This window comes from Primulina tabacum, chromosome 6 (genome assembly GCF_025594145.1).
Source record: "Primulina tabacum isolate GXHZ01 chromosome 6, ASM2559414v2, whole genome shotgun sequence".
In the NCBI taxonomy this organism is placed as follows: domain Eukaryota; kingdom Viridiplantae; phylum Streptophyta; class Magnoliopsida; order Lamiales; family Gesneriaceae; genus Primulina; species Primulina tabacum.
The window spans coordinates 24,698,260-24,770,348 of record NC_134555.1 but is presented as its reverse complement, the minus strand read 5'-3'; the positions used below and the strand labels follow the sequence as shown (position 1 = coordinate 24,770,348).

The 72,089-nt window shown below is 36.5% G+C and overlaps 4 protein-coding genes across 4 annotated transcripts; 2 read left to right on the top strand and 2 right to left on the bottom strand.

Annotated features, from left to right (window-relative positions):
* Positions 1–31,084: 31,084 nt before the first annotated feature.
* LOC142549202 (U-box domain-containing protein 1-like) lies at positions 31,085–34,046 on the top strand. The gene is made up of 2 exons (XM_075658029.1): positions 31,085–31,429; positions 31,557–34,046. Exons 1-2 carry the CDS (start codon positions 31,345–31,347, stop codon positions 33,632–33,634), a joined length of 2,163 nt encoding a protein of 720 aa, XP_075514144.1. The 5' UTR covers positions 31,085–31,344; the 3' UTR covers positions 33,635–34,046.
* Positions 34,047–34,184: 138 nt separating this feature from the next.
* On the bottom strand, positions 34,185–48,623 carry LOC142549201 (UTP--glucose-1-phosphate uridylyltransferase 3, chloroplastic). The gene is made up of 17 exons (XM_075658028.1): positions 47,894–48,623; positions 46,942–47,125; positions 46,713–46,862; positions 46,462–46,623; positions 46,206–46,378; positions 46,068–46,134; positions 45,311–45,477; positions 44,097–44,255; positions 39,100–39,191; positions 38,918–39,012; positions 38,342–38,419; positions 38,074–38,169; positions 37,725–37,799; positions 37,552–37,643; positions 37,319–37,481; positions 36,000–36,060; positions 34,185–34,540 (listed from the first exon to the last, which is right to left on the bottom strand). Exons 1-17 carry the CDS (start codon positions 48,553–48,555, stop codon positions 34,428–34,430), a joined length of 2,589 nt encoding a protein of 862 aa, XP_075514143.1. The 5' UTR covers positions 48,556–48,623; the 3' UTR covers positions 34,185–34,427.
* A 2,499-nt stretch (positions 48,624–51,122) lies between these two features.
* Positions 51,123–53,260, top strand: LOC142550129 (uncharacterized). Its single transcript, XM_075659365.1, has 5 exons — positions 51,123–51,566; positions 51,659–51,789; positions 51,862–51,949; positions 52,035–52,466; positions 52,553–53,260. The coding sequence occupies exons 2-5, from the start codon at positions 51,677–51,679 to the stop codon at positions 53,258–53,260; spliced, it is 1,341 nt and encodes a 446-aa protein (XP_075515480.1). The 5' UTR covers positions 51,123–51,566; positions 51,659–51,676.
* Positions 53,261–53,900: 640 nt separating this feature from the next.
* On the bottom strand, positions 53,901–55,118 carry LOC142550128 (uncharacterized). Its single transcript, XM_075659364.1, has one exon. It carries the CDS (start codon positions 55,116–55,118, stop codon positions 53,901–53,903), a length of 1,218 nt encoding a protein of 405 aa, XP_075515479.1.
* Positions 55,119–72,089: the final 16,971 nt, after the last annotated feature.

Genomic DNA, 72,089 nt, shown 5'->3' with positions numbered 1-72,089 from the left:
ATATGAGACAACGTCGGTGGATGGAATTCCTAGAAGATTATGATTGCTCTATACTATACTATCCAGGGAAGGCCAACATGGTGGCAGATGCTTTGAGTAGAGCCAGTATAGCCCATCTTAGAGGAAGAGGAACTAACCAAGTCAAGTCAAAAAACTTGTTACACATACTTTCACGTGGTCATCTAGCAGGACTAAGAGTCGAACCAGAATTCAACTCCAGAATCAAGCAAAGTCAAGATATTGATCCCGATGTAATTAAGCTAAAAGAGACCAAAGGAGAGCAAGATTCTGATTTCACCACCAACCCTCAGGGTATATTTTGCTATCGTAAACGGATTTATGTACCCTGTCTCATTAAAAGAGGAAGTTTTGGAAGAAGCTCATAGATCTCGATTCACCAACCATCCTGGAGGAGCCAAAATGTACCAAGACTTAAAACAAAACTTTTGGTGGAAAGGCATGAAACGAGAGATTGCAGATTTCGTAAGGAAACGCCTTACATGTCAAATGGTGAAGGCCGAACATCAAAGACCATCAGGGCTTTTACAACCGCTCCCCATTCCTGAGTGGAAATGGGATCATGTAACCATGGATTTTGTGTTAGGGTTACCTCTTATGAAAGGAGGCTTTGATAGTATCTGGGTTGTGGTGGACCGTTTAACAAAATCCGCTCACTTCATTCCAGTGAGTAGTAAGTATGGAGTGGAAAAACTAGCTGGTCTATACCAAAAAGAAATCATTTGTTTGCATGGGATACCCTCAACAATTGTTTCAGACCGAGATCCAAAATTTACATCCAGATTATGGAAGAAGCTTCAGGAATGCCTTGGGACAAAGTTGAATTTCAACACATCATCGCACCCTGAGACAGACGGACAATCTGAAAGAACTATCCAGACCTTGGAAGATATGCTCCTCACCTGTGTTTTAGATTTTGGAGACAACTGGGGAAATCATCTACCCCTTATAGAATTTGCATATAATAATAGCTACCAAGCTACAATTCAAATGGCTCCTTATGAAGCTTTATATGGAAGAAAATGTCGTTCCCCACTGAACTGGGATCTTGAAGAATGGCGGTGCACCAAAGATGGGAAAACTCGTTCCATAAAACCAGATATTATACAAGAGGCAATTGATAAAGTACAAGTCATCAAGCAAAGGATACAATCAGCCCAAAGTCGACAAAAGAGCTATGCTGACAAAAGAAGAAAGGACTTAGTATTTGCTGTGGGAGATCAAGTGCTCCTCAAAATATCTCCCAGGAAGGGAATCCGAAGGGCAGGAAAAAAAGGAAAGTTACAACCTCGATTCGTAGGTCCCTTTGAAATTCTGAAAAGAATAGGACCTGCAGCTTACCAACTCCAGCTACCTAAGACACTATCTGGAATACATAACGTGTTTCATGTATCCCAATTAAGAAAATGCTTCACTGACTCAACACCCATAGAGGACCTTGCACATTTAACCCTAGAAGGAGATTTGACATACGAGGAACAACCTGTTCGGATACTTGACCAGAGAATCAAAGAACTTCGCAATAGACAAGTTCAACTCGTCAAAGTACTCTGGAGGAACCAAAACATTGAGGAAGCCACATGGGAGAAAGAAGAGGATATTAGACAACAATACCCAGAGCTATGTGAAAAAGAAAGATGGCACCTTAAGACTATGCATCGATTATCGAGATCTAAATAATGTCACTATAAAGACAAGTATCCACTACCGCGTATTGACGAACTGTTCGATGCTCTTCAAGGATCCAAAGTTTATTCGAAGTTGGACCTAAGGCAAGGATACTATCAGCTGCGGATCCGACAAGAGGATATACCCAAGACTGCTTTTAACACTCGGTATGGTCACTGCGAATTTTTAGTGATGCCGTTCGGATTGACAAATGCGCCAACTACTTTCATGGATCTGATGCATCGAGTCTTCCAACCCTATTTAGATAAATTCGTAGTCATTTTCATTGACGACATCCTTGTTTACTCCAAAAGCAAGGAAGAGCATGTACATCATCTTAGGACAGTTCTCCAAACACTAAAGGAAAATCAATTGTATGCTAAACTCAGCAAATGTGAGTTCTGGTTGGATAAGGTGACATTCTTAGGCCACATAATTTCTGGGAATGGTCTTGAAGTAGATCCTACAAAGATAGATGCAATAATGCAGTGGAAGCAACCATGCAATATAACTGAAGTTCGAAGCTTTCTTGGCCTAGCAGGATACTATCGAAGATTCATCCAAGACTTTGCAAAAATTTCAGCCCCACTAACCCAACTTACTCGCAAAGATAATATGTTCCAATGGAACCAAAGGTGTGAAGAAAGCTTTCAGGTGGTAAAAAAGATTCTTACTAGCGCCCCAGTCTTAACCCTACCAGAAGGAACAGAAGGGTTCACGGTATACACTGATGCTTCCAAAGAAGGATTGGATTGTGTATTGATGCAAAATGGGAAGGTCGTTGCCTATGCTTCAAGGAAGTTAAAGATTCATGAGAATAACTATCTGACTCATGATTTGGAGTTGGGTGCAATAGTTTTTGCCCTAGCAAAATGGCGGCACTATTTATACGGTGTGACCTTTGACATCTATACTGACCACAAGAGTTTGAAGTATTATTTACTCAAAAGGAGTTAAATATGAGACAACGTCGGTGGATGGAATTCCTAGAAGATTATGATTGCTCTATACTATACTATCCAGGGAAGGCCAACATGGTGGCAGATGCTTTGAGTAGAGCCAGTATAGCCCATCTTAGAGGAAGAGGAACTAACCAAGTCAAGTCAAAAAACTTGTTACACATACTTTCACGTGGTCATCTAGCAGGACTAAGAGTCGAACCAGAATTCAACTCCAGAATCAAGCAAAGTCAAGATATTGATCCCGATGTAATTAAGCTAAAAGAGACCAAAGGAGAGCAAGATTCTGATTTCACCACCAACCCTCAGGGTATATTTTGCTATCGTAAACGGATTTATGTACCTGTCTCATTAAAAGAGGAAGTTTTGGAAGAAGCTCATAGATCTCGATTCACCAACCATCCTGGAGGAGCCAAAATGTACCAAGACTTAAAACAAAACTTTTGGTGGAAAGGCATGAAACGAGAGATTGCAGATTTCGTAAGGAAACGCCTTACATGTCAAATGGTGAAGGCCGAACATCAAAGACCATCAGGGCTTTTACAACCGCTCCCCATTCCTGAGTGGAAATGGGATCATGTAACCATGGATTTTGTGTTAGGGTTACCTCTTATGAAAGGAGGCTTTGATAGTATCTGGGTTGTGGTGGACCGTTTAACAAAATCCGCTCACTTCATTCCAGTGAGTAGTAAGTATGGAGTGGAAAAACTAGCTGGTCTATACCAAAAAGAAATCATTTGTTTGCATGGGATACCCTCAACAATTGTTTCAGACCGAGATCCAAAATTTACATCCAGATTATGGAAGAAGCTTCAGGAATGCCTTGGGACAAAGTTGAATTTCAACACATCATCGCACCCTGAGACAGACGGACAATCTGAAAGAACTATCCAGACCTTGGAAGATATGCTCCTCACCTGTGTTTTAGATTTTGGAGACAACTGGGGAAATCATCTACCCCTTATAGAATTTGCATATAATAATAGCTACCAAGCTACAATTCAAATGGCTCCTTATGAAGCTTTATATGGAAGAAAATGTCGTTCCCCACTGAACTGGGATCTTGAAGAATGGCGGTGCACCAAAGATGGGAAAACTCGTTCCATAAAACCAGATATTATACAAGAGGCAATTGATAAAGTACAAGTCATCAAGCAAAGGATACAATCAGCCCAAAGTCGACAAAAGAGCTATGCTGACAAAAGAAGAAAGGACTTAGTATTTGCTGTGGGAGATCAAGTGCTCCTCAAAATATCTCCCAGGAAGGGAATCCGAAGGGCAGGAAAAAAAGGAAAGTTACAACCTCGATTCGTAGGTCCCTTTGAAATTCTGAAAAGAATAGGACCTGCAGCTTACCAACTCCAGCTACCTAAGACACTATCTGGAATACATAACGTGTTTCATGTATCCCAATTAAGAAAATGCTTCACTGACTCAACACCCATAGAGGACCTTGCACATTTAACCCTAGAAGGAGATTTGACATACGAGGAACAACCTGTTCGGATACTTGACCAGAGAATCAAAGAACTTCGCAATAGACAAGTTCAACTCGTCAAAGTACTCTGGAGGAACCAAAACATTGAGGAAGCCACATGGGAGAAAGAAGAGGATATTAGACAACAATACCCAGAGCTATGTGAAAAAGAAAGATGGCACCTTAAGACTATGCATCGATTATCGAGATCTAAATAATGTCACTATAAAGACAAGTATCCACTACCGCGTATTGACGAACTGTTCGATGCTCTTCAAGGATCCAAAGTTTATTCGAAGTTGGACCTAAGGCAAGGATACTATCAGCTGCGGATCCGACAAGAGGATATACCCAAGACTGCTTTTAACACTCGGTATGGTCACTGCGAATTTTTAGTGATGCCGTTCGGATTGACAAATGCGCCAACTACTTTCATGGATCTGATGCATCGAGTCTTCCAACCCTATTTAGATAAATTCGTAGTCATTTTCATTGACGACATCCTTGTTTACTCCAAAAGCAAGGAAGAGCATGTACATCATCTTAGGACAGTTCTCCAAACACTAAAGGAAAATCAATTGTATGCTAAACTCAGCAAATGTGAGTTCTGGTTGGATAAGGTGACATTCTTAGGCCACATAATTTCTGGGAATGGTCTTGAAGTAGATCCTACAAAGATAGATGCAATAATGCAGTGGAAGCAACCATGCAATATAACTGAAGTTCGAAGCTTTCTTGGCCTAGCAGGATACTATCGAAGATTCATCCAAGACTTTGCAAAAATTTCAGCCCCACTAACCCAACTTACTCGCAAAGATAATATGTTCCAATGGAACCAAAGGTGTGAAGAAAGCTTTCAGGTGGTAAAAAAGATTCTTACTAGCGCCCCAGTCTTAACCCTACCAGAAGGAACAGAAGGGTTCACGGTATACACTGATGCTTCCAAAGAAGGATTGGATTGTGTATTGATGCAAAATGGGAAGGTCGTTGCCTATGCTTCAAGGAAGTTAAAGATTCATGAGAATAACTATCTGACTCATGATTTGGAGTTGGGTGCAATAGTTTTTGCCCTAGCAAAATGGCGGCACTATTTATACGGTGTGACCTTTGACATCTATACTGACCACAAGAGTTTGAAGTATTTATTTACTCAAAAGGAGTTAAATATGAGACAACGTCGGTGGATGGAATTCCTAGAAGATTATGATTGCTCTATACTATACTATCCAGGGAAGGCCAACATGGTGGCAGATGCTTTGAGTAGAGCCAGTATAGCCCATCTTAGAGGAAGAGGAACTAACCAAGTCAAGTCAAAAAACTTGTTACACATACTTTCACGTGGTCATCTAGCAGGACTAAGAGTCGAACCAGAATTCAACTCCAGAATCAAGCAAAGTCAAGATATTGATCCCGATGTAATTAAGCTAAAAGAGACCAAAGGAGAGCAAGATTCTGATTTCACCACCAACCCTCAGGGTATATTTTGCTATCGTAAACGGATTTATGTACCTGTCTCATTAAAAGAGGAAGTTTTGGAAGAAGCTCATAGATCTCGATTCACCAACCATCCTGGAGGAGCCAAAATGTACCAAGACTTAAAACAAAACTTTTGGTGGAAAGGCATGAAACGAGAGATTGCAGATTTCGTAAGGAAACGCCTTACATGTCAAATGGTGAAGGCCGAACATCAAAGACCATCAGGGCTTTTACAACCGCTCCCCATTCCTGAGTGGAAATGGGATCATGTAACCATGGATTTTGTGTTAGGGTTACCTCTTATGAAAGGAGGCTTTGATAGTATCTGGGTTGTGGTGGACCGTTTAACAAAATCCGCTCACTTCATTCCAGTGAGTAGTAAGTATGGAGTGGAAAAACTAGCTGGTCTATACCAAAAAGAAATCATTTGTTTGCATGGGATACCCTCAACAATTGTTTCAGACCGAGATCCAAAATTTACATCCAGATTATGGAAGAAGCTTCAGGAATGCCTTGGGACAAAGTTGAATTTCAACACATCATCGCACCCTGAGACAGACGGACAATCTGAAAGAACTATCCAGACCTTGGAAGATATGCTCCTCACCTGTGTTTTAGATTTTGGAGACAACTGGGGAAATCATCTACCCCTTATAGAATTTGCATATAATAATAGCTACCAAGCTACAATTCAAATGGCTCCTTATGAAGCTTTATATGGAAGAAAATGTCGTTCCCCACTGAACTGGGATCTTGAAGAATGGCGGTGCACCAAAGATGGGAAAACTCGTTCCATAAAACCAGATATTATACAAGAGGCAATTGATAAAGTACAAGTCATCAAGCAAAGGATACAATCAGCCCAAAGTCGACAAAAGAGCTATGCTGACAAAAGAAGAAAGGACTTAGTATTTGCTGTGGGAGATCAAGTGCTCCTCAAAATATCTCCCAGGAAGGGAATCCGAAGGGCAGGAAAAAAAGGAAAGTTACAACCTCGATTCGTAGGTCCCTTTGAAATTCTGAAAAGAATAGGACCTGCAGCTTACCAACTCCAGCTACCTAAGACACTATCTGGAATACATAACGTGTTTCATGTATCCCAATTAAGAAAATGCTTCACTGACTCAACACCCATAGAGGACCTTGCACATTTAACCCTAGAAGGAGATTTGACATACGAGGAACAACCTGTTCGGATACTTGACCAGAGAATCAAAGAACTTCGCAATAGACAAGTTCAACTCGTCAAAGTACTCTGGAGGAACCAAAACATTGAGGAAGCCACATGGGAGAAAGAAGAGGATATTAGACAACAATACCCAGAGCTATGTGAAAAAGAAAGATGGCACCTTAAGACTATGCATCGATTATCGAGATCTAAATAATGTCACTATAAAGACAAGTATCCACTACCGCGTATTGACGAACTGTTCGATGCTCTTCAAGGATCCAAAGTTTATTCGAAGTTGGACCTAAGGCAAGGATACTATCAGCTGCGGATCCGACAAGAGGATATACCCAAGACTGCTTTTAACACTCGGTATGGTCACTGCGAATTTTTAGTGATGCCGTTCGGATTGACAAATGCGCCAACTACTTTCATGGATCTGATGCATCGAGTCTTCCAACCCTATTTAGATAAATTCGTAGTCATTTTCATTGACGACATCCTTGTTTACTCCAAAAGCAAGGAAGAGCATGTACATCATCTTAGGACAGTTCTCCAAACACTAAAGGAAAATCAATTGTATGCTAAACTCAGCAAATGTGAGTTCTGGTTGGATAAGGTGACATTCTTAGGCCACATAATTTCTGGGAATGGTCTTGAAGTAGATCCTACAAAGATAGATGCAATAATGCAGTGGAAGCAACCATGCAATATAACTGAAGTTCGAAGCTTTCTTGGCCTAGCAGGATACTATCGAAGATTCATCCAAGACTTTGCAAAAATTTCAGCCCCACTAACCCAACTTACTCGCAAAGATAATATGTTCCAATGGAACCAAAGGTGTGAAGAAAGCTTTCAGGTGGTAAAAAAGATTCTTACTAGCGCCCCAGTCTTAACCCTACCAGAAGGAACAGAAGGGTTCACGGTATACACTGATGCTTCCAAAGAAGGATTGGATTGTGTATTGATGCAAAATGGGAAGGTCGTTGCCTATGCTTCAAGGAAGTTAAAGATTCATGAGAATAACTATCTGACTCATGATTTGGAGTTGGGTGCAATAGTTTTTGCCCTAGCAAAATGGCGGCACTATTTATACGGTGTGACCTTTGACATCTATACTGACCACAAGAGTTTGAAGTATTTATTTACTCAAAAGGAGTTAAATATGAGACAACGTCGGTGGATGGAATTCCTAGAAGATTATGATTGCTCTATACTATACTATCCAGGGAAGGCCAACATGGTGGCAGATGCTTTGAGTAGAGCCAGTATAGCCCATCTTAGAGGAAGAGGAACTAACCAAGTCAAGTCAAAAAACTTGTTACACATACTTTCACGTGGTCATCTAGCAGGACTAAGAGTCGAACCAGAATTCAACTCCAGAATCAAGCAAAGTCAAGATATTGATCCCGATGTAATTAAGCTAAAAGAGACCAAAGGAGAGCAAGATTCTGATTTCACCACCAACCCTCAGGGTATATTTTGCTATCGTAAACGGATTTATGTACCTGTCTCATTAAAAGAGGAAGTTTTGGAAGAAGCTCATAGATCTCGATTCACCAACCATCCTGGAGGAGCCAAAATGTACCAAGACTTAAAACAAAACTTTTGGTGGAAAGGCATGAAACGAGAGATTGCAGATTTCGTAAGGAAACGCCTTACATGTCAAATGGTGAAGGCCGAACATCAAAGACCATCAGGGCTTTTACAACCGCTCCCCATTCCTGAGTGGAAATGGGATCATGTAACCATGGATTTTGTGTTAGGGTTACCTCTTATGAAAGGAGGCTTTGATAGTATCTGGGTTGTGGTGGACCGTTTAACAAAATCCGCTCACTTCATTCCAGTGAGTAGTAAGTATGGAGTGGAAAAACTAGCTGGTCTATACCAAAAAGAAATCATTTGTTTGCATGGGATACCCTCAACAATTGTTTCAGACCGAGATCCAAAATTTACATCCAGATTATGGAAGAAGCTTCAGGAATGCCTTGGGACAAAGTTGAATTTCAACACATCATCGCACCCTGAGACAGACGGACAATCTGAAAGAACTATCCAGACCTTGGAAGATATGCTCCTCACCTGTGTTTTAGATTTTGGAGACAACTGGGGAAATCATCTACCCCTTATAGAATTTGCATATAATAATAGCTACCAAGCTACAATTCAAATGGCTCCTTATGAAGCTTTATATGGAAGAAAATGTCGTTCCCCACTGAACTGGGATCTTGAAGAATGGCGGTGCACCAAAGATGGGAAAACTCGTTCCATAAAACCAGATATTATACAAGAGGCAATTGATAAAGTACAAGTCATCAAGCAAAGGATACAATCAGCCCAAAGTCGACAAAAGAGCTATGCTGACAAAAGAAGAAAGGACTTAGTATTTGCTGTGGGAGATCAAGTGCTCCTCAAAATATCTCCCAGGAAGGGAATCCGAAGGGCAGGAAAAAAAGGAAAGTTACAACCTCGATTCGTAGGTCCCTTTGAAATTCTGAAAAGAATAGGACCTGCAGCTTACCAACTCCAGCTACCTAAGACACTATCTGGAATACATAACGTGTTTCATGTATCCCAATTAAGAAAATGCTTCACTGACTCAACACCCATAGAGGACCTTGCACATTTAACCCTAGAAGGAGATTTGACATACGAGGAACAACCTGTTCGGATACTTGACCAGAGAATCAAAGAACTTCGCAATAGACAAGTTCAACTCGTCAAAGTACTCTGGAGGAACCAAAACATTGAGGAAGCCACATGGGAGAAAGAAGAGGATATTAGACAACAATACCCAGAGCTATGTGAAAAAGAAAGATGGCACCTTAAGACTATGCATCGATTATCGAGATCTAAATAATGTCACTATAAAGACAAGTATCCACTACCGCGTATTGACGAACTGTTCGATGCTCTTCAAGGATCCAAAGTTTATTCGAAGTTGGACCTAAGGCAAGGATACTATCAGCTGCGGATCCGACAAGAGGATATACCCAAGACTGCTTTTAACACTCGGTATGGTCACTGCGAATTTTTAGTGATGCCGTTCGGATTGACAAATGCGCCAACTACTTTCATGGATCTGATGCATCGAGTCTTCCAACCCTATTTAGATAAATTCGTAGTCATTTTCATTGACGACATCCTTGTTTACTCCAAAAGCAAGGAAGAGCATGTACATCATCTTAGGACAGTTCTCCAAACACTAAAGGAAAATCAATTGTATGCTAAACTCAGCAAATGTGAGTTCTGGTTGGATAAGGTGACATTCTTAGGCCACATAATTTCTGGGAATGGTCTTGAAGTAGATCCTACAAAGATAGATGCAATAATGCAGTGGAAGCAACCATGCAATATAACTGAAGTTCGAAGCTTTCTTGGCCTAGCAGGATACTATCGAAGATTCATCCAAGACTTTGCAAAAATTTCAGCCCCACTAACCCAACTTACTCGCAAAGATAATATGTTCCAATGGAACCAAAGGTGTGAAGAAAGCTTTCAGGTGGTAAAAAAGATTCTTACTAGCGCCCCAGTCTTAACCCTACCAGAAGGAACAGAAGGGTTCACGGTATACACTGATGCTTCCAAAGAAGGATTGGATTGTGTATTGATGCAAAATGGGAAGGTCGTTGCCTATGCTTCAAGGAAGTTAAAGATTCATGAGAATAACTATCTGACTCATGATTTGGAGTTGGGTGCAATAGTTTTTGCCCTAGCAAAATGGCGGCACTATTTATACGGTGTGACCTTTGACATCTATACTGACCACAAGAGTTTGAAGTATTTATTTACTCAAAAGGAGTTAAATATGAGACAACGTCGGTGGATGGAATTCCTAGAAGATTATGATTGCTCTATACTATACTATCCAGGGAAGGCCAACATGGTGGCAGATGCTTTGAGTAGAGCCAGTATAGCCCATCTTAGAGGAAGAGGAACTAACCAAGTCAAGTCAAAAAACTTGTTACACATACTTTCACGTGGTCATCTAGCAGGACTAAGAGTCGAACCAGAATTCAACTCCAGAATCAAGCAAAGTCAAGATATTGATCCCGATGTAATTAAGCTAAAAGAGACCAAAGGAGAGCAAGATTCTGATTTCACCACCAACCCTCAGGGTATATTTTGCTATCGTAAACGGATTTATGTACCTGTCTCATTAAAAGAGGAAGTTTTGGAAGAAGCTCATAGATCTCGATTCACCAACCATCCTGGAGGAGCCAAAATGTACCAAGACTTAAAACAAAACTTTTGGTGGAAAGGCATGAAACGAGAGATTGCAGATTTCGTAAGGAAACGCCTTACATGTCAAATGGTGAAGGCCGAACATCAAAGACCATCAGGGCTTTTACAACCGCTCCCCATTCCTGAGTGGAAATGGGATCATGTAACCATGGATTTTGTGTTAGGGTTACCTCTTATGAAAGGAGGCTTTGATAGTATCTGGGTTGTGGTGGACCGTTTAACAAAATCCGCTCACTTCATTCCAGTGAGTAGTAAGTATGGAGTGGAAAAACTAGCTGGTCTATACCAAAAAGAAATCATTTGTTTGCATGGGATACCCTCAACAATTGTTTCAGACCGAGATCCAAAATTTACATCCAGATTATGGAAGAAGCTTCAGGAATGCCTTGGGACAAAGTTGAATTTCAACACATCATCGCACCCTGAGACAGACGGACAATCTGAAAGAACTATCCAGACCTTGGAAGATATGCTCCTCACCTGTGTTTTAGATTTTGGAGACAACTGGGGAAATCATCTACCCCTTATAGAATTTGCATATAATAATAGCTACCAAGCTACAATTCAAATGGCTCCTTATGAAGCTTTATATGGAAGAAAATGTCGTTCCCCACTGAACTGGGATCTTGAAGAATGGCGGTGCACCAAAGATGGGAAAACTCGTTCCATAAAACCAGATATTATACAAGAGGCAATTGATAAAGTACAAGTCATCAAGCAAAGGATACAATCAGCCCAAAGTCGACAAAAGAGCTATGCTGACAAAAGAAGAAAGGACTTAGTATTTGCTGTGGGAGATCAAGTGCTCCTCAAAATATCTCCCAGGAAGGGAATCCGAAGGGCAGGAAAAAAAGGAAAGTTACAACCTCGATTCGTAGGTCCCTTTGAAATTCTGAAAAGAATAGGACCTGCAGCTTACCAACTCCAGCTACCTAAGACACTATCTGGAATACATAACGTGTTTCATGTATCCCAATTAAGAAAATGCTTCACTGACTCAACACCCATAGAGGACCTTGCACATTTAACCCTAGAAGGAGATTTGACATACGAGGAACAACCTGTTCGGATACTTGACCAGAGAATCAAAGAACTTCGCAATAGACAAGTTCAACTCGTCAAAGTACTCTGGAGGAACCAAAACATTGAGGAAGCCACATGGGAGAAAGAAGAGGATATTAGACAACAATACCCAGAGCTATTCGAATCTGGAGACCAGATTTCTTGAAGGTGGGGAGATTGTAGCACCCCATAACTTAAATGGTATTTGCATATATTATAATTACTAAATTTTATTAATTATTATATTTTAAATATATATAAAAATGATTGAAATAACTAATATATTATATTTATATACACACATTCATACATGCATACATACCTACATATCATCATCATAGTTGCTTAACCAACACACCACTTCCATTCTTGCCCAACCGGTGATCAAGATTTGTTCATCATAGATTGGAGATAAGGCTTGATCATTGCCTATAAAATGCACCCTTCACTTCAGGAATTTCTAGAGTTCTCAGCCTGAATTTTCGATTTTAAGGAGTGGGTCTAGTTTAGGGTGGGGTGGTGAGAGTTTATAGCTCAAAAAGTAGAGAAAAAGGGCCAAAAATATCTTTATATACCCAAGACCCTTCCAAATATTCTATAAAAATTCCACAAGACTCTCAAATTACCCAGAAATATATCACAAAAGGAGGTGTCGAAAAATCATCAACTGATTTTTCGTTAAAATTCAGAAATCGCTACTGTCCAGGAAGGGAATTGTGCCGGAAAACTAATTTTTCAGGTACTGTTTTCGCTCCCATATTTCGTACTTTTCTTGACCGTATTTCACCTTAGTTTAAACACAAAAGTTGTTCATTGTATGTCATACTTCTCATTCATGTCTTTGGTTTCCCGGAATCGGCCTCGGAAATAGTGTTTTCCGGCAGCCGAAGTCAGGGTGTGAGTTTTACTAGTTTTTCCTTTTCTGGCACGTTTCGGCTGGGAATTTCAGAAAACTTTAACATAAGAGTTGTAGGAAATCGTATTTTACGTCTTCTGGAAAAAGGGTGGCCGCACGTGGTGGCCTGAAGACGGCCACGCGCCGCCGGAACACGCGCCGGCGAAAAATGAAAATTTTATTTTCCGAAGCATGCTCTGTATGATTCTAGGCTACTGTACAAGTTTCGTAAATTTTGGATGAGTATTGCATTTACTGTGAATTTTTAAAAGGAAATACTATGATATTCGGATATGATTTACTATCTATATGATCTTATAGACCTTTGTATAAATGTTCATAGCCTTCAATACTTGAAAATTATATCATTGGAAATAGCTATGAAGTTTTATAATTTTTCGACTCACAAATTATTTATTATGATTTTTGTGAGTTATATATTAAATGTTATATATATCGATTAATGATAAAATAATTTCAAATATTATCTATTTTGAATTCTTTTCAGCTAATATTATAATAAGAGTTGTTATAAGAAATATTGTAATTTTTGAAGTCAAATATTAATTATTATAAATTTTAAAAAATAGTTTTGACTATTAGAAAATAATTTTTGACAAAGAAATATTAAATAAATAAAATAATTTTTGTTATGAACTTTTTGAAACGTCCTGCCCTTTTTATTGCTTTAAAAGTACTAGAAATTTTTTGTTTTATAAACACTCAATTTTTCGGCCATGTACCTTTCTCACATGAAAAAATTTTTATAAAATATTTTACCCTTTTAAAATAAAATACCAATCATCTAGCATTTTAAAATCAAGTGCAATAGCCATAAAATGAAATCGTCAACTGTTGTACCAAACCTAAAAAGCAATAAGTTTGAAAAGCATAGCTCATACTAAATCTCTCAAAAATCTCTCAAAAAGCATAAATAATTAGTCTTAAAAGTTTTAACATAAATCATAAGTCATAATCGTAAATGCGGAAAAGTAGAAGCGCTGGTCCTCGGGTTGTGTGCGCTATCAGTCCAGTCAAATCATCCGTCAAGTCCTCCCTCAACCTCACCTGCATCTATCACACCTAGTGAGTCTAAAGACTCAACACACCATAATCTTTATAACAAGTAATACGTATATACCACATGCAACAGTGAAAAATACTTGTACTTAAAATAACATTTCATGACATGCATAAATAACCTTGATCTTTTCCTTATCATGACATAAAACATTTTAACATGATCGTAAACATTTTTCTTTTTCTTTTTCTTTTTCTTTTCCTTTGTTGAATTCAGATCGATAATTGTGACTTTCCTGATCATGATCATGAGGGTTGATGGATCCATCGACATGTAACCACAGTACTGGGCGGCGGGGGACACCAGCAACAGTCTCACCGGTCAACTGGGCCCTGGCCTATCATTATTCGAATAAAAATACGATTGTCGGGGCTCCCTCTGGGGCCTTTTCCCATAAATGGGCTTCCTCTGGGGCCTTTTCCCCTCACGATATTCACATTCTTCTGTTACCACATAACCGTTACCACATATTCGTAATGATGGAAACACGATCGTCGGGCTCTTACTGGGACCATAACCCTCACGACGTCGCCAACATTAACGAATTAGTCACAATCACTTCACTTCCTTCAACATTTACATTCTCATCACTTTATAAAAATCATGCATAACATGACATTTTGTTTTTGAAACCAAGCATGCAACATGTCTTTTAAATGTCTTCCTTAAATCATAAAAATCCCTTATACATTTAAAAATCATAATTTAATTATGAACATTTCATAAACATTTAAAATGACATTTTAGCCTCAAAACATTTAAAATAACATTTGACATATTAATCATAAACATATAAAATTCCCTAAACATTTAAAATATCATTTTAACATATAAAATCCCATAAACATTTAAAATATCATTTTAACATAAAAAAAATTCCTATAAACATCCATAACTATAGAAAATAATCATATTGGCACATAAAACAGCATTCAGGGCACTGCCCTGACGTTGACTAATTTTTTAGGTGTAAAAAGATCGTTTTACCCCTGGACGTAAAATTTCCTGTTTTTGACATTTTCTTAATTCCATTGACTCTAACATGTCCCAAATAATTATTTAAGCCTACATGAATTTTCTCATATTTTTATTTAGCTTAAATCGAGGACTTTTAAATTAATTTTTAAATAAGACGTATTAATGCGTTTTAATCTCGAATTAAACCAAAACTTAATATAAAATTTCCAAATTAAAAACTTAGACTTATAATAATTATTTAAACTTAAACCTAATTTTTCATAATTTTATAAAGCTTAAAACTATGCGTTTCAATTAACTCGTTAATTAGCGTTTCGTGCGGCGATTAAATCCCGAAAAATTCCAAAACTCGTTATTTTGATCCCAAATTTTAGACATAACATTTTTAGTATTTATTCTACCCTTCCAAGTCATGAGCCACCCCCGTGGACCCATGGATTCATTTTTAGCCTTTTAATTTTTGTTTTTGACACCCTACCGAACGCACCGAGCCATCTCCTAATTTACGTGAGCCACGCCCGAGCCAGCTTGAACCAAAACCTAACCAACTCACCTAGGGACCCTACTGACAAAGCCCAGCCCGTAAAACCACCCATGGCCTGCTCAAAAACCTCCTAGAACTTGACCCAAAAACCTGCATGTTTTGTGTGTGAGTCTCCTAGGATATCTAGGACTCCTAGCCCAACTAGGACACTCCCAGCCCCTAACCACTTGACCTCCCTTGACCCTTACTGTCCCTAGACTAGTCCCAGACCCGAGCCACCCCAGCCCGAGCCTCTAAGCCACGCAGAAACCCACCTGTTTGTGAAACCAGTAGCCACGCATGGAATTGTCCCTCACGCCCAAGACTCCTAGTTAGCTTAGGTCATCTCCAGCCGAGCCACCCCCGAGCCCAGCCGACCCTGACCACCCCTGGACCACGCCCAGCCCTGCCCAGACCAGCCCAAGCCCTGGACCCAAGCAGCGAACCTCCTCGATCAGAAACAGCCTGCGCGTCCTCTCCCCTGCGCTCCCACGCTTTTTGTTCTGCCCTCGCTGGACCAAGCCACTCCCTTGAACCCAGCCCTTCCTAACCCTCACTGGACCATCCTAAGCCATCGTCCAGACCACCTATCTCATCCCCCAACCGAGCCCCTCCCTTGAAAATCTCGGCTGATCACCCTCACCTTACGGGAAGAGTCCTATGCAGCGTGGACTCTTCCCTAGCCTGGTACACGAGTCCTAGCCGTGCTAGGACTCTTCCTATGACCTAGCTACGTCCCAAGCGAGCCCTCCTTAAGACCTGGTCGAGCCACCTGCCCCCATGCATAACAAACGAGCCACTTGAATTGGATAAACCAACCAACCCACGTTCCTTCTTTCTCTGTTTCATCCTACGGTTTCATCTTCTGTTATTGTGTGTGTGCAGCATATTGTGCATGATTCTATGCCCTTAAACTTGGATAAAACCAACCCATATTACTTCCTAATCATGGCAGCCCCTTGGGTACATGAATTTCATGGTTTATAGATCAAATTACATGTTTTAAAAACCTCCTAAGATGCTTGTGCGAAAATAATAAGGTGTGTTCCTTGTTTTTCATGCAAAATAATTTTAAATAATTACTATGGTGTGAAAGATAGAAAAAGAAGAAATATGGCGTGTCTTTGCGTTATATACGCACGAAAAACCGTTGACCGAAGAACTTTGAGGAGGAGGGCTTAGGCTTGTGATCCCTCGAAAGCTTCGAATTTCCTCCCAAGCTTTGTTGGTGTGAGTTGTCGTGCATAAGGGAGAGGTTTTCAGAAAAAGTGGTGTGAAGTATGATGGTTTAGGGTGGGGTTTAACACTTTAAATAGCTAATTAATCACTAATTAGGCTTAGGCCCATTAACTATGATAATTAAGCCCATTAGTGCTTAAATTAAAATATTAAAAATAATTTTGTTTAATAAAATTTGTGAATTTATTAGCCGGGTCGCCAAAACGTTCGAGTTTTTGTTAAAAATCCAACACCGATAAAAATTACGCCCCAGCATATAAAATCACCTCGAAACCAATTATTTTAAAAAATATGAAAAACCATCAGCCTTATTTTAAATAATTAAAATAATTATTTAATAAAAACATTTTACATTTACAGCCCTCGGTTCCCGTTCCTCGATCGTCACTTGAACATTCCTTAAAAATACCATTTTAATATAACATGTAGAAAAATATATTTTAAACATGTAAATATGCACAGCATAACTAATTAATGCAATTGAAATATTTAATTAAAATACAGGAGAATTTAATAATTCAAATGCATGTGGTTCGCGTGGACCTTTAAATTTTCGGAGAGTTACATTTTTAGTCAATAAATAAAGTTTATGAAGTTATATTCTTTATTTTGGTAAAAATTTAGGGATAATCTATATCAAAAATGTTTACTATACTAATGATAATCACATTGATCAATAGGATTGACTTGAACTTGGAACTCTCACTCTCATCTATAGAAGGTCTCAAGGTGAGGAATTTACTTTTACCGTTCTTCTTATATAGCCTTTGGCATTTGGCCTGAAAATTATGATATGATATGTTATATTCTTTAACGATATTCACTACGGATTATTGATTTCTTACGCCTGTGCATAAATTCTATATCTTTGAATCGCGTTGATGCATATGAAATATGCCCCATCCTGAATGTCCTTTTCTTTCGAACTAACTCCTTATTCATGCTGGTACTACCTTTTCGAAATGAGTGAATGCTTCAATGTAACATTCTCATTGTAATATCATCATACTAGATGTGATTCTTATCAAGCTTCCACTGAATGAAGTTTTGGTTAATCATCAAATAAATGAATGAATGACTGAATGATAAGGTGATTGACCAAAACAGAGCCATGGACAACGGACTTTGGTCTGGAGATTGAGTCCATTGAACAACGTGACTTTGGTCCGGGTATATTAGTTCACCTGGCTCATTATTCTTTACTAACCATTATTTTGGTGTACTCATATAACCGGATGTTGATTCTTTTGTCTATTGTATCATTCTTTCAAATTTGAGTATCATATTTACCCTTATTTAATTCTCACTAAGTCCTTAAAGACTTAACCTCTCTATTTTTCTTTATCTATTGTAATTTCCAGAGCCAGGTAACCAGGATTTGGATAAAGAAAGAAATGTCGATGTATGATCCGCCAGTTGTTGTCTGGAATAAATTGCTGGAAGGCATAATAAGTCATTTAGTCTATGAGTCAGTTTGTCTGAAATGTTTATGTCATTGTCACTCTTACCGTCTATGTTAGTTTGGACATGTAAAACTTTATCGTAATTTACTAGTACTTGTACGTTTCGCTTCCGCTAATAAAGTTCTTTGATAGTTCTTATTACGACCTGTGATACTTCTAAAGAGACAGAATTCTCTTATGAGGTATTATTAGGGAATGTGGCATTCCTTGAGGTCTAGTTTCAAGACAGGGTGTCACATACGTATTTTCCTAAGTGTAAAATTATCGTTTTGCCCCTAGACGTAAAAAATCTCGAATTTATCTTTTTCTCACTTTTGATGACATGAGCTAATTTTAATAATTATTTAAGCTTAAATAAAATTTTCCATAATTTTATAAAGCTTAAACTATGCATTTTTATTAAGTCTTTAATAAACGTTTCGTGCGGCGATTAAATCCCGGATAAATCCAAAACTCATTATATCGATCCCAAATTTTAAACATAACATTTTTATTATTTATTCTACCATTGTGAAATATGAACCACCCTCGTGGACACATGGTTCTAATTTTTGTGTAATTAAATTTGAAATTGACACTTTATCGAACCACCCGAGCCATCTCCCAATTTACTCGAGCCACGCCCGAGCCACCTCAAGCCAACCCACCTAGGCACCCTACTGACCAACCCTTACCCTTGTACGTAGCTCCTGACTCGCTCAAGCTCGCCTGGTAACTAACCCAACACCTACGCACATGCTGCCTACTTCGCCCAAGACTCCTAGCTAGCAAGGGCTCCTCCAGCCGAGCCACCACCGAGCTCACCTGATCCTGACCTTCCTTAGACCATGCCCAGACCCATCCCAGACCAGCCCAAGCCCCTGTCCGCTCACCCTAAGCCATGCACCATGACACCAGCTGCGCGCACTTGCTTTCACGATCCCATGCTTCGCTCGAGCCGCCACCAGACCAGCCGCTCCAGCCCCTGGTCCGACCCCTGCCCATCTCCCTTGGACCTTGATGGACCTAACCAGCTCACCCTTAGCCCCGCTGTATCCCTCTCCCGAAGCCTAGCAGTGCACAGCGCATGGGGGAGAGTCCCACTTCACGTGGACTCTTCCCCAGCCCATGACTCGAGCCCTAACCCTCCTAGGACTCTCCCTAGGACCTAACCATGACCCCTATGACCCAATCACCAGACCTGGTCGAGCCCTCTTGCCCCATGCACAACCAACCGAACCTTGCACCTTGAAAAATCAAACAAAACCTACGGCCCTTTTTTTGGTTCCTTGCCCACGGTTCCAGCTTGTTTTCTCTTCAAAAATTATCATGTTTTGTTCATATTCAATCATATTTTATCATGTTTTGGCATCGTGTCTGTTGGGTTCACAACGATTCTTTTGAAACAAGCGTAAAATTGTAAAAACGTTGAAAATACGTATCATACCGTAAAATAATCGAACCCCTATTTTTTTCATACATAATCAATAAACACACACATATTATGATTTGTGTGATAAAAGAGTTTAAGAAACGTGCCTTTTGCGTTTATAACGCTTGAATATACGATCTTCTACGAGGGTGCGACGTTGTTTGACCGAACGACAAAGAACACGAGCCTTTTTCTTCCTCCTATTTTTCAAAAATTCTGAAGTGTGTGGGTGGTGTGTTACGGCTGATATGGTGTGGAATTGTGGTGTTAAATGACCTAGGTTTAGTTATTTATAATTTAATTAACATATTAATGAGCTTTGGTTTTGGATTTGCAAGCTTAAGGGTAATTGGGCATACTAAAATTAATTAAATTGAGCCCAATAACACTTATTTAATTAAATAATAAAAGTTTATAAAATAAGTATCCATAAAATAATATTTTTGTTTTTTTAAAACTCTTTGTTTGCCCAAAACCGGCTTCCCGGAAAAAATCAAGCTCAACTTGTAAAATAATTCAAACTCCAACGTTTTTAGAAAAATTTAATCATTTTTAATCATATTAGGAAGCCTTGTCATTATTTAATGAAAAATAAATATTATTGTCTTGGTCGTCCCCGGTCTCCTTTCCCCTGTCTATTATCGAATATTCGGGTAAAATCCTTAATTTCATGTAATCATGCATATAATCATTTAATCATGCAATTATACATTTAATCATATAATAAATATCATGCAACCATTTAAAAATAATTAAATAAAACAATTAAGGAATTAAAATAATTTTGCATGCATGAGGTTTACGTAGGTTGGTTTTTTCTGACGTTACAATCATCCCCCCTTAAATAGAATTTCGTCATCAAAGTTTTCCTTGACTTGATGATTGCAAAGCTTAGATTCTCTCTTCCATCTCAAACTTAACTTCTAACTTAAATCTTACACTTCAATTCGGTCATCAAAATCTTGAAAATTGTCATTCTAACCCAAAAATTTCCAAAGTCGACTCCTAAATTTAGCTCAAATAGTACATGCACCCTATTCTCCTCTAAGTTTTTCGAATATCCCAATCAATTTCCATAACCCAAGTTTTAACATTTCATGCAAGAAAAGCATCGAAAAGAATGTTAAACAGCTAGGTTACCTCGAAATCAGTGCAGTGTCGGCTCTGTCTCGTCCTCTGGATCTTGCATCACATAGACTCTTCCAGTCATGGGTTTCCTAGGCTTTGTGCACTCCACCGCCTTGTGTCCCAACTCTCCGCACTTGAAGCACTTGTAGGTGCCCCACCTGCACTCGCCAAGATGTGGCCGATTGCATTCTTCGCACAGTGGTCTCTCATCAGCCTTTGGAATATCCTCTCTAGGTTGTTGTCCTTGAGGTTTTGGTGGTTCTTGTTGCTTTGGTGGTCCCGTATGAGGCTTCTTATTGCTCTGATTTGCTTGCTGAGCACGGTTCCTCTTTCGCTGCATCTCCCAATCAATATCTTTGAGTGACTGCTTGCAAAGCCCTGGGCCTACCACTTATGAACCCTGCCATCACAGTTCCTGGACACGGCCCAGCTTGCATTTACTCACAGGACTCACCATCCCTGGCAGTGGTGTCTGTACCTCCCCAGGTTTCGATCCAATGACCTCCAGGCTAAGTACATTGATCATTGAAACCTGGTACCAATTGAGCTACCCTCAAAATATTTTTCCTCTTCTTTAAAAAATCCAAAAATATCAGAACTTTCCAAAAATAGCATTTTAGACGGTAAAAATCTTAATCTTAATCTTAATCTTAATATTAATCTTAAATCATAAAATAACATATTAACATCAAAATCATCATTTTAAATCATAAAATATCATTTAACATGCATTATGATCCTTCGGGACGCTGTCAAGCGTTTACGTATTTTCCTAAGCGTAAAATTATCGTTTTGCCCCTAGACGTAAAAATTCTCGAATTTATCTTTTTCTCACTTTTAATGACATGATCTTATTCTAAATAATTATTTAAGCCTAAATATACTTTTCCTTAATTATATAAAGCTTAAAACTAGGTATTTTTATTAATTTTTAATTAATGTTTCGTGCGGCGATTAAGTCTCGGATTAATCCAAAACTCATTATTTCGATCCCAAATTTTAAACATTACATTTTTATTATTTATTCTACCATTGTGAGCCATGAACCACCCCCGTGGACCCATGGTTCTAATTTTTGTCTAATTAAATTCGAAATAGACACCTTAACGAACCACCCGAGTCATCTCCCAATTTACTCGAGCCACGCCCGAGCCACCTCAAGCCAAACCCTAGCCAACCCACCTAGCCACCCTACTGACCAACCCTGACCCTTGTACCTTGCCCCTGACTCTATCAAGCTCCCCCCTGGAAACTAACCCAACACCTACGCACATGATGCCTACTTCGCCCAAGACTCCTAGCTAGCAAGGGCTCTTCCAGCCAAGCCACCACCGAGCCCAGCTGACCCTGACCATCCCTAGACTATGCCCAGACCCATATCAGACCAGCCCAAGCCCCTGACCGTGCACCCGAAGCCCTACACCATGACAGCAGCTGCGCGCACTTGCTTTCACGATCCCATGCTTCGCTCGAGCCAGCCACCAGCTCAGCCTCTCCAGCCCCTGGTTCGACCCCCGTCCATCTCCCTTGGACCCTGATGGACCTACCCAACTCGCCCTTAGCCCCGCTGCAGCCCTCTCCCGAAGCCCAGCAGTGCACAGCGCATGGGGGAGAGTACCACTTCACGTGGACTCTTCCCCAGCCCATGACTCGAGCCCTACCCCTCCTAGGACTCTCCCTAGGACCTAACCATGACCCCTAGGACCCAACCCACTTGGTTGAGCCCTCTTGTCCCATGCACAACCAACCGAACCTTGCACCTTGAAAAATCAAACAAAACCTACGGCCTTTTTTTTGGTTCCTTGCCCACGGTTCCAGCTTGTTTTCTCCTAAAAAATTGATCATGTTTTGTTCATATTCAATCCTATTTTATCATGTTTTGGCAGCGTGTCTGTTGGGTTCATAACGATTCTTTTAAAACAAGCGTAAAATTGTAAAAACGTTGAAAATACGTATCATACCGTAAAATAATCGAACCCCAATTTTTTTCATGAATAATCAATAAACACACACATATTATGATTTGTATGATTAAATAAAAGAGTTTAAGAAACGTGTTTTTGCGTTTATAATGCTCGAATATAATATACGATATTCGGCGAGGGTGCGACGTTGGATGACCGATCGACGAAGACCACAAGCCTTTTTCTTCCTTCTATTTTTCAAAATTTCCGAAGTGTGTGTGGGTGGTGTGTTACGGCTGATATGGTGTGGAATCGTGGTGTTAAATGACACAGGTTTAGTTAATTGTAATTTAATTAACATATTGATAGGCTTTGGTTTTGGGCTTGCAAGCTTAAAGATAATTGGGCCTACTAAAATTAATTAAATTGAGCCCAATAACACTTATTTAATTATATAATAAAAGTTTATAGAATAATTTCCCTAAAATAATATTTTTGATCTTTTAAAACTCCTTGTTTGCCTAAAACCGGCTTCCCTGGAAAAATCGAGCTCGACTCTAAAATAATTCGAACTCCAACGTTTTTAGAAAAATTTAATCATTTTTAATCATATTAGGAAGCCTTGTCATTATTTAATGGAAAATAAATATTATTGTCTTGGTCGTCCCCGGTCTCATTTCCCATGTCTATTATCGAATATTCGGGTAAAATCCTTAATTTCATGTAATCATGTCATATAATCATTTAATCATGCAATTATACATTTAATCATATAATAAATATAATGCAACCATTTAAAAACAATTAAATATAATAATTAAAATATTTTTGCATGCATGTGGTTTACGTAGGTTAGTTTTTCGGACGTTATACAAGTAACCCAATTCATCAACATACGGATGAGTAGTTTGACTCCATGGGGCAGCCAGTTGCAAGAGATATTGGTGTATATCAAGAAAGGTAAAGATAAAAAGGGGGAAGTTGATCAAAATAAGCTGCAAGAGCAGAAAAGACAAGCTAAGAGAGCCAAATATGAAGAAATAAGAAGGAAAGAAGAATAAGACAGAAGAATGAGAGGTGGTGGAAGTAGCAGCTCAAGTTAGAAAATATAGGATTTTATTTTCTTTGGTAGGTGTATTAGGCTGCTAAATTTTGTACGCGGTAAAAATGAAATTTTAATTCTTAATGAATTTCATTCTTTCAAGCTCTATCCTCTCTTAAATCGCTTTGATGTAATACTGTGTATAGATTTGCATATTGCTTTTGTTATTACCAAAAATAGAAAAATTGTCAGCATATTTTTTACCCAAAAGTCTTGGTAATTGAAAAAAATAACAGCATCGAATTGTTTCAGGAACCAACCGCTACTTTGATGTATTTCAGGTTTCCAACCACTTAGAAAAAGTCTAACCTCTCCAAGGGCACTTATCTTTCAAGTTGTTGGACATCTAAGTTCTGACCACCATGCACGCACTTATTTCAGTCTCTTCTGGTACAATATTTGATCAAGATATCTAACATTTTTATCGTATTACAGGTACAGATATTTGTATATGACACTTGCAACATATAATTTTTAAACATTGGTGCCAATATTATAATCCATCCATGAATCACTTAATTCATATCTCACTTCTTGTGAGACAACATATTCTTCCGCTTTGAATAATTAATCTGACACAATGTATCAATTATATTCATTAACAATATCACATTCATTTTTCAGGGAATGAAACATATTGATCAGACGACTTTCGATATTTAGTCATGTTTTTAAAATAACTAAAATCGAAAGATAAGACTTACCTTTGAAATCTTCTACTTTGAATAATTAATCTAACACAGTGTACCAAAGATCAAATACAAATCATGCAAATGTATGTGGACCTCTTACAACCACATGTTGCATTAGGTTTTAGAATAAAAACAAGCCTAATACATTATATATATATATATAAACAAGGCTAGTATAACTGAAGATAAAAGAATTGATGAATAATTAATAAACTTATATTCTTTCACATCTTACAAACAGAGCTTGAAAGAAAATTACACAATATCTTTACAAGATTTAATGATTTAATTATGGCTCATATTATGCATATATCACAATACAAAAATAACAAATACTTAAATATATGTATTATTAACATAGCTTGAAAATTATAATTTTGGTAGAAATCTATAAATTCTATAAAAATCTGTTATTTAAAAAAAAGTCAACAAATCTCTGCGACGAATAAACACCCTTATGTAGTTATTTTATAAAAATAATGAGAATCTTCTTATGCCTTTATTTTCCCTTTCTCACTTTTATACCTTCTGCAAATCTAATTATATAAAACCACTTTCCACAAGCTGAAGAAAATACCGAGATTTGTTAGAATTCAAAACAATCTGATGAGAGTTATGGATAATAACGTAGTCCATGATATAATTAATTAATTATAATATGATTAATATTTCATCAATACCTTAACCAAATAAAATTTGATGTCTTCAGCATAACAACATAATACATGTAAATTATCAATGTACGTTTATATTTCACATTAAATCAATATTTTTGACAAATTTTATATCTAAATCGATATTCTCGAAAAATATGGACAAATCATTCGTATTATATCATAATATATTTAATGAATATTGACCCATTTAGATCTTATATAATTTTTTTTCAGAGATATTAATTTATCAATATACTTCGGGAATATTGACTACCTTAAATTTAGAGTAATATTATTTATGAATGTCATCAGATTCTAGATCTTCAATAAATATAGATAAATCTTCATCTTAGTTCAATAGATTTAAGAAACACTGACAATCTTATTTCAATACTCTTCAAGAATACAAGAGACGGTTTCACGAATCTTTATCTGTGAGACGGGTCAATCCTACCGATATTCACAATAAAAAGTAATACTCTTAGCATAAAAAGTAATATTTTTTCATGGATGACCTAAATAAGATATCTGTCTCACAAAATACGACTCGTGAGATCGTCTCACATAAGTTTTTGCCTCAAGAATATTGATAAATATTATATTTTGGATCAATATCAAATCTCAATATCATCCTATTTCATGAGCATTAACATAAAAATATAATTATTTAACATAAATTAAAATGTATTATATTACGAAAGTATCAATATAAATCTAAATATTTGGCTTATTCAAGAGCATAAAAACAAAGACTAATAATAAAATTATTTAAGAGTTTTTACTTTGAAAAATACTTGTGATGATAACGTGTTCTAAATTTAATAGAGAAAATAGATATGAGAAAACATAAATGATAGAATCAATTCTCTTCCTATTTACGGGATAGAGAGAGTGATACACAAATGCAAAATTGCATTGATTGATACTTAAAAGATAACTTACCTTTGGTAAAGATAATCATCTACAAGAAATCTATTTCTAATCATTTTTTATCTATACTAGTGTACCGATGAAAGCGTTGTATGCTCGTATAGTGTTTTTTATAATTCATTTGGTTTATATTTAAATTAGGATCAAATATAATTATAAAAAACGGTGAGAGACTTCATTGCAATTTCGATATATGAATTAAAAAATTAAATAGAAAAAAGAAAGGAATTTAAAAAAACCCAAGTAAGAATTGAACCTACAACTTGATATCTAAAGAGAAAGACTATATCCGCTGAACTATATTTGACTTACATTAAAGTTTTAACACTTTGTTAGATACCAAAAGTTAATTACTTTAAGTATTTCAAACTTAATAATATAGGAGTAGGTCTCTTGTGAGACGGTCTCATGAATCTTTGTCTGTGAGATGGGTCAACCCTACCGATATTCACAATAAAAAATAATACTCTTAACATAAAAAGTAATACTTTTTCATAAATAATCCAAATAAGATATATGTCTCACAAAATACGACTCGTGAGACCGTTTGTAACGTACCGAACTTTTAAACTACTTGAAATTTGCGGAAAAATAAAAATTTTCTTAATAAAAGGCGAATCTTCAAAATTCGATAAAATAAACTGTTCATCCCCAAATATTGTTGCAACAATGATCCCAAAGTAAAATTTGTCAAAGATATTTGCTTAAAATCTCATAACCAATAACATAAATCAGAGTATTTTTGAACATTTCATAAAGCTTAAAACTTGGCGGTCCTCGAGTTTAGCCTCCCGCTCAGTCCAAGCCAGCTCCTTGGTCCCCACCTCTAGTCTCCTCAAATGCATCCCCACCTGCATCGATCAAGTCTAGTGAGTCTAAAGACTCAACACGTATAAACTGGGAGTAACGAGTACTACGTAATAAAATCACATGCAACTTCAAAATAGACGTACATACTTGAACTTGAACGTACATATAAAAGCTTGAACTTACATACATACATAGACGTGTCATAACATAAAACTTTTCTTAAACGTGCTTGCATACTTGTACACACATGAGCATACATAAACTTCATCATTTTGCGTAGAGGCATGTTTCAAAGCAAGTGACCCATACTTAATACGCCTGATCAGACTAAACCACAGTATTGAGCTGATAGGGAAAAATAAACTGCCACATACATGAGATCCCCGTTCATGCTTTAACGGGTGGATTGGTCCCCGTTCATGCTTTAACGCTTTTCAATCCTGATCTAAACCCGTTCATGCTTTAACGGGGTGGATTGGTCCCTGGTCATGCTTTACCGCTTTCCAATCCCATACATAATTGGTCACAAGACATTTAGCATATCACAAAAACTTGAAATATTTTCTTTGCACGTCAAACATACTTACTTGGCGTTGAGGGATTCGTTGGATCTCGCTTGGGGCCGCTGCTGCACAAACTAACATGAATTCCACCACTTAACTTGCATAACTTAGACGTAAGTACTCATGCTCACCACCGAAGTACAAAATAACTTATGACATTCTAGATCACTCGGAACTTGACCTCGTTAAATAATGGTACTAACCCATGCCATCGAACCCCGAACAATCTCTAAAATGATGTGCGAACATTTCCCAAAAATAAAAGACATGAACTCATCATTGAACTTGAAAAGAAGAAAGAACAAAACATTTTTACAGATGGGGCCACGCTCGGGCGGTAATACTTCACCGCTCGAGCGCCAGGGTCCGCGCTCGGGCGGTAACAAATTACCGCTCGAGCGCCGAGGTTACTGGAAAGAACACTCGGACAGAAAGAGTGGCGCTCGGGCGGTAAAAAATTACCGCTTGGGCGCCGAGCAAACTGGACTCCGCGACTCAGAAACTTATACTCTCCAATTTCGATTACACAGACAGTGAACAATGCCTCGAGACTATCCTAGGACGCTATGGCACTGACTCGAATCCACAAAACGTCCCAAACGACGGCGCACACCAAACAAGCAACAAATCCGTAAACTCAATTTTTGACACCAATTGATTCCTACGATTTGTAATGCAACCAACGACTATCGACACGAAACGAAGCATCAAAACTCATCCCAAACTCATACTCCATATACCTAAACACAGCAGCGATCACCCGACGGTTCCCAACAAAGCCTGCAACAAATAAACTTCAAGAACACATCAATAACATATTTTCAGAAAAACGCAGTTTGAGCAGTCCCACGAAAATGACCATAACTCACTCAATTTTTATCCAAATACTTCGAATTTTATATCAAATCGAAGGTATCGAAAAGTTTTACGATTTTTATGTTGAAAGTTTCTCAAAATCGCGAATGAAAAATCGCAGTTTTTAAAAGAACAGCAAAAACAAGATTTTCAGATCCAGAAATGTACAAAATGCGATCTAAACAATTTCCGCTCAAACTTTACGCATCACACATGTATTTTTACGCATAAAAACAATGCAACACATGCTATGACATGATCGATGCAGGAAAAATAGATTATACGTGCCTTATGATGTTAAAGTTTACCGAACCGACGATACCGAAGCGGAGATGGCGCGAGGATTGATCCGAGACAATGGTGGCTCGATTTTCTTTGAAGAAAATACACGAAAATTTGCTGGAAATTGGAGAGGGAGGGGGCGGCTGCTATGAACTCAAGGAACCCTATGTTTTCTTTTAAAATGATCAAATGGTAACAAGAGAAATGTGTGTGTGTGTTATACGTGTAATGGTGTGTGTAAAAGTGTGTGTGTGCGTGTGTTTAGGTGATAATTAGGGAGGGTAATAATTTGCTTAATTATTAATTAGCAACTAATTTAAAATACCAACTCTGCCTTAACTATAACAAAATCTCTAATTAGCAAAATAAAATACACAAAATTCTAAAATCACTAAATAAATAAATTAGACTTTTAAAAATGCTAAAAACTTAATAATTCTTTCAAAATGCCCCATTCTCAATTAAAAATAAAATACCACATTTAAAAATTGCCGAAATCGTCACCGGTCTCTTTTCCTCGATCCCGCATCGAATAATCGCCTGAAACATGAAACTCGAAAAATATTTAACGTGCATCACATAAACATAATTAATTTAAAACAAATTAAGCATCACTAAACTCATTTTAAATTAAATTGATGAATTAACAATTAAATAAATGCATGGGTTATACGTGTACTGAATTTGGGCTCTACACCGTTTCATACAAGTTTTTGCATAATATAGTATAGATACATGTGTGTATTTCTATTCTATATGATATACTTAACTATACTAATGCTATTTCAATGCACCAAGGAAAAATTGCTAAATTTCTCTAATATTGTTGGAGTTTCCATTTAAAATTAAGAAATTTTAACAGCCAAAATAAGAGAAAATTCCTGCTTATAAATAACTTTTATTGAATTTAAGTTGTAAAAATTAAATATGTCAAAATAGGCCAGCGAGGTGGGATGGAGAGTCTTCTTGGCTGGTTTGGAAATTAACAATTCAACACACCTATTTTAGATAACGGAATGGAGCGAAGCGCCCGACATACCTAACCAATATTATGTATAGTTTGGCGGGTTGAGAACGATCAACCTGCAATCCACCACAAGTTTTTTGCACAATTTTTTACGTGTTTCAAAGTTGTCAAAACCATCCGCATATTTTATACGGTGGGGGTGATTTGACGGGCTTGGCGATCATTTTGGCATCTCTAATAAAAATTATATAAATCCAAACCGATGATTTTGATGTGTACGAAATCAAATTCGTTAATATCCAAATGTATTCTTCCATCTCAAATCTACTTTTCAAACTCCGATACTTCCGAGAAATTGTTTAACGACTTCTACCAAATAAACCAAAGATCTGCCTACGAATTTTTTTTCCTTTTTTTTTATGAAAATGAATAATTTATCTTAAAACAGGTTTGATCATTTCAAAGCTAGATTATTAAAAATCATATTTAATGCCAGGTACATGATATCTCTCTCTCACCTGTCAGATTTCAGATCAAATTTCCTAGATTAAGTAATTCTATATTTATTACAATTGGGGACTTAATTATTATATATGTTTCGTTGATAGTTTTGCTTTTCAATAATTTAATCCATGCTATTAGTTTATGGCACAGAACATGCGATCATTTTCAAATAGTTTTTTAAAAAAACTACGGCTTAGTTCAATTTTGGAAAAAAAAATTGAGTCAAATCAAATGTTATCAATTTCACATAATTTTGAACCGAACCGAACAAAACCAAGTCATAATCATAAAATATAAATAAGCAAATCAACCAAAACCAAGAATTTTGGTGTGGCTTGGTCAAATTTTAATGATCAATTTTAAGTTTTGAGTTACTTCTAATTAGTGCATGAGGTCTTTATTTGAAAAAAAAAAATACCAATCAACACTAAATAGAAATGAACATTTTATTCTATTATAAAATATAATTATCACAAGTAAAATGTCATATACTAAATTACTTATACATGCCATGATTTGGAGAATTTATGGGAAAAAAACCTTAACTTTTAGGTTGGTTAAATTTATTTGTACTTAAATTTGCAATAAATAATTTCTCTATATAATTGGATTCTTCACAAAGTTCACTATTAATAAAAATAAAATTAAAAATTAAATAATACATTTTCACATTCAGAAATACCGAATTAACAAAATTTATCACATGTTTATTTTATATAATTAATGTAATAAGTGTGGTTCGATTTAGTTTTATTTATATATTAAATCAAGTCAATTTTCGTTTTGGTTAATTTTAAACCAATCCAAACTGTGATCAATTTTGATTTAATTTCGCAAATTGGTTTGATTTAATGGCATATACATAAAATTTCTCTTTATCGTCCTCACTTGCTCCAACAAAATCGGCCCGATTTCCTAAAATCAAGTTAAAGACTATAAAAGTAAGTCCAATGTAGTAAATGATCTATAGTTCATATGTCACCACGGTCCCAAATTTAAGGACGAGATATCGATTTCGAAATTCAATTATAACAAATACTAAAAAACAAGGCAAGTCCGATTTATAACACTGGGATTTCCAAATAATGGAGTTGGGAGTAGACTTACACGCTATGAGAATACAAAGGGACAGCAATAAAAATAATTCTTACATAGCACTAAGTCAACAAAATATTATAGACTACAAAAATTTGATATTTCACGTATGACCAAAGACTGAAAGCAAATACAACCTCACATGGTGCCTAGATATTATTGTAAGGGAATATGACCAACCCCGCAGGCCGGTATGCTTTCCAACTGGCAGCAGCTCAAGATTTCAAACATCGCTTTCCAGAAGCCGCCTTCTTGTCATTTACACAACTGTACAAAAAGTAAGGGTCAACAATCCATTCGATTACTTTAATTTTGAGTAGCCAACTGATCAAGATTTGTACAAGTAAATAAATGATGATGAAAGATGGATCCGTGTGACTAATATAGAATGAAATAATTAACAAGAATGTGAAGCCATGGGTGAAATCAATCCTCGTCTGATGGTTTCCACAGGATTTCTTCCAGTAGGAGAATTGCTGGAGTCGTTGATTCTCGTTTCGAATGAAGTTACATTGATTGAGACTATCCCTTTCGTGCAGATGAAAAACGTCACGACAATGGTCAGAAGGATCAGGTTGCTTTCTTCACTTTTTGAAGAGATTCAAGAAATCGATAAACCACTTCCACCTTCTTCAATCTTGTGCCTTGCGGAGCTTAATTCTGTCATTCAAAGAGTCCAAGTTTTGATGGAAAATTGCAGAGAAGGTAGTCTTACGTGGAATCTCATGCAAACGGAACACATCTCGCATCAATTTTATGCTGTAGTAAGAGACATGGGAAGTGCACTTAATATTTTACCTCTGAGCTTGCTTAACTTGACAACAGATACCAGAGAGCAGGTTGAACTTCTTCACAAGCAAGCAAAACGAGTTCAATTGTTTGTCGACCCTGTGGAGATTCAAAGAAGGGATGAGCTTCTTCAACTAACCATCACTTGCAAAGAAACAAATAGAAAGGACAAAGGATTTGTTGACTTCGGAAGAACTGGTGAAATTCTGAGCAGCATTGGTCTGAGAAGTCCTTCGGAATATAAAGATGAGATTTCAAAACTAACTGCAGAAGCTGAGAAGCAAGCAGGCACAGGTGGGTTGATTGTAGTTTCTAATATCAACAACATTATTGCTTTGCTTTCAATCACAAAAAGTGCGATTTTCAAAGAGGATGAACATCCACAGAATCAAGAGGATGTAAAGAAGCGAAAAATGCCATTGAATAATCGAAATGATATATCATATTCTCATTCCATGTTGTTCAGCATACCTGATGAATACCGTTGCCCAATTTCACTCGAGTTGATGAACGACCCTGTCATTGTGGCATCAGGACATACTTATGACCGGAATTCAATAGCCCAGTGGATAAATTCAGGGCATCACACATGCCCAAAAAGTGGGCAAAGGTTGATCCACATGGCTCTTATACCAAATTATGCGATGAAAAGTTTGATACACCAATGGTGCCAGGAGAACAACATTCCTATGGAATCTGCTTCTTCCTCTTCGTATACAGATCAAACAAGTAATAAGAGGAGATCAAGTGAGACAATCACTGACCACATTTCAGCAAATAAAGCTGCGGTAGACGCAGTAAAAATGACAGCTGAATTTTTAGTAGGGAAGCTAGCGACAGGATCAGCAGACATCCAAAGGCAGGCCGCATATGAGATTCGTTTACTAGCAAAAACTGGAACGAATAATCGACAAATAATTGCCGAGGCTGGATCCATTCCGTTTCTAGTCACTTTGCTAGGATCTCAGGACTCCAGAATCCAGGAAAATGCCATTACAGCCTTACTCAACCTTTCCATATATGAGAACAACAAGATTCTGATTATGGCAGCTGGTTCAATCGATAACATAGTAGACATCCTATACTCAGGGAAAACAATGGAGGCAAAAGAAAACGCGGCAGCAACAATCTTCAGCCTGACTATTATAGATGAACACAAGATAACTATTGGTTCTCATCCAAGAGCAATTCCAGGTCTGGTGGGGCTCCTGGGAGAAGGAACTACATCTGGTAAAAGGGATGCAGCAACAGCACTCTTCAATCTTGCACTTTTTAATGTCAACAGGGAAAAGGTTGCAGTGGCAGGGGCAGTTCCATTGCTTATAAACCTCTTGACAGATGATAAAGCAGGAATCACGGATGACGTCTTAGCTGTCCTCACCCTTCTTATGGGTTGCACTGAAGGACTTCAAGAGATGAGGAAGAGCAGGGTGTTGGTACCTCTACTTATCGATCTTATGAGATTCGGATCTTCAAATGGAAAGGAGAACTCAATAACATTACTCCTGGGACTCTGTAAGGATGGAGGAGACGATGTTGCTCGGAGACTTTTAATAAATCCACGCAGCATTCCCTCTCTTCAAAACTTGGCTGCCGAAGGGTCACTGAAAGCTAGACGAAAGGCCGATGCTCTGCTTAGAATCTTGAACAGACACTGCACTCAGAGCACTCAGATTACAAATCCTGTTCGATGACACCCAATTACATCTTCAGGGCAATTTGTACATTATACGTGTATAGAACTCAACCCTGTTGAACATAGATCATGTGATTATCAAATAATATCCTCTTCAATTCTTTGTACATCACTTGCCAAAATGTACACAGCTTTGAAGGACTAGTTTAATTTGTAATTACCTCTTTGAGAGCCATGTTCTGCTGAAGAAATGGAATAAACACGGGGTCACCATCCAATACATTTGTTTTTCCTTGTTTCCGAAGTCTTAAACATAACTCAGGCAATCTGTACACCTGAATCTTGAAAAGAATTTGACAAAAAATGGGAGAGAGTAACACAATAAAGACCAACAGGCGAATAAGTCAACAGAATGCCTAATTCAATCAATTTACATGACACAATGACATTAACAGAATGGTCAGCTACACCTTTAAGGCACTCCTTGCCACCGCAAAGACTTGAACCCAGAAAACTTATGTGCAAAATTATAGAGCGAGAGAGAGAGAGAAGGGTGGAATTTCCAGGATGGTTGGAACGGCTAAACAAAATCGACTCTGATATTTGACTCAAATAAGAACATCTTCTGTAAATAGAAAAAAAGTATTCTTTACACAAGTTGCAAGTAATTTACAAGAGCAACAGCCGTGACCTTTTGGGGTCGTACAAGCAGTCAGTCGACATTATATTACATAAAGATATGATCCTGGAGCAGGTTCAACTTCTGTTCAACCAAGCAGCGAAGGACCAAAATGAAGAACAAGTATTGTGAACCGTGATTCACAATACGAACTGTAAGGTGGGGGAAATCTTCATATTTCTGTCAGTTCTAATTGGATATGTGTCCCTGTAATTTTGTAGTTCCAAAACCATGTTCCACTGTCCATCAATTCCTCCTCAATAGGCTTCAACTGGATCTCTAAACCTGCATTCAGCAAAAAAATATAATGAGTAAGAACTGCTTTTACATCGAAATATTTGATTGGCAATGCAGGTAAGAAATGTACTCCAAATAACAGAGAAAGGTTCTCAACAGCATAAACAGACACCACCATTTCTAAAAACACGAAAACACCAAATGAGAAGAAGGTCAACAGTGCTCCAGTTTACATGGTTATCCTTCTTTTACACTCATATTAATCATGACTTGACAAAAATAATATGGGACACCTGCACTTTCCAATTTGGCATGGCTCTCCACCACCTAATGTAAATGGTTGCCACAAATCAAATCTAAATATACATAAAGTGATTAAATGATAAGATATTTGTTTAGATTTAGTCAATTAGATACAAGACGTGATCTTTATTTAAGATGCAGTAACCTGAATATATATAACTTTTATTTAAGGCCTCGTTAGAGGATCATCTTGTTTCTTACAAATTTATCATATAGTGAGTCTCATCGCTGGGTCAAAAGTCCAGACATTATTTAGTGAGTTTGGTGCTCTACTGTCTCCAGGTATCATGGAGGAAAACTTAGAAAAGCAGACACATTTTGCATGAGAATAGCAACAGAGAAAAACTATGTTCAAGAAGATGGGTGCAGAGAATGTGTCGGTAGAGCCTGTGGTAATCCAACAATCAGTTTATTATGTTGATTTAATCCTTGAGATGACATGTCACAGACAAAACACTCAACACATTGGACATTTCAGATATGAACCGAGTCTTATACCCTCAATTAAAGTCCATCGATACAAGCTTTCAAATATAACTTGTATGATTCTGGATTATATAAATGAAAATCTTAGAATGTCATGTCATAATTCATCCACGGAGAATAATTCATCCCACCACTGATACTAATGGATGTCTAGATGCCAGATTTCGGCCGAGTAAAAACTTGCTGAAATCTCCAGGTATAACATTTGATGAAGCAGTCCAGACGATTAAACTTCTACAAGTGATTCACACACTTCAATTTGGGAACACTGAATCTAATTGATGAGAGCTTTTACAACAATGCATACACAGCGACACAAACATTAACAAAATAGTGATAGAAGCTATAAGAATTCATAAGAGTTCACATTGTGTGCCCAGAACCAAATACCTGAAGTGTAATACAACATCAAGTAAGTGATACTTTAAATCACCAAAGGATATGGTCGTTGAAGTGGAAACCTTAGGTTTGTATAGAACTTAATCTTGTGTCATATATTCGTCTTTTGTTTTACAGTCTAAAATTATTTAGGCCTATGTACCGTCATATCACTCATGACTTGCTCCTTTTATTGGAGGTATTTCCCTCCATAAGTACTTTTAGTATATGGATAGGAGTACCCTAACTTTTCTAGGAGAAAAATTTGTCCATGAAAAAGATATCAGCTGCTACTCAAACATATAAACTGACAGACAGCTAATGGTAGAGCTCTAGGAACCTGATTTTCCAGATGTTATCTGCATTCTGTGGCCATTTGGAACATCAAACACGTGATTGCCCTTCATAAAAAAAATTGAAATCAGCATTTTACAGAGCTACATAGCAAACAAGGAAATATTTTTGGGGAGAGGAGATAGCGAAAACAGTTCAGAAGCTCGCATTAGAGACAATAAAACTGGAGATGATCAAGAAAAACACATAATAGATGTCAAATTAATCAAGATTGCAAGAACTCAACTAAAAACAATTAATCCAATCTCTGATATTCCACAGGGTCCCTTCTTTTTTCCAAACAAGCTCATCATATGTTTCTCCAGAAAAATGACCAAAATGTTTATTCTTAATAATGACCCCTTTCATGTGATTTTAGCTAGCCACTTTCTTTAGGTTTTTAATTAAAGATCTAATCAATTGAATTCCGACACCATCTTAGTGGCTGCTAGTCTAACCAACTCACAGATATTCTCATTTCTTAGTCTTTCCCTTCTTGTTTTACAGCAATTACACACTCTATAGATCATCCCAGCCAAAGTTCGACTGGTAAAACACGTGCATTTCCATAGCTACTGCAATCAAGATAGCACGACAAGACGACGTTAAATTGTAGCATTGAAAAAATAGTCAGAGGGTGTAATCTTCATTTGGGGATCTGACAAGTCTTATAAAAGAGAATGAACCTTGAAATTTTTCAAGTCATTTTATACAATGAATCAAATTAAAAAATAATATAAATCCGTTTAAAACAGGTTACCATAAAACTCTGCTATTGCCATTTCTTGTAAATATCCAGTATAAAAAACATTCCCCATAAGAGACACGAAGGATTTGGAATCATAAAGCATTTTAAATGTAAAAGTTAATTTGCAATGGATTTGACATTTTTTATGTTATACAAGTGTAGACTAAATATTACAAGCTCAATTTTAAATTTTAGGCTTTAATTGGGGAGTATAGTTGAATCTTTCAATCTGATCATCAAAGCCCTCAAACATCCTACCTAGGATCTCTATCCTGACAAACTTGTTAATGTACCATTTGACATTGTAAGCATTAAAGTCATCCCAAAATATCCCCTGCCACATGTTGAAATATTTCATTCACTCAAAAATGGAAGCATGCGTGTTCGAGAATTGTGTAATATATTCCTACATGGTATATGGATTTAAAATGTGATAGTTCGAAATTGAGATCTATTGCCAGTCCCTAATGATATTCTAATTAGTTTACAACAGTTAAATGCAACTTGAAATCAATATAGTATCTGACTGCAAGAGGGTGATTTTTACCCTGAAGATATTGATAAAATCTCAAACCGACCTGTATAACAACATCTATTGCTTCAAATTCAGCATTTCCATGCAGTATGACCTTAAGGGCCTCAAACCGCTGCACCTCATGCTTCCAATACAAATTTTCTCCATAACTCCAATCTATTCCATCATTCAGTACCTTGACATTTTTTAATTTGCACTTCGCACACCTGCACAAGTGGTACTTTATTTTCTGATACAAAACACAAGGCCAATCATCTATACAGTTGAAGACAATACCTCCTACCGTACTGGAGTATAGGGTCACCATCTTCGTTTGTTGTGGCTGAGCCCATTACATTTTCAGAGGAAATTATCAAACTCCCATGAAGCTGCAAATAAGTAACATTTTATCAGAAATAGCAAACTGATAGGTAGGGCAAACATATACTGATTGTACACAAGTATGCAACCTGAACATCTCTCCACAAGAACTCAGCAACCTCTATTTGTAGCTCAGAACCTTTTGAAATGAAACCGCCCTGAAACTGGCAAGCAAAAAGACAACCAGAACACAGTCAGTTGAATCACAGACAAGTGAGCACTACATTAATTCCAACTTCCTGACTGTAGCGAGAAAACAAAAATACATCTGAGGTCAAATGAAATAAATAAAAAAGGAGAAGAAAAAGAAAAACATCTATAGAATATAAAGGCAATCTGAGAACTAGATTTGGTCTCATCAAGCTTCTCTTCAGGTATGGCGTTTTCAACAGGCAAAATTTATCAAAGAATAAGAAAACTGGTGATAATATATCTTACTTTTTGTCTGGTGACTTCCCAAAGGGGGCCGAGAGCAGGATGGAGGAAGATGAGAAATGGAGGTCCAGAATCAACATACACGTCATTACCTTCAACCTGAATAACAGAATAGATTATGGTATGGAGTAAGACATCAAAAAAATTTGATTCTGAAACCATGTTTTCCATTTACATACAAAATGATGTCCAATGAGATTCTATTTTAGCAAGCAGCACTCTTAAGATCCTTAAAATGATATGATTACACAGATAAAATATAAATATATACCTTTGGAATTTCTATTCCACAATAAGAAAGTAAATCATAGGCATTTCGCATGATGTCCAACAGTGAACCATCAGGAGTCTGCAATGTAGGGTAAGACTTAGAGACCTTGTACCAATATTGTACAGATTTAGATTAAGTAACCACAATCTGACACAAGAAAAAATCCGGAAACCAAAGAGCAAATGTACGGTCAGCGCGCGTGATAAGAACTTCTTGTGCAAGCTCACGGAAATATAAGCAGAAAGATATCTGGATAATCTAAACGAAAGAGATTTCTAATCCAGGTACAATAAAGGCTCAGAATATTATCCTAAAACTTTTGAAATGTCACTATCCCTTGACGCCAAAATCATTCAAATAAGAAGGGTCCGAAACAGATACATACTTTAAAAGGAGTTTTATCATGGTTTAAGAAAGCTATCAATTTTATTCCATGAAGGAAAAGATGAACATAAAACAACGAGATGTGTGATGACTTTCATGAAAACAGAGTCCAGGTCTCCAGCGCATCTGCAGATATCTCCTAGCAAAAATCATGAAGTGCTTCATGCAGAATTGAGTATAAATGATTGGTACCTGGTGCAGGGACTTGCCAGTGTGTCCCCTTCTCTTCTTAGCAGAAGATGTAACCTTACGGCGGTCGTTATACACAATAAAAGTATCCAGCGCATCTGCAATCGTGTAGCCCAAAAAAGTCCAACATAGATCACAAGGAATTTGGAACGACAAATTAAAATAGTTTTCATGAGAATACATACCTTCTACAACTTTATAACATCGAGACGGAAATGTGTTTGAAAAATTATCGGCAATATTTTGCATTGTACATTCCAGGCGACCACCAGAAACACTATCAAGTCAAAATACAGAGAATTGTTTAAAAATAAACACTATAGCAGTAAATACTGAAAGCTAAGGTAAACCTTGTAATTGATAAAAGTATGCTAGTTTTCTAAAATTATTCATCTTACTAATTGATAGGTAAATATCAGTGACTACCTATGGTACGAATCTGACCGGGTGTTACGTGCTAATGGTTGAAAGGAGGTTTAAGATGCGTTGTTGCCTTGGAGTTTCAAACTTGATTGTGATTAAAGATGATGAATCAAGCATATTCAAGCAAGTGGTGGAGTGCAACAAAGAATATACCGAAGGACCTATAACGAGTGGACGTAGCAAGAAGTTTAAAGAAGCACTTCAAGGATTCATGGTGAACTACCAAGGAAGTTCAACAAATGGGGTGTCTAAATTAGAGGAGTTTGGGGAACATGGACACAACAATGGAAGTGTTTGGAATGATATTCAAGTGTTAAATGACCATGAGGACAGCAGCAAGCGCGCACCCGCGCCAGAAACGGCGCGCGCCACCGCGCCACAAGTGGCGCCGCCGCGCGGAAACCCGCGCCACCGCGCGCCTTGGCAGAACTTCGCGCCCCCCCGCGCGTGACCTCGTGCTACCGCGCGACCTTCCGTGTAGAATTTGTTCACAACTTTCTTTATGACTTTTTACACTACTTTTCTTGTATTTTATTGTATTTATATGCATTGTATCAACCAAAAAAACGTGATAATTCAGATTGATAAAAATATTTTGAGGAGTTTCTCTCAATTCTCAAGGCTTTTAAAGCTTTGTTCAAAATCAAATCAAACTTATCAAAGATTGCATCTTTGTAGCGTTTGTCGATTGTTTTCGCACGGATTGTCAAAACGATTTCTTTGAAGTTTCGTATGAAATTCGATTGTTATCATCGTTGATATTTGTTGCTAAGTGTTAATCGCTTAGAGGTGAATATCACAAATCTTTGCTTGTTTCAAAAGATCGGGACAACACAATCGATCCTTGTTCGTTATTGAATTGAGGGCGCGATTCTAATAATCGTGTTTGCTTTCATTCGTACAAGGATTCGCATCATTTGGTATCAGAGCTTTTGGTTCTCTTTGATTCAAGTAAGTTATCGTTGTTGTTGTTATTTTCAGATCTGTCTAAAATTTCGTTTTGTTCTCAGATCTGTGTTATCCTTTCGTTGCTATTTTCAGATCTGTCTAAAAATTAAAAAAAAAAATTCCGTTCTGTTATCAGATCTGTGTTATCCTTTTGTTTCTATTTTCAGATCTATTTAAAATTTCATTTTGTTCTCAGATCTGTGTTATCCTTTTCGTTTTTATTCAAGATCTTTCTAAAACTTCGATTCTGTTTTCAGATCCGTGTTATCCTTTGTATTTTTGTAAGATCTGCGTTATTCTAGTGTTCTTTGTTTTGTGCAGTCCAAGTGAGACAGTTGCGAGTGTCCACGAGTTGAATCTTGTTAGTTTGATATACAAGTACAAAGTTTGAGCACATCTTAGAGAGAACTATCAAATTCGAGTGAAAACACTTGAGTACGAGCGTTATTTCTTTGGAGTGACCGGTGAGTATTTTGCAGTGAGAAAAAAGAGAAAAAAAAAAGAGAGTTGAGTGAATTTCCATTGGAGTGATCAGTGAGGATTCGTGGTGAGAAAACTTATCTTTTATTGTTTTATACTAACATTTTCTTGCAGGTATAATGATTGACGATCGTCAATTTCAAACCATGTTAGGAAGGTTGGATAGAATATGGGAGAAGGAGTTTAAGCCTCTACGAAAAAAATACAGGAGGTGCGAAGAAGAGGAAATACATGATAGGCAATATGATGAGGATAGGCGACGTAGAAGATTTGGAGGGAATAGATCATTGTATTTGCAACGTGATGATGATAGGGGATGTGAGGAGAGTAGTGGGTATAGCAACCGGGGAGAGAAAATCAGTGTTAGGCCAAAGAAGGGGTTGAGATGTGAAGCTAGCAAATATGAATATCAAGGTACATTTAAAAACTCAAATTCTAGTACTTGTGATATTATATGTTGTTGGTGTTTAGCCGTTGGGCATGATATTAACCAATGTCCACGTGATAAGGTGGCCATACTAGAATCATCTGTTGAGCCTGAATCTAATGTTGTTGCTGAACTTAAATCTGAAGTTGAGGCTAGATTTGATGATGATGGTATTCAATTAGTTGGTGAGTCGAATGATGTTGAACAATGTATAGTGGAAAGTGAATCATTGAGTGGTAAAGAAATGTGTGATTTGTCTATTAAGGAGGAGGAGAGTAGGCAAGAAGAAACTTTGTTGCTCAAAACATTTGAAGAAAAACGTATTTCTTTTGCTCAATTGAAACGAAAAGAAATTATTGATGATCAATGGAAATGTATTGAAAAGAGTCGAAAAAAATGTGATATGGTCGAAAGAATGAGTGAACAAAAGAGTGAGATGACCATAGAAATAAAAAGAGAAGAAAAAAATGAGATAAAAGAAAAAGAACAAGAAAAAGAGGCCAAAGAAAATAAAAAGATAAAGAACTGTATGGCCCAAAAGAGTGAGATGGAGAGATGTTTATTTTTGCATAAACCATTTCATGTACATTTGTACAAAGTGGTTATTATCATTATGATGATATAGCCGGTTCAATCCCGAGCATTATTATTTCTCCTTTCCAGGATTTCGATGAAGACATGATGAGGAGACGAGCAAATGAGGAAGGTGTAAAAATGCAATGAGATGATCCATTTGATGTTGAGAACACTCACCGTGAGGTAAGGTTAGTTGCCAACGCAACAACCATGAGGTATGACTTTCGTCCTTATCTTACTTCGTTTTGTGTTGTATTCAAGCGTTTGGTGAGAGAGTTGAGAGTGGGATGTTTAAAGGGTCTAACTGTGAATTAACCTTTGTGCCTAGAAGTCATAGATTTGAGAATGATGACATGTTGAATATATCAAATTTAAATGTTAGTGATTGTGATTTTTCAAGAGTTGTCAAATTGATGAGTTTTAGTCATGACAATGAATTGTATGCATTATGTTCAAATCTTTGTGATGAGTTAAATGTTTACATGGGTAGTACATCTAGTGTGCTCTATTTGCATGATTTATGTTGGTTTGATGATGGTTTTGAGGGGGGCAAGGATGAACATGACTGTTTCTTTGTTCATGATGAAAACATGTTTAACAAGAATAAATTTTTCATCCTACACTCATTGCATGAGTTGTTGCATGATATGGAGGCACATGATATTTGTTTGAGTGGTAGCTATGAAGTAATTAGAGCCATAGATAGGATGCATGAATTTTTACTATGGTTGCATATGAAGAAGTATGTTAAGTGGTGTAATCAAGGGTGCATTGGATATAGGGAAAGGGCATCTAAGCTAGATTCTTATATGTTGCATCAATTATATCTTATTCCTAGTGAGCTATGGTCGTACACGTGTATGGATTTCAGTTGTGTGTTAACTAGGTCTAAGAAGGGGAGAAATATGATCTTTGTGATAGTTAATGATATCTTATCATTTGGTGCCACTCGTCAATTGGTGTATGTTGAGGATGATGAATACATATTGAAGGCGACCGTGAAGTTGGAGTTTCTAGTGCTGATGGAGCGAGTAAATGATAGCGTCTACAATCTTGAGCTTAAAGGTAAGCATGTTGATAATATACTTCTTGTTATTACTAACTTGCTTCGTTTTTATGTAGGTAGACAAGATTTGAGGACAAATCTTTTTGAACAAGGGGAGTATGGTACGAATCTGACCGGGTGTTACGTGCTAATGGTTGAAAGGAGGTTTAAGATGCGTTGTTGCCTTGGACTTTCAAGCTTGATTGTGATTAAAGATGATGAATCAAGCATATTCAAGCAAGTGGTGGAGTTCAACAAAGAATATACCGAAGGACCTATAACGAGGGGACGTAGCAAGAAGTTCAAAGAAGCACTTCAAGGATTCATGGTGAACTTGGCGTTTGTCGATTGTTTTCGCACGGATTGTCAAAACGAGTTCTTTGAAGGTTCGTATGAAATTCGATTGTTATCATCGTTGATATTTGTTGCTAAGTGTTAATCGCTTAGAGGTGAATATCACAAATCTTTGCTTGTTTCAAAAAGATCGGGACAACACAATCGATCCTTGTTCGTTATTGAATTGAGGGCGCGATTCTAATAATCGTGTTTGCTTTCATTCGTACGAGGATTCGCATCAACCTATTCTTAAACCTTCTTTTTTTTTTTTTACAGTTGCAGTTTGAACCACCAATGATTTTCTTGTCTTATCGTTTGAGCATAAATGCGAAGATTGTGTGATATTGCTTGAAAAAGATCCAAAGCCACCTGCGCTCCATATCTCTTATATTTGTGACTTTACACATCTATTCTGTGAGCAAATGCTTGCTTCGCAAACAAAAAACTTATGAAGCTCTTCATATAGTGGCTTTAGCTAGAATTATCAAGATCCACCACTATTTGTTTTGACATTCTATGGGCAATTATCAAGCATGTCTTGAGAACTTGATGGAGTTTACCATATCACCCAATCCACGCACAAAAAGCTTGTATTGATGTCATTATAGTTGGATCAGTTTCCCCTTATACTAAAAAATCATTTGAAGAAGAGCTCGCAAACCTAGGTAACAACAGAATGTAAACCTCAAAGGGCTGAAACAATAAGCTCTTAGGCAAAACCATTTATCAGTATAATCATGTTCCTGTGATATTTGTGAAGTTTAATGGTTAGGTATGGATCAGGTTAACATAAGACTCAGAGTGCCAGGGGAAAAAAAAAAAAGAAAAAAGTACAAAACAGCATCAGTACCTTAACATGCTTATAGAATATCATCTTGGGCAAGTAACCAAAGCACAAGATAGTTAAACAATTTCAGCAGAGTAAATGTCTGGTCATGAAATTGTACCAGTGCTTAATTCCAAAATGGTCCACATATGTAATTGGCTTGTTCACATTAAGTACCATGCCAGGCAAGCTGCTCTCATCTCTACTCGATCCAATAAGCTCAGCAGAATGTAGATCAACATAAAGGATATTCGTGTTGGCTGGAAACTCAGCCTGCAAACTTAAGAGAAGGAAAACAATTCAAGAAAGGAGTGCCAAGAAGTTCTGTTCAAGATAATGATTGAAATTATGACCATGGGAAAAAAATGAGAATATGAGAGTAGTCACAGCCCACGAGCAGGATTACTTCTTCGTGATTAATGGAAAATATAGATATAAACATTTTACATATCCAGCTAATGGCCCGTGTATTTGTATTCACTTTTTGATGCTAAATTTTAATATTTATTGATTATAGAAATCAAAAAAGAAAACTTAGAGAAACAAAGAGTATAGGTACATCTTACTAAATCCATCTGCGTTACCTTTCCATATATTACAATAATCGTAAAGGCTGATGCTAGGAGCTGTCTACATAATTTACCATAAGACAATAGCAAATGATGCAAAATTTATACAAGAATACTAAGCAATTTAATATTCATAGTCTTATTGTTAAGACCTACTGTAACATTTGGCATCTTAATATTCTTAATCTTATGATTAGGACTACGGTCAACAGCTTAACAATATCCATCCACATTGCCTTTCCTTAATATATACTATTACTAGAGTTATAAAGGTTGATGCATGGAACTGTGTACATATTTAATCATTAGAAACTAGCAAATGATGCCACAAAATTCTGCACCTCGGTTCTGATGTATATGAGTGTTGTACCATGCTAACAGAACTCACAAACAATATTTATTGAGATAAAGGAACACTCAGAAATTTAATATAATAAAATTCCTTGCAAAGTGAATCCTTAATTTAACCATCAGAAAACACCTCCAAATGAAAGATATTCATAAAAATTACAATTAATTTAAGAAGACAAAGATCTACAAGCAACTCATTGGTATGAATTCAAAATGATCAGATAATGCAACAACCTGCAAATTTATACGATACGCACTTATGATATAAGAATGGTCTTTAAAACTGTTCAAAATAAGCCAAGAAGAAAATTATTGACAAACATAGACAGAAAGGAAATATGAATACTTGAAACTTAAAAGTATTATCTAGACTAAAATAAATAATATCCTACACAACATGGAAAGAGGAAAGTACCTGTTGTGAGAAAGGTGATCAACAGTGATGCCAAACTTATCGAATTCAGTATATTCAACACAGGACACACCATATGCCCATTTTCCATCAAGATTCTTCTTCTCAAGCAATACATTTATGCCTTCTGTAGCTCCCGAATTCCGCTGGCACGAGGCAAATCCTAATTTCTGTAGATATAGTGGCTGATGTTAAAGTTGTATAAACACCTCTGATGTTAAATTTGTATATGACACCACTAACTTTTACCACCTGTCATGAGGAACCACAGTCTTAACCCCCAAAAAAAGGCCCCAAAAGTTTTGTGGAAGATCACAAGACAACATTTATTACAAGGACAAGACAATGAATAAAATGTAGCTGAAAATTTTAAAAGGTGATGGCAGAATCACAGACAAACGAGAACAGAAATTAATGACTACATGAATAAAAAATAACAAGAGCATTAATCGGTTTCTAAGCTTCATCATAGTAATATAAAGCTAAATTATCAAGATTAGGCTTGGATGCATGGTGATTTGAGATTGTCCAGCAATGAAGAGGCAGAACATTTGTTGCAAAAGGGAAGAAGACAAAAATATCAGAGCATAATTTGGTTACAACTTGAGAATCACTTTGTCATCACTGATAAAAGTTGGCACATTTTAATTAACCCTCGAAAATTATGATGCCCTCAAAAGCTACTTCAATTAATACAGATTAAAATCAATCAGAGTAACTCATCATTGTTGAGGGAACCAGAAACAAATATCTTATTTACCTTTCTATGGCGCAGACCAATTCCAGCCAAAGCCAGAAGGGTCAGATCTGTTGCAGCTACAACATTGCTGCAAAACCTAAAAGTCAAGTTCCATCCAATTCGTAAATTTCATTTCAATGCCAAAGGTTCGAAGCTTACCTAATTTGTCTTACAGTGGCACCTTTTCTTCCATGGTTGTTAAACCATTTAAAGACTCCTTTATCATGAGCCAATTTCCATATCACTCCATGACCCCCAGGCTTACATACAGGTACCAATGGCCTTTCAACAATCCATTGCCCATCTTCTGCAGTAACGGCGGGAACGAGAGGCTAGAAATCAACAGAGTAGATTAAAAAATGTGGTAATCACCAATAAAATAATAAAACAAGATATATCAGAACATCTACCAAACCTGATCAAAGATATGGAAGTTCCATCTCCCTCGTCCAAACCATCTAAGCTTCTCACAAAGTCCAGTGATATGCAAATGATTGTTCTTTGCAGCACTTGTCATAATAGCTACAGGAGTGATGCATTGTTTTCCATACAACTTGAAGTACAAAAATTCTCTAGCCTTGCACCGGAAAATGTTTTCATCATTTCATTTCAGCCACAATCGGCATTATCAAACACTCATTCTTAATATCAGACAAATAGGCTTACCTGGAGGTCTCTTATAAGGCCTTCCAACAAAGTTCGCCCACAGTACGGAAGCATCGCAGCAGGTAGACATTCACCTGTTTCAGTATCAACCAGGCCAAGCCTGTCTGCAGAGCCTCCTAAAGGATAAATTTCTCCTAGATCAGGCAAACCCTGGAAATGCGTTATTTCTCTTTACATGAAATAATTATTAGAGCCATAATAGGAGGGAGACACATGATTATGCACTTACCTCAATTCCCCAAAGAGCAGCTTTAGATGCATATTCAGTATTTTCAGATAGATCAAGAACTGTGGGAGGATGAATTTCCACAAACTGGCGTCCCAACAATTTGTTTGTTCGCATGAGGGGTATATTTATCTTTCCCCCTTCATGAGGTGATTGAGTAAGCAGTTCTAATACACTTAGCTGGTATCTGCAGCAAAAACACATTTCCAGTTAACCATCTAAAAACTTTATCCGCGGATAGGTTTTATGCTGGTAAAGAAATGTTTAAATTTCTTAAAAGTTCAAAACTTTGATGTCAAAAAAACATGCACTCAATATAGAACAGAAGACAATAGACTCCAGCCTAGGAGCAAGGGCATTCATATGAAATGTGATTGTTCAGTATGGCAATGAAGACACTCTAATTCCCAAAAGGAAGTCTTACATCGGCATTGTTATGAGAGTTCTTGATGTCCAACAAGGAAAATGAACCATTAGTCTCAAAATGAGGAAAGTACCAAGACTTGAACCAACAAAATTTCTTCTTTTTATAATAAACAAAAACAATTGAAATTTTTTGCTTTCACTAATATCATTTAGCTTTTTCAGGAGTTAAATTCACAAACATGCAAACATGAGCCGCAACAGCTCGCATTCTTGCAAGATCAAATAAGTATGTCCGTCCGACTAAGCAATCAAATCATGCATCTCTACAATAAGACAATGGCCAAAGCACTTTACCGCTGGAACAAGGACAGGCCATTCAAACATATGACATGTAATATGCAACCACTCAGAAGCCTTAAGTAAATCATCAGGAATACATTATCGGTTCTCTTTGCAAAAAATTATAGCCCTTCAAGACCATTTTCTGACCCAAATTCAAGAAAAGCAAAGCATTCAACAAATATTAACCAACAGATAAGCATTAAGCATAAATGAACAACATATAACATTAGCAATCATCAATACTAACCCAACAATGCCACCAATGCAGTCATAAAACTGCTCAACTTCTCCAAGCATTTTCAGAAATGACTCCAAAACCACTGTCTCTTCCCCTTTCAGACTTTCACCTTTACCACCACCATTCCCATCCCAATTCTCAATCATCTCCACCAATGAATAAAGGGCTTTTCTCACAGAACTCATCTCCAATTCACACTCTCTACCAAACTCACTCAGCACATGCTCCTGCCCAGCAGCCACCACACATTTCAGTAAATACAGCTGAAATCTACTCAAACCCGCCCCCACAAATTTATTCCCCCGCGATTTGAAAAACAACTCAACCCTAGAGTCCGAGCTCACCACCTTCAGTTTCTCCCCCAACGTCCTGCAACCGTCCAGGTCTTTCCTAAGCGCTTTGAGCCTCCCGATTTCCTTCTGCCAATCGGACTCCGGCGCAGGTGGCGCGTAATCCACCGGCACCGTCGAAACGCACGTGACACTGCAGCATTTACCCCTCGACTGAGCACACAAACGCGGACACGAGACGATCGCAGAAGGCGAAAAATTCAAAGAAATAGAGGTGTGACACGGATTTCCGAGGAAGAACGGAGAGCGAGACGCCTTGAACTTCAAGGCGCGTAGCGAATTATGATTGTGTAGAACCGGTGCACTGCCCCCGTGCGCCATTGGAGACCAACTGCGTGTTCCAGTGCGTGAATTTTTGTAGGGGAAAACAGCCCAAGAATAAGACGAAGATGCGCCAAGGATATACCGATACGAAGGAATGAGCGGTACTACTTCCCTGCAGTTTGTACAATCAGCTTTAAAAACCTGTACTTTTAGGACAACTAAGGTCAAAGAGTATTTTTATACCGTTTGGATCGGTAACACTCCATTTAATGTAACATGTTCGAATACTATAATCTAATTTAAATTCAAAATAAAAATATATTTCATCTTTTGCACTAATCGAACATATGACATCAAAACAAAAGAATATTCGTCGAGAAGTACGACATTGAACCAGTGGTCTGTACAACTATTTGACTGCAGTAATTGTAGGAATTGTAGGATAGGCACTTTGATGTTAAGGGGACAAGCTTTGTCTGAAATCCTCTCATCGCCTATACTTGATTCTGATTGGTCGCGGCTTTTCCAATATTTGTGCCATCTGTTCAAAAAGACTTGGGACTTTTTAAATAAATATTATAAATTAAAAAAAAATTCAAAAATACAAGAGATTTTAAAATTTTAAAAGAATATGATAAGGTGGGGTTTGTAACCCCGCTTCATTGAGGAGTCGGGGTCTCAGACCCCGACTGCTAATTGTGTTTTTCGAGGAGTCGGGGTTTGAGACCCCGACTCCTCTTTTTATTTTTTTTCTGACAACTTCTTACAATTGATTAGTGTTGATTTTTTTTTGTCATTTTGTATGACAAATGTATCTTATAAAGCCAAATTGAACACCCGTGATGGCTAAATTGAACACCTGTGAATCTATACTGAATTCAACTTGCAATATCAGTGATGCTCGAACATGTAATTGCTTGCTTTTATCATTCCTTTCCCTCATGTTCTTCTTCTAATGTGCATGTAAGTTTTTTCTTCTTTTCTATCTTATTTTTTCTTATTTCAATCTATTTTTCCTCTTCAACACCAATTTTTTTTATTCTTTACTTTGTGTTTATGACGAACTAACAAGAAGCTTAAATTTTTTTTCTTTTGCAGGTATAAATTTTTTTGAAAAATCAATAATTTGGAGTTTCTCGTCAACAAAGTAAGTGATTTTTTATTAAACAACAATTGTTAATATTTTTAATTAAATTTATCATGACTTTGTTATGTTTAGTGTTATATCATTCATACTTTGTAAATAATACAATTTAAGATGTTAAAATTTTTTAATGGTGACAAATATTAATGTTAAAACGGATACGAATGCCTTGAAAAATTATAGTAATCAAAATTTAATTGTTGAATATTAACTAGTTTGGAGAATTAGGATATTAAATATAATTTAGATACAATCTGATAAATTTTAAAAACTTTTTTTATTCAATTAGTTTTCAGTATAATGAAAATTTTGAGCAAATTAAAAATAATTTTGTGATATTAATTAAATTTTAAGTATAAAAATGTTTATAAATATTATAAAATAAAAATCTTGTAGCAAATTTTAACCGACATTTGAATTATAATTTAATTTTTTTTGTCATATATTTATCAATATATGAATATTTATCAGTATATGATTTTTCTAACTAAATATCTATTCATTATTATATATCCTTTCTAAACATAATAAATATAAATTGTATAAATAGTCAAAAAGATATTAGTATTTATAATACAAAATTTTTCTAAGATCAAATAATTATTAATACAAAATTTTTCTAAGATCAAATAATTATTTATAATCTTTTTTAAAAAAAATTCTATCAAAATCGATTGAGAGAAATGTTTTATAATTACAAAGCTTTTAATGATAAGTTTGAAAAAAATAAATTGGTTATACGAAATAAATACTAATTTGATATACATATATACGTGAAAATTTTCTAATAATAAACTTTTCATTAATAATATTAAAAATATTGTTTATATATTTAAAAAATTAAATAGTATACTCATTTTTTTATATCATAAATGATATAATTTCAAATATTTTTATGTAAATATATATAAAAAAATATTATAGCATTTTTCTCATAACATAAATATACTGAACTTTCCTAAAATAAATTTATTAATTTTTGTACACTTAAAAAATATATTAATTGCAAAAATATAACAAAATAATGTTTTATTAGCTTTTTGGACTTAAAAAAATATTGTAATTTTAAAAATATAATTATAATTTTGTATTATTATTTCTATTTTTTTGAAGGAATATTATTATTTCTAATTAATAATAAATTATTCTTGTTATTTTTTACAAGATGGGGGCATATATCAAACCGGTCGACCCTAGTGTCCTTCACTTGCAGGAGACTCATATCTCAAGAACAATATCAAGCAATAATATCGATACCATTTTAGAAGTCAGACGATCGAATAACAGAATTTCGAAACTTTATAGTTCTGGCTTAATTCACAATCGTGTTCTGACCCTCTTGAATGAGATGGGGTTATATGGTGTTCTCTGATGTGGCTTTCGACCTATTGACAATCATCTAATTACAGCTTTAGTTGAGAGGTGGAGACGTGAGACTCATACATTCCACCTACGTGTTGGTGAAGCCACCGTCACACTCCAGGATGTTGAAATAATATGGGATTTGAATATTAAGGCTCAACCTGTAACGGGAACCGACATGAGTCACACGGCTGAAGAATGGCGTCAAAAATGTGTCGAGTTACTAGGTTTTGCACCCACTGCATCTTTAGTGACTGGAGGACGCTTATCGATATCTGTTTTAGACGCACACTGCAGAGAAAATCAGATTGACAACGACAGTTCAGACTTGGAGGTGGTGCAATATACTCGATGTATTGCCCTGATGGTAATTGGAGGATGCATGTTCCCTGATTCTCGTGGTGGTGTTGTGAGTCTTATGTATTTGCAGCTACTTCTTAATATTCCACGGGTGAGTAGGTATAGTTGGGGAAGCGCTGTATTATCCTTCCTGTATCGCGAGTTATGTAAATCATCAATTATAGGGAGGAAAATAATTTGTGGGCCTTTGTTGATCTTACAGGTAGCTTTATTATTTTGTCTATAATAATTTCACAATTTTGTAAGCCAAAAATAATTTGTAGGCCTTTGTTAATGGTGCTTTCTTTAATGCAGGTTTGGGCATAGAGCAGGATGACATCGCTTAGTCCTGATGTACATGGTTTTTGCCATATTGTTCCTGCAGCCCCCGATGTAAATGATAACGACTATGATACAATTCTTCCAATTGCTCTTTATAGTGCAAGGTAAATTTTTGCAAATCAATTTAGCATTTGAGTTACAAAAATATTTGAAATTACTTTTGTTTGTTTGTTTAGGTGGGCTCGTCATTTTAGTCATACTCATACATCTACCCACTCAGTACGTATTATACGTGAGATACTTGATCTTATGGAAGATGGTCAGGTGTTTATCAATCAATATTCATCAATATTAATACTAACATTCAATTAACACTCATATTGATTTTACATTTTTTTATTAATTGCAGTTTAATTGGACTGTTTACAATTTTGAAGCGCTCGATGTGCTAGCATTCATCACAGGACATCAAGGGGAAATATGGCGATGTGTATGCCCTCTAATTTGTTTTGATATTGTGGAAATGTATCGTCCAAATCGGGCGTTGCGTCAATTTGGAATGCGACAACGAATTCCCGAACCCGCAACTGATGGGGATGATCTACACAACTTGTCCCGAGTAGGACATCGTAATTTTGATTGGAAAGAATTTCATAGTGGTCCGATTGAGATATGGAAAAATAAGGAAACACATATCGTGGAGGATATGCTCGTCTCTGGACACATGATGGTGGACTATCAATATAAGAAATGGTACGACAACATCACTATACGATTCATTTCTCCAAATAGCGAAGGAATTGGTTACTCCAGTGGACAAGCATATTTCCGAGCCATTGTGGTTAGTGTTAATGCAAATTTATCAAAGTAAATTATTTGTACTTATTTTCTAATGTTTTCTTAATTGATATGATTTGTGCTACATAGGACGAGGAAGCAACCACACTCACAAATCGATTCAGAGGGCTTAGCGTACATGAACAATCGAGGGAGGCACTTGAGGAAGCCATTCAAGATGATTGGAGAATTGGTTCACGTCTTCGTGAGGCACTGAATAGGGTATCTAATGAAGAAGAAGTGCAACATGATATACCACGTAGAAACTCGTTTCAAAATCGTGAGGAATGTAGCCGTCGTCGACGACGTGAATCGGGTTCTAGTAGCTCATCTGGTTCACAGCAACATCGTAGACCACATGGATTCGATGTCACTGCCACTTCACATGGACATTGCATGCGTGGGTCATCACGTGGTCATGACATGTCTGGAACGTCACATAGACCATCAACAGTGTCTAATGTTGACTATCGCCCATCAATGCAATACGGTTTTCACACTCCGTACGTTGCTGACAGTGTATCATTCACTGATCTACTAAATTCTGACAATCGACAGTTTTATGATGAAGTGCGCTCGTTTAATCATGAAGTGCGTCCAAACTATTTGACTTCACCGATTCCATTCCATGGATTTTCTGCCACATCATCTGCTAATGATCCATATGGTTTAAACATAGAACACAATACGGAGACAGAACATAATACGGATATGGAAGCAGAACAGTTGAACTTGCGAAGAAGTCTACGAGTGCGTATATCACGTGGTTGTGGCACTAGCCATTTCTATTACTACTAGTATTAGTATATCCTCTATGCATGTCGATTTCATATTCTCGTCAATTGTAGTTTGTTGTTTTATTTTGGTATTTGTATTTTGGATGTGCTATGATATTTTTATTTGAAAATAATATGATATATCGGTGCATATAACATGATATAAATTTATATCATATTTTTATTTCATATTTTTATACTTATATAAATCATATAACATGATATAAATTTATTGACAGAATAAAATATCAATAGTCAAAGTAAAAAATCAAATATCAATTACAGCCAAAACAACAACTACAATTATTTAAAAACTGTTGATATTACACATTCGTAATACACGTAACCACACTTCACTTGCAACACAAATCTTAATATTATTATGATAAACAACACATGAAACTCCATTGTTATGATGTACCACCACGTGCATAAGCCTGTCTCTCTCTTGTTGTTGGTCGATCCATCTCATTATGTATCCTTGATGTTCTATGTCTACCAGCTCTTCGTTTTTCACGTCGACATTGGTTATGGTTTAATTCAAATTCAGCGTCATCCCAATATCCTTCATCTGGTATTGGGATAAATCTTCCTTCATATGTTTTAACATATCGGTGCATACTAAACCACGGCTGCATTAATTCCATCGGGTCCAAACCGTACTACTTTGCTGTACATATGGCATGAGAGCAAGGTATTCCGAAAATTGTCCATTTTCTGCAAGAGCAATCACGAGTACTCAAGTTCACAACTTGTACATGTTCATTATGTCCTAGTCGTCCTCGTGTTACTACGGATGCAGATTTGTCACTGATTTCGTATCTGCTAACACTGTGATTGCTTGATTTGATTGACCATTTCTCGTATTTGTGGAATGCAAAATCAGGCCACGGTTGGTTGTTTGCCACCATATAGGTAATTCTTTCCTTACGATCGAAGAAATATTTTACACAACGTCCAATTGTTAACTGCACAATTGCTGAAATAGGAAGACGTCTTGCACCCTTCAACACACCATTCAAACACTCGGACATATTTGTCGTCATCACACCACGACACCATCCATCATCATGGGCCATCGTCCACTTCTCACGTGAAATCCCACACAAATATCGATACGCATTCGGGTTAAGGTTTTTAATTGCATCCATTGTGGCATCAAACTTACGTATCTGATGTTGAGTGCCCGCTCGCCAACAAAGATCTTTCAAATGAACATTCTTAAACTGATTGTTGAAGTTCGAGCATACATGGCGCAAACAAAAACGATGTACTCCACGAGGAGGTTTGAAATCTGGTACATCATCCACGGCGCTTACAATAGACCGATGCCTATCAGAGATAAGACATATACCTCTAGCCCCACGAATGACATGTTTGCTTAGATTATCAAGAAACCATTTCCATGAGTCGTACGTCTCTTCATCAACAATCGAAAAAGCCAATGGCAACACCTGATTGTTTGCATCCAATCCCACTGCTATCAACATTTTGTGCTTGTACTTGGTATATAAGTGGGTTCCGTCAATGCTAATAACCGTACGACAATGTTCAAACCCATCTATGCACGGTCTGAATGCCCAAAACACATAGTTCAAAATCTTCACTGTTGGATTATACGTATCAATATGGTTCCACTCAACGATAGAGCCTGGATTGTGCTTCACGAGGGCGCCCATATATCTCGGTAGTCGTCGAACAGAACTTTCCCATGTTCCATAAACATTCTCAACAGATTGCCTCAAGCTATGCCATGCCTTGTGATACGAAATATTGTACCCTAATTTGTCTTTAATCAATTGCATTACATATTTGATTTCGTATGAAAGGTCACAACGAACTATACCCACAAAAGTGTTTGCCACCATGTTCATGTCCATGTTATGATGGTCAAGGCCGACATGACTAGAGATACACGTATGTGACCCTCCATACTTAGTGATTTTCCAATAGCCCGACTTCACCTTGAGCGATGCTCGTAAGACCCCAATGACATGGCATAGTTGAAGACTTATTTTTGCTAGCAAACTTTCCAGAACGTCGGTGAGCTTTGGACGAGACGGTACTCACGTCGTGCGACCCTAACAGAGTAGTCCTTGACACTGGCAATCAGTTCTTTTTTGTCCTTGAATATCATGTTGATGCACAAATCGCCTCTTTCAGGGTTGTAAAAAGGTCGTGCGACTTGCATATGGGAGATCTGTAGAATCTGGAATTTGCTCATCGTACACTTGGCTGAAAAATGGTGGATCTTCACAGATTATCGACCTATCTGCTTGAATATTGTCAGGCACCGTACCTTGCCTCCATGCTTGAGATGATGTACCCTCATTTGGAACTTGTGAATAACCGACATCACGTTCAAATGCATTATTATCATCATTTTCATCAACATTACCATCTTCAGAATCGTTGGAAGGTGAATCTTCATCACTATCCTCATCGTGGTAACTACCCATAAAGAAATCACGTCTCGTTTGTTCATCATATGATGTGAACGGAGTAATTTCATACGGATTACACCTTCTTCTTGCACTAGACTCCCATCTACGCCCATCATCTGCCCATGGAATGGTTTGTTCAACCACATGATTATTCACATATCGATCCCAATTATTTGGCTGTTCATCTTCACCCACAACAACATTTGAAGTGCCTCCTCCATCATCGAAGCCCATTGTACTAAATCCTTGTGTAATACATGGGATGTAGGCTTCTAGATCATTGGAACAAACATTATTTTGTACCGACTCAGACTCAATATACAAATGTAAACACCGCAGGTCAATCTGAGATGTCATAAAATGTAAATTATCGTCATCTTCGATACAAAGTTGAAACTCTATTCTATGCGTCATCTCCATGTAGGCATATTTGGTTGTCAACTTCAGCATAAATTCCTTGCTGTTAATATTTAACTTTTTATACAATCTTTTCATCAAATCAGAATAAGTTATGGAACGTGGTACCATCATCATCTTCACAGCAGGCTTGCTGTATTCCACAGTTACTTGTTGTGCAACTACATAACCATTGACATACAACGCCACTGATATAGTGTCCATTTTCTGTGTTACGTGAATATAATTATAATTAATCACAACACAACATATGTTATAAAACTATGAAATTCTGAATAAATTAACCATGATCGTAAAGTGATTGATTTTAGAGGAAAACAAAAGTTCATTTTAATAAATTAAACATTGTCGTCATTTTATTAAATAATATCACACACAACATATAAATAATACAATATCAACAATAAGATAATCATGTAGAATTAATAAGCATCTATAAAATTTCACTTACAGAGTATAGAAAACAAAAATACTTCAGTCTAACTTTAGCAAAATTAAGTTTAAACAAAGAGATAAATTAGTATTTGTAAAATCAAGTTTTTTAATAAAAATCACATACCTGAAATTTAATAAAAATCACAAAATTATTTCTCATTTAGTCAAAATTTTCATTATATTTAAAGTGAAGGATTTTAGAGGAAAAAACAAGTTTTTTTTAATAAATTAACCATTGCACTCATTTTTTTTAAACAATATTACACACTACATATAAATAATACAATATCAACAATAAGAAAATCATGTAGAAAATAATAAGCATCTATAAAAGCTTCAATTATAGATCATAGGAGAAAAAAATGCTTCATCTAACTTGTTCGGATTTTTTTACAGAGCACCAAAATTTATTTTAAATAAAGAGATAAATTAGTACATGTAAATAAAATTGAAACAAAATGTTGAAGAAAAAATACATTTATATATAACCAACATTCAGCTATAAAATACACTACCACATCATCGTCGAATGCACCTTCATCAATGTCAATACGAATGAATTATTATTCATGTAAGTTATACATATATAGTGGGACGAATGAATTATTAGTCATGTAAGTTATACATATATAGTGAGAAGAAAGCATAAAAAAACAAAAGAGGATTCAATGAATATATTTCAATCAGATATTTGTCCCGGGATTCGCGGTGGTTACTGTAGCGGTCAAGGAGTCGGGGTCTTAAACCCCGACTCCTCGAAAAACACAATTAGCAGTCGGGGTCTCAGACCCTGACTCCTCAATGAAGCGGGGTTACAAACCCCACCTTATCATATTCTTTTGAAAATTTTAAAATCTGTTATATTTCTAAATTTTTTTTTAATTTATAATATTTATTTAAAAAGCCCAAAAGACTTGATAATGTTTTCTAAAAAATAATTTTCATAAGATTAATTAATTAAAAAAAATAATGAGTATGGTAATTTTGGATTATTTTCTCTGTATAAATATATAGTTTATGGTTAATTTAAAATTAACATTTTGTTATATTAGTTTAGAATATGATTATAAAGAAATAGTTTCGGCAGTGATGTAAAAATTATAGAAATGATTGTGTTAAGAAAGTGTGTTCAAAATATATTATTTGGAAAAAAAATTAAAGAAATAATATAGATATGTTTATTTGCATTTTATGAATTAAAAATATTTCTCAAAAATTTTTAAAAATAATAATGCTTTCCGTTGCTTTAAAAAAACAAAATAGGAATCTCAGGTCTCAATACTATATTTTAATTTTTGTTACTATGCACTCAAATAGTATAGTTTATTTACTTTTAAATTAAATAAACAATTAATATATTATCAGTATCTATATATATAAATTTCTAACGTGGATATGATGTTTTTCTCAAGTGTTCATTTAATTATCCATTCCCTTTCGTGGACTACTTAATTCATCATAAGCATAAAATAATTTTAAAGTAGGATATTTAGATATGATTGCCACATTTTGATTTTGTTTCCTTTTGTAGAAAGAATGCCACATAGCTTCCCCTCGTTAATACTTTTGGATCTAGCCATTTCAATTTCTATTTATTTGAATTCAGATTATTTTTCTTATTTTTGTATTCATAAATGGATTTCAAATTTTTCTATCAATATTTTATGTATTTATAGATAATATGATGATGGATTTCAAATCTTCATTTATCTCTCGAATATATTGTTTAAATATAAATCATTTTCTACAAACATATTAAACCTTGTTATCCATAATAGCGATTTATTAATATGCGATCATATTTAATTAGTAAACAACGAAAAATAAGATAAAAATTTACATTTGACCCTATAAAAATTTCAACATAACCTTCTCGTAAATAGGACATAATCAAATACCCAAAATAAACAACATATGCACTCAATAACACAATTAACATAAACAAGTGTTGGTCAAACACAATTATGACATATACAAACCAAAAATATTATAGAATCAACAAGACTCGATAATAACATAATAAAATTTGCTTAAGTAGAATAAATTGACCAACTGGCGGAGTTTCAGTCAGTGGAGCACAATGAGTTAATTCTTTCCCATATATTTATATTATATATGAAGTCATTTGCCTCGGAGATGTCTCGTATATTTGTATGTTGATATATATTTTAGTGTTAGATTTTATTTGGTGTGATTGAGCCTGGTTGGCTCTGCATACTATTGGTATTCTGTTTGATCTATTGTACTCTATTTTCGAGTATAAAATTGTTGTTGTGTTGTTTTGATTTTTTTGTATGTCTTATTTACAGAGAGGTCATGCCGAAATTTCTACAGATCCAAAATGAAATTGTTTACTCGCTGTTTATGCTAATAAATCTTGACGAGCCCTCACAAACATGACATTATTAAAACTACTCTTTTTATTTATGAATATTTTTGTAAGGTCCAGGAATTTAATTCACGTAACCTGAATGCATGCAATCTAGGATTATATTTAAATTATTAGTTTAATTATTTTTGTGCATTTTGTGTATAATTCTTGCATGATAGGATTAATTTTAAAAGTTCATGCATAAGGATTTCTAGATGCATTTCGCGCTCGATCGAGAAACAGAGACCGAGGAATTATCAGGAAAATTATTTTTAATACATGATTAGATTTTTATTAATTAATATAAGATGTTTTAAATGTAATTTTTCAAGTAATGAGTTTGTTGGATATTTTTACCCGCCGGAGCATATTTTTCAGCGGTACATAAATTTTATCGAATCGAATGACTTTTTGAGGGTTCTGCTAATATTTTCAAGAACTTACCAAAACGAAATATTTTTCGAGATTGTGTTTGGACTTAATGAGCCTAATTTTAAGCTTATTGGGCTTAAAACTCTTTTTTTACTTTTAAATGTCAACTTAGGGTCCATTATCTATTATTTAACTACCTAATTATTACTTAATCATACCCTAAACCTAAATATTAATCCTATCAGCCGCCCACCCACTCCACTCACAAACCTCCTCGTGAGCTGCATCAACCAGGAAGTCGGATTATCCATTTCCTTTGAGCTCAAGCTTTCCCCGTGCCTCGGTCGTGTACCCTTCTAGCATTTGTTCACAAAAGAATCATCAGGCACGCCACGTACTCTCGCTTTTGCATCTCATACGCCATATACATGTTGTTGTGTGTTTAAACTTATACAAAACTCCCGATTCAGCAACCTGTTGAGAGATCGCACGGTTTGGTTGCAAGTTTTCTTAAGTTTTTTATCATTCACCCACGTCTCTTGTATCTTGTGTAAAGGGGACTGCTAGATCGATGGATTAAGGAGTCAACTACGTCAAGGTTTCTAGTGGGATAGGCTGCTAGAGCCGCGGGTGGCCGAGGGTGTGAGAAAGCGTCGGGATCGTACGAAGTTATGGAGATCGGACAGTGGGAGGAAGGTAGTCAGTGAGGGGTTGGTTCCAGGCCTTGAACCTGTCTCTGGTAGGTCCGAACCATGACCTGGGAAGACCCTAACACCGCTGGTCGGGCCCCTATAGCAGATAGAGGGAGCTTAGCGCGAGGGAGTTACATTTGGGGTGGTTTGGTTCCTAGCGTGTGTATTCAGGGTGCATGCTGCATGGGGCTGGGGCCGTGTGTTCTTTGGGTCAAGAGGAGTCCTAGAGTGGTCTAGGGTAGGCTGGCTCACGGCTGGTTCCATCGGCTGTAGGCTAGCATCGTTTATTTGGAATGCGGCCGCAGTAGAGATCGGGGTGGAGAGTAGCTGAATTTCCCGAAACTTTAGGGCTGACTTTCGGGAGTTAGGGGCTCTGGAATTGAGAGTTTAGGAGCTGGTCTAGTAAGGTTAAGGCATGGTAAAAAGGTTGGGAAAATTTGGTTGTATTTCGGTTCGATTCGGATTAAAACTGGACCCCAGTCCAAGTTTTAAAACGAATTGATTAAGTTTTGAAACATGCTCGAGTTTATGTCTAAGAAATGTTTATAATATGTTTTGAGGTATTTTAAGGAGTTTGGTAAGCTTCGGGTAAAAAATTTAGAGGTCCAGGGGTTAAAATGGTAATTTTGGGTTTCCAGGGGCAAAATCGTTATTTTGCACCTGGGGTGAGATTTTTGTCCTGTCAGCGTCCTGAGCACAAATTTATCATGTCTTAAATGTTTATGCATCATGTTCATGATTTTTATGGAATTACGATAAATACGTTGTATGCTTGGTTTAAAGGAAAAGTATGTATATGCATGCTTTTATTTAAATGGTGAATATGATGACACGTTTTGAAAGATGAGAATTGGTTATGACTGACTATGTATATGTATACGATGACATGAGATATGATGAACTGATGCCAAGGCTCAGTGGATGGGTAATGTTGTCGCTGATGTCCCCGTCGCCCGGTACCGTGGTTACACGTAGATGGATCCATCGAACAGAGCTGATACGATAGAGCTGATACGAAAGTCAGACCTAATGAACTGAATTCAATTGAAAGAAAATGTATATGTATATGATGACATGAGATGACATATTTTGACACGATATGATTTTACATGACACGTTTATGTTCATGCTTTTAAGTTCACGAAATATATGTTGAGTATGATATTTTTCACTGTTGTATGCCATGTATATGTACTTGTTATTTCTGGTACAGGTGTGTCGAGTCTTTAGACTCACTAGACGTGTGTGATGCAGGCGAGCTTGATGGTGAGGGGACTGGAGGTGCCGAACTCTGGGTAGGCAGAACTGATGAGGTGACACGACCCGAGGACCGCATGTTTTCCGCATTACGATTTATGAGATGTTAGAGAAGATGAACATTTCATACGTTGATAATTTTTAAGATTTTTACTCGTTTATGTTTACGTATGATTTTGGATGAGTTTGTTTAATTTAAATTGCATTATTTTTACTGTCAAACAATTACGATTATTTTAAATGTTATTTCGAAAAATGTGAGCTTTTTAAAATATATATATATATAATATATATATATATTCGTACTTTTAAAATGAGTAGACGTTACAGTTTTAGTATGCATATAAGATTAAATGCAATATTTACTATCGTAAGTGTACGGTGTCAAGTTTTAGTACTCGGTAGAGCACAGATATCGATCACATGGGTGATGTAATTTAATTAAAAATTAATTACCACGATGAAAAAAATTAGACTTTATTTTAAAAAATTATAAATTTTTTTTGTTAATTATGAACTAAAATTAATGAAAGCGCACAAATGATTTAAAATCAGTGAAAATAAGAATTTAGATATATGATTTCACTTATTCTTTACTATATTAAATTATCATTTACATCTAAATTTATAATTTCAACTCGTTTACAACCCAAAAAAATCTCAATTATTCATGCTCCATTTCCCAAGTGATGCTATTAATCATTATCTAAAGTCGATTTCAATATCCTTATTACAAAACAAACAATAAATAATGTGATTCTCCTTGTCTCACATGGTAAAAATTAAAAATGAGTTTATAATGGATTTACAATGGACTTCTATAGCAACTTGGGTTAATTATTTTCGTAAAGCGATGACGAATACGAAGTAGCTGCTATAGAGGCCCATTGTGCAGTTACGCAGGTGCGGGCTCGGGTTCAGGTTCGGGCTCGGGGCGTGACAGAATGATATCAGAGCCGGTCACGGGCATGGAACACGGGAAATAAGTGTTATGCGGGGCAAAGTGTTACGTGCATGAGAGCCACATCTTGAACCTGCGGGGCAAAGTGAAACGTGCATGAGAGCCACATCTTGAACCTGTAGGAGCCACCTCTAGATTCTCGGTGCTGGTGGATCGAGGGATCAGGTCGCGACGAGAAGGAGGGGTGATTGTGATACCCTTTGTCCCACATGGTAAAAATTAAAAGATTTAAAATGAGTTTATAATGGACTTCTATAGCAACTTGGATTAATCATTTTCGTAAAGCGATGACGAATACGAAGTAGCTGCTATAGAGGCCCATTGTACAGTTACGCGGGCGCGGGCCCGGGCTCAGGGCTTGACAAATAATTTCAAAAGCCCAATAATTCTTTTAATAGATTCGTTGGAGTTATAGGTCTTCCGAACTCTTTAAACACCAATGATATCTTTTTTATGGTCCTATTCAAAATCCCCTCTCCCAAGAGATAGATCTCAACTACATATGACAATCCAATTAGTGCTCAAGTAATTGAAAGCAATAAGATCCGGAAATATAAATTAAACAAAAAGAAATTTTCATATATAAATCAACAATTCATAAATAAAGATTTGACCAAGCTACATTGTCCACTAGATTAAATTAATTAGTTCATGAATGAAAAGCGACAAAATAAATTCATGTTCTTCAACATCACTAATTGACTAAAATTAACTAAGAAAAAGAGAAGAAGAATCGAATCAGAGTTGCGACTCCATCCCTGGTAGATGCGCTCTTAGTCTTCGTTCTTCGTTCTTTGTTCTCGTTCTCTTTCCCGTTCTATGGATTTTTTTGCATGACTGTGGCCCCCCTCTTTGCGCTAGGGTTTCAATATTTATATTTGTGTCCAAATTCTTAGAGCCCATAAAAATTCCTGTATAGATGTCGGCATCGGGCGCTTGTATACAGGATTCCGTGCAGGTGAGTGACTGGCGTTGTCTTTGTTCTTCTATGGGCGTGCGGCTGTGGCTTCTGCGTGGCCATGCACGCTACTTTTTTTTTCACATGTGCTTGCTTCTGTCCCACACTCCCTTTGCTTTCTTGTTCACTTCATTTTTCTATTTCGGCATCTAATTTATTCTTTGTTGGTCACCAGTTATGCGCTCATGCTTGATTCCTGCAATAACATAAGTAACTGTCAAAACACGTAAATCTACTCGATATTTGCATACTCTTATGCTATTTCATTGGGTAATTTAAGTGCAAAACTTGCACCTATCAAATGCATTCAAGGACGATGGGGGATTATTCTCACAAACTTCTCCGACCTTCGAGTCAAAGAGATGGAACAAAAATTGTTGGGTACGTTGAAATTAAGTGTACATTTTGTAAGGTAATATATTTAGATTAATTTTTATGTAACATGTCTAACCTATCTATAGACATGAGTAGAGGTCTTCATTTGGAGGTAGAAATCTTTGTTTTACTAACTCATCCTTTCAAGTTAATATCCTATCTTTCGCCTTCAAAACTCGAGCATTCATGTAGTCATTGTTTGTCTCGTGGAATGAGATGATAATGATCTATAATATATAGATACAAACAACAAAATTATTTTTAAGTCAAATTATTTTATAACTCGAGTTAAATAATGGATGAGATAAAGACATTGATTCATATCTCTAGCACAATGCACATACCACGAGCTCAGGAAAATAGCCTATTTAGTTCTTTAAATTGTCATGTTTTCTTTTCAGGTCACTAACTTGTCAAAGTTGTGTTTAAGTCATATAACTTTGGTTTTTGTTGGTTTTTACTCATATTTTCTTAGAGTGCTAACATGAATATTGTCTATCGCAAGTATACGATGTCAAGTTTTAGTATATGAGTAAGTAAAAATAATCACATGGAGTATGTATTTAAAGTGTATGTTAAGTATCGTAATTAAAATAGTCTAACTTTATTCACAAGATTCAATCACGTCTTTTATTGTTGACAATTAAATAAATAAATAAATCACAGTACAAACACACAAGTAAATCAATCAATGAGGAATGAATTTACATATTCGATTTCACTTGGTCTCCACTATATTTAATTGTTATTGGTTCTTGTACAACTAAAAACATCGTTCATTAACCTGAGAACACTAAGTTAATTATCCTCTTTTCTCAAGTGATGATTATAATTGTATTGTCTATTACTAATTTTAATATTCATATGCAATCAATATTCCTTACACGATACCATTAGGATTATATTTATTCCGAACAATATAAATACCCAACGATATGTTTCTTACGATCTTAACTTCAATCTTATCTCCCTAGTGATAGATATGAATTATATAGTCGATCGAATTACAGCCAGTAATTCAAAAACCTAAGAACAAGTAAACACAAATAAACGAAAAGATATTAGTGCACAGAACTCAATAATTCAAAAATAATGTGTCGACCAAGCTACGTCGATCTCTAGACTAAGGCTTTAATTCATAACGAAATGTGATTCAAAACAAAATATGTTTTTCACCAATAAACTCATAGAAACAAATAACATTAAGAAGAAATGAAGAAATGAAAGAAGTCAAGTAGCGTCTCTATTTCCGGAATATACGTTCTGATGGATCGGTTTTGACACCTGCGAGGGTGCTTCAAACATAATATTATCAATGAGCTGCAATAGCTTGTGTTCTAATAATGTAAACATCGATGAATTAGATCGAGTTTGATTTTAAATCAAGCGGAAAATACTCGAAATAATCCTTCGTTAAGAAAGTTGATAAGTTTAAAAGCCTTTTAACTTGTGTAAACTGATTAACTGATATAAGGGGGATCAGTTCGAGCTTGTATCAGTTCAGTTATGGTGAGAACTGAACTGATATCAGCTGAACTGATCAAATCAGTTTTAAAACGAAAGTTAAGCAGTTAAATACACAAGATATGTTTATGGACGTTCAGATATTTCAACTACTCCTACGTCACCCCTTCTACACCCTAGGGTAGGATCCACTAGAAGACTTTGATTTATACAACACCTTGTACAAACTCACTCAGCTTAGAACTTACCCTACTGCCTAACTGAACTCCTAGCCTAAACTGAAGGCAACACCTTCCAACCAACACTTGTTTAACTTCTGTGTGTCAAAGACTGCATACACAAGTTTAACGTCTTTGTGCAAGACTCACTCAACTTATCAATAAGCTCTACTCTATGTATATGTGAGTGATTGTGTGTGAGTGATGATCTATGAATACAACACGACAGTGTTCTCACACACTGAGAGAATTGTATTTCTAATATAAGCTAACAACACTTTGAAGTGTTCCCTCAAATCTGGGCTGATTGCTTCTTGTAAGCTGATGTGCATTATGCGTGCCCTTATTGTCACGCCACAAGATCGAGGCATCGGTGACATCCGGCATTGTTTAACAATTACTTGAAAACGATTAAGCCTCGTAGCAAATGGCCAAAAACCAGTCCTTTTCATATAACAAAATATTGTCTTCACAATGACAACAGAATAAAAATTCCATCAGAGTTTGCGGAAACTAAACAAAAAGTACGGTAAAAATCTTGATTCTTGATTTTGACATTCAATCATCATCCCCAGAAAGCTTCTTGTTCCTCCTCATTTAGTTGCTCTTCATTCTTATCTGAAAGTTGTAAGGGGTGAGTGTTTTGGGAAACACTCAGCAAGTGGGGGGTCGATCGATTTCCAAAGATACATATAGAACTTAATCTTTAAAGCATTTTTTTAACAAACTTTCAAAACTTAATACTTTTGACTTATCATAACAGAACCGAATTAAATATGAGACAAAGATTATCAGACGATTAGAGCAATTCAGAAACAAATCAGAAGCAAATCAAAACAAATGCAACACTGTTACTCATCTCATTTCTATGGTCAAATTGTCCCCAATATGTTAGTCCTCTAAATGGTGAGGACAGAACAAGTTTTATACCCACTGATAGGGGCCAGACAAAACACAGTTATATACCCACTGACAGGGGTCAGAACACAGTTTTATACCCACTGATGGGGGACATACATAATTACAATAATCGTTCTATTTCAAATCGATTTGTAACAGTGTATCACAGAATTGAGATTTATCGAACAGAACTTATCAAAAGTTTGAAAGGAATTCAGCAAATCAAAGGATGTCGAATTCAAAAAGAACATAACATTCATCGATCGGAATTTTAAATTATGTAAACACTGAATTTCGAAAATAAGGACACACATACAAGAATGTCATATTATTTTTATGCAAAGTTTAAAATAAAGAAAAATATGTAACAAAAACCCACTTACCGAAATTTGAAAACGGGGTCTGAAATTTGCTTGATTCTTGAACGAAGTTTCTCTCAAAAATTGGATAGCACTTCGACGTATTTCTTGAGAAAATTATGTCGTCAATTCAGCAGCACTTCAACGTATTTCTTGAGCAAATTATGTCGTCAATTCAGCAGCACTTCGACGTATTTGCTGAGCACACGAACTGCACGAAGCTTCCTCATTTTTCTTCCCTTGCTTTCGGCGGCAGAGGCTTTCTGTGGTGAGAGGAGAACCGAAACTTTGAGGTGTTTTTGGAGTGTTTTTCATTCAGCCATGATGCCACATTTATAGCTGATTTTTGACCCCTTGAACTCTCCATGGCCGATCCGTTGATGGCCAAGAAAAGGATTAACTGTAGTCAACATTTCATCCAAGCACCAAGAGTCATCAAGGTTTTCTAAAGAGAAATTTCTTGCGTAATAAATTTGTCCAATCCATTAGCTCCTCCTTTAGCTCCACTTTTGGTCCTTTTATGACAATCATGGTTGAGCTTCATTGTGCTAAAAAATTGAGTCCTTGATCTGGGGGTTTACTTCTCCAATGACGACTCTTCGATTAATGCGGTTTCTTATAGCATAGTTTTCCGTTGAGCTAATCCCCGAGCTTTGGAGCTACTTCCTCGAGCCATGTTAGATGTTTTGCTTTGAAATTCCAGATCCTCACGTCCTCAAAACTTGGTTCAGTTTGATCTTTTAAAGAGATGAGGATATTGGGTGCACATCCTTTCTTCTAGTTCCCAAGTGGCCTCCCGTTCAGTATGATTTGACCACTGTACTTCGACAAATGAGATTGTTCGATGTCTCAACACTTGATCTTTGGTGTCCACTATTCGAATAGGGACTTCTTCATACTGCAGCTCTTCGTTCAAGTGTCCTTCGATCATAAGCGGTGCAACTTTAAGGATGTGACTTGGGTCTGGGATATATTTCCTTAGTTGTGATATGTGAAAAACGTTGTGAATTCTGGACATATCTGGTGGCAAAGTCAGTCGGTAAGCTAGAGTTCCCACTTTCTCCAGCATCTCTAATGGTCCTATATCTTGGATTTAACTTTCTGGACTTGCTGAATTGAACCACTCCTTTCATAGGAGAGACTTTAACATACGCCTTATCACCGACCTCAAACTCCAACGGTCTCTTCTTCAAATCTGCCTAGCTCTTTTGTCTATCCTGAGCTGTCTTGAGTCTTTCTCTGATTATGGCAACTTTGTCAATGGTTACTTGAATAAGCTCAGGTTTGGTAATAGCCTTTTCTCCTACTTCATACCAATACAAAGGTGACCTACACTTTTGACCATACAACGCCTCATACGGAGCAATTTCAATACAGCTGTGATAACTGTTATTATAAGAAACTCTATCAGAGGTAACTTATCGCTCCAATTTCCATGAAAATCTAGAGCACACGCTCGCAACATGTCCTCGAGGGTTTGAATTGTTCTTTTAGTTTGGCCATCAATCTGTGGATGATAGGCCGTGTTGAGAGTGACTTTGGTCCCCATAGCTTTTTGAAAACTTTTCCAAAATTGTGATACGAATCTTGGATCTCTGTCAGTTTATATACTTGCTGGGATAGCGTGTAATCTCACTATGTTATCCATGTACAGGTTGGCTAATTTATCAAGGTTGTAATTCATTCGAACCGGTATGAAATGTGGCGATTTTATGAGTCTGTCAATGATTACTCAAATCCCATCGTGACTTTGTCTCGATTTTGGAAGTCCTACTACGAAGTCCATGGAGATGTTTTCCCACTTCCACTTTGGTATTTCTAATGGTTGTAGGAGTCCTACAAGCCGTTGATGTTCCGCCTTGACTTGTTGACATGTTAAGCACTTTGAAACAAAGATAGCTACGTCTTTCTTCATTCCATTGCACGGTACATCTTGGTGCTTCCAGGATGGACTGAAAATTTTGACTTGTGTGCTTCGGCCATTACTTCTTCCTGAATCTCATCGATGTTTGGAACACACAACCGTCCTTTCATCCAAAGAACATGACTCTTATCAATTTGAAATTCTGGGGTCTTTCCTTCTTTAATTTGTTCTTTAATTTTGTGATAGAGGGATCCTGGCTTTGTTTTAATTTAATCGATTCCCTAAGGCATGATTGCGTTGATAGAGAAGATAAGCTTACTTTCCCAATGTTCATCCGGCATCTGCTACTTTATTCGCCTTACCCGAATGGTAATTTATTGATAAATCATAATTTTTCAGAAGTTTGATCCACCTTTTTTTCCTCATGTTTAGTTCCTTTTGGGTAAATATGTATATGAGGCTCTGGTGATCAGTAAATATTTCGCATCTTACCCAATAAAGATAATGTCTCCAGATCTTTAGCGCAAATACGATTGTCTCTAATTCAAGATCGTGAGTTGGGTAATTTTGCTCATAAGGTTTTAATTGCCTTGATGCATAGGCAATTACCTGAACTTCCTGCATAAGCACACACCCTAATCCTCCCTTTGAAGCGTCACTATATATTGTGAAGTTCTTACCATCCTCGGGAAGAATTAGTACTGGTGTGATGCGAGTTTCGTCTTCAAGGTTCCAAAACTTTTCTCACATGCTTCATTCCAAATAAATTTCGAATTATTCTGTGTAGGTTTGGTGAGAGGAATGACTATCGAAGAAAATTCTTCCACAAATTTGCTATAGTAGCCAGCTAAACCCAGAAAACTCTGTACATCAGTTACTGTTTTTGGTTGTGGTCAGTCCTTGATTGTCTCTACTTTCTTAGGGTCTACTGACACCCCTAATTCAGAGATTATATGGCCTAAGAACGCCACATATTTTAGCCAAAATTCACACTTCTTGAATTCGGCATAGAGTTCTTTTTCTTGCAGTGTCTGCAAAGTGAAACACATATGCTCTCGATGATCTTCCTCACTTGGTGAGTACACAACGATTTCATCTATGAATACTACCACAAACTTGTCAAGGTATGGTTTGAATACTCGGTTCATAAGGTCCATGAATACTGCAGGAGCATTTGTTAGACCAAAAAGCATTACCGTGAATTCGTAGTGTCCATATCTTGTCCTAAAAGCGGTTTTAAGGATATCCTTTGCTTTAACTTTCAGCTGATGGTAATCTGATCTTAAATCTAGTTTTGAGAAAACCTTGGCTCCTTTTAGTTGATCGAAAAGATCATCTATTCTTGGGAGCGGGTACTTATTCTTTATTGTAATTTTGTTTAACTTCCTATAATCAATGCATAATTTCATGTTTCCGTCCTTTTTCTTTAAAAACAGGACTGGGGCTCCCCACGGGGATGTACTCGGTCAGATTTGCTTCTTATCCAACATCTCCTGAAGTTGCTCCTTTAACTCCTTTAATTAAGCTGGAGCCATTCGGTATGGTGCCTTTGAAATTGGTGCAGCACCATGGACCAAATTGATTTCAAAATCCACTTATCTATCGAGTATTGAACCCGGTAATTCCTCGGGAAAAACATCTGGAAATTCTTGGACGACTAGAATTTCTTCCAACTTTGGAGTAGTTTCTTCTCTGACTTCGCTGATCATTTCAAGGTAGATTTCCTCATCGAATTTTATGGCCTTCCAAGTTTGTGGGGCAGATAGCAGAGATTTTCGTTCCTTGGACTCTCCTTGGTATATGATTTCCTTTTGAGTCAGAGTCTGAATTTTAACATTTTTCTTTTGGCATTCTACCATGGCATGGTGTTTAGCCAACCAGTCCATTCCAAGAATGATGTTGAATTCAATCATATTGAGTTGAATCAATTCTGCCTCAAAGTTCTGTTTGCCGATGCAAATTTTACTGTTCCGATATACCTTATGGGTCTCAATAGTTTTGCTAGCAGGTGTTGCAACTTTTTAGCGGTTCACTAAAAGTTTCATGCTCAAGTTTCAGCTTTTTAGCAAATCTTCTAGACACAAATGAGTGCGTAGCACCACAATCAAACAAGGCATAAGCAGACATTTCATTTAGTAAAACCGTTGGTGTTATCAGCTTCTTCCAGGGTTATGGCATATACCTGAGCGTTAGTCTTGTTTTTATTTGGTTTACTGGGTCCAGTCCCTTTATCTTTGTTCTCAAGACAATCTTTAATCTGATGACCCACTTTTCCACATCTGAAACAAGCGCCCGTTTTCCTATAACATTCCCCGATGTGATTCTGCCGAAAAGTAACACACCATTTCCCTTCCTTGTGGACAACATTGTTAAAAGTTCCCTTGAGGGATCACTTGATTGATTTGGCCGCCTAAATTTTGGGCCACTCGGAGCAGACTGATTGGAAAAAGGTCTCTTGTTCTTGTTCTCTTCTTCTCGGCATTTGATATCAATTTCCGTGCTCATTTCCACGCCCATTAATTCCGCAAAATTGTTTGGCCTGAATGCAGCCAAAGCAGATTGAATTCGGCTGTTCAGCCCTTTCTTGAAACGGTGCATTTTCAAGGTTTCATCTGACATGATGGTTGGACATAGGTTCCCAGATCATTGAACCTTGAGGTTGTAATCCATCACCGTCATGTCCGATGTTTGTTTAAAATTTTCAAACTCGCTCATCTTTTCCAAGCGAAATTCTGCTGGGTAATATTGCTTCAAAAATTCTCTCCTGAAGGTTTGCCATGTGATATGCTCTACCTCAGTCAAAGATGGTGACACCGTTTCCCACCACTTGCGCGCTCGATCTTCTAGAAACGGTGTTACTACTACAACCTTGAGCTCTTCAGGTATTTCCAGTAAATTGAGTTGGGTTTCAATATTCTTAAGCCAGTTATGATTGACTTCTGGATCAGGATTCCCATCAAAAGTTGGGGTGAAATAAAAAGAAAAGGAAAAATATTTTGAAGGATGTGAATTGATTGTGACAAAGAGGATAGAGGATAAATGGGGAATCCGTTTTATGAAAGAACTGACGAACTTACAATTTTATGGGAATATCATGAGGGAAAAAACCCCAGAGGAAGCCCGTTTACGGGACAAGGCCTAGAGGGAGCCCGAGGATCGTATTTTCATATTTTACGGTGGTGCCTAATACCCGTCCCCATGCTCAATGGTGAGCTAAGACTTATCAGCCGACCAGAAGATAAAAGGCTAGTCACTTTCAAGTATCAAACTTCACCCAAAATGATAAATGATGCGAAGTTTTACGATTAAATGATTTTACGTTATATGATTTATTTATGCTTAAAATTATTTTAAATAAAATTATGATTTAATGTATGTGCTTGTATATATATTATTTGTTACTCATGTTTAGGACGTGCTGAGACATTAGACTCACTAAGGTTTGAATTCTACACATGATGATGTTATTGAGGCAGGCGCTGACGCTTGAGTGGATCGAGTACTGCAGTAAATTCTCGAGGGACTTTATTTTCCGCATTAGGTTGTTATTTAAAAGTTTTAAAGGATTTTGTTAAGGATTTTATTAGAGATTTTATATTTTATTTTGATGCTAGTTGATCTTGTTAAAAGTCGATGTAGGAGGTTTGGTTACTTGACGATCTAAGGAATTTTATGCATTTGAGATTATAACATGTTAAATATTTTGATTTTTTTTATAACCATTAATTTGAAATTAATGGAAAATCATGATATTTTTGGAAATT

Bases quoted from the DNA above. Each gene is read 5' to 3' on its own strand.
- LOC142549202 (XM_075658029.1), top strand. From the start codon at position 31,345: ATGCTTTCCAACTGGCAGCAGCTCAAGATTTCAAACATCGCTTTCCAG. The intron at 31,430-31,556 runs GTAAGGGTCAAC...ATAATTAACAAG, and splicing joins TTTACACAACTGTACAAAAA to AATGTGAAGCCATGGGTGAA.
- LOC142550128 (XM_075659364.1), bottom strand. From the start codon at position 55,118: ATGGACATGAACATGGTGGCAAACACTTTTGTGGGTATAGTTCGTTGT.
- LOC142549201 (XM_075658028.1), bottom strand. From the start codon at position 48,555: ATGGCGCACGGGGGCAGTGCACCGGTTCTACACAATCATAATTCGCTA. The intron at 39,192-44,096 runs GTACAATTTCAT...TTGACTTGATAG, and splicing joins CATTTTGGAATTAAGCACTG to TGTTTCTGGTGGTCGCCTGG. The intron at 37,800-38,073 runs GTAAGATATATT...TTTGCTTGCCAG, and splicing joins GGGAAGTCACCAGACAAAAA to TTTCAGGGCGGTTTCATTTC.
- LOC142550129 (XM_075659365.1), top strand. From the start codon at position 51,677: ATGACATCGCTTAGTCCTGATGTACATGGTTTTTGCCATATTGTTCCT. The intron at 51,790-51,861 runs GTAAATTTTTGC...TTGTTTGTTTAG, and splicing joins ATTGCTCTTTATAGTGCAAG to GTGGGCTCGTCATTTTAGTC. The intron at 52,467-52,552 runs GTTAGTGTTAAT...TGTGCTACATAG, and splicing joins CATATTTCCGAGCCATTGTG to GACGAGGAAGCAACCACACT.